General features: G+C 40.3%; 2 protein-coding genes across 3 annotated transcripts; both read right to left on the reverse strand.

Moving 5' to 3' along the window:
• Positions 1-8,594: 8,594 nt before the first annotated feature.
• On the reverse strand, positions 8,595-51,785 carry TMEM98 (transmembrane protein 98). 2 transcript variants are annotated; one of them, XM_075177188.1, is made up of 7 exons: positions 51,691-51,785; positions 30,171-30,349; positions 27,256-27,387; positions 24,207-24,240; positions 14,689-14,804; positions 11,041-11,100; positions 8,595-10,568 (listed from the first exon to the last, which is right to left on the reverse strand). In XM_075177188.1, the coding sequence occupies exons 2-7, from the start codon at positions 30,299-30,301 to the stop codon at positions 10,361-10,363; spliced, it is 681 nt and encodes a 226-aa protein (XP_075033289.1). In that variant the 5' UTR covers positions 30,302-30,349; positions 51,691-51,785; the 3' UTR covers positions 8,595-10,360. The 2 variants fall into 2 exon arrangements, with proteins under 2 accessions (XP_075033289.1, XP_075033290.1); XM_075177189.1 differs by lacking the exon at positions 51,691-51,785 and adding an exon at positions 48,270-48,355.
• Positions 51,786-60,577: 8,792 nt separating this feature from the next.
• Positions 60,578-64,182, reverse strand: LOC142094748 (lysozyme C II-like). Its single transcript, XM_075177190.1, has 4 exons — positions 63,981-64,182; positions 63,687-63,836; positions 61,975-62,053; positions 60,578-60,933 (listed from the first exon to the last, which is right to left on the reverse strand). Exons 1-4 carry the CDS (start codon positions 64,108-64,110, stop codon positions 60,873-60,875), a joined length of 420 nt encoding a protein of 139 aa, XP_075033291.1. The 5' UTR covers positions 64,111-64,182; the 3' UTR covers positions 60,578-60,872.
• Between the last annotated feature and the right edge of the window lie 7,907 nt (positions 64,183-72,089).

Here is a 72,089-nt window from a genome sequence, read left to right on the forward strand (position 1 = left end):
TCTGCTCCCCTCCTATCTCTGGACATTTTTACCCAGAAGACAGAAAAACACAAAACACTGAAGGACTTACAAACACAAAGAACAAACTACACTACCTACAGACACACTCTCCACACAGTCACACACAAGTAACACAGACAGAGGACAAGTCAAATACAAAAAATACAAGACAGAAAATAAATGAGAAAATAAATGTACAAAACAGGAAAAAACCACAGGACTACTCACACTTCAATCAGATATCGCTCCACCAATCCACCAAACACCAACTCTCAGCAAACCACTATCCTCCAAACTCCTCTCACAAAACTCCTCTAAACCCTATCAGAGAAAAAAGTGTCAGGCCAGTGGTTTATATAGGGCTTGTGATGTCAAATCTCCTGAGTTTGAAAATAGCCAATAGTAACAGGCCAGGAGACAGGTGTAATTTTCAAAAAAACCGCCTTTACACAAAAGCGCCGTCATTTAAAGCAAAAGCGCCATGTTCTATTCAAAGCCGCCGGCGGCTTTGAGCATTACATCCCGCCGTTACATCGCCGGCGGCTTCAAATTGAAGCTGAAATGCGCCCATTAGTAAATCCGGCTGTTTGCAATGCAAACACGCCGGAAAACCGCCGCGATGCATGACGGTTTGAAGCCGCCATGCATCACGCCTGATAGTAAATCTAGCCCTAAGACTTTCTTAATCTGTATAAATAGGCCCTGGCATGCAACATTGTTTACTGAAACATTTGTGTATGGTGGAAATTTTAAAATAAAGGAGCATCTATATTTATGACTTCTTAATTGGAAATATATGGTTAACAGAGTTACAACCCTACTCTTAATTTTTAGTCACTAGGGTGCTGCATCATGTTATCTGGAGTTTAGTAATACCAGTATGATTTCCTATGTTTCTGATGGAAATTTTACATAGCAACAATGGAGCTTGTGATTTCACTTATTGAAGGGGATTAGTTTTTCTGTGTGTTATTAAGTGTCCCCTTTTTCTTTTTCTTTTTTTCTCTTTTTTTTTTTTTCTCCTTTCTGTTAGAGCTAGTGCGTGTGGTTTAATTGCATACGTAAATACAGCTGGTTAGTGCAAGCTCTATTTAACAGGAAGTAGTAAGCAATTTCATTGAGCTTGTGATTTCACTGCTGTCTGATTTCAAGTGCAGTTTGTTTAAAGTGTGGAGTTAGATCCAGTAAGGGGTTTAATCTGGTAAATGGCTAGCAATGGTTAGTACATTCAAGTTCACTGTAGGCTATAAGAAGTTAGGTTAGCTATAATAAGATGAGTAGTAGCAGGCTTGATGATCTCACTCAATGCACATCTTGTCATATATGTATGCACACTTGGAGCAAGTGTTCCAAGGTTTATACCTCTGTGAGAAATGTGAGCAACTGGTCTCTTTTTGGAAGCCCAGGTAACTGATCTAAAGCAGACCATTGCAACATTGAGAGACATTGCCAACCTGGAGCAGAGTTTACAGCTCACCGTTGATGCGTTCGCTGAGCAGGGTGGAGCAGAGACAGAGGAGGATGCACAGGTAGGCAGCTGGGTAACAGTTACTAGGGGTAGCAGAGGGAGGAAGAGGCAGGCCAGCTCTGAGATAAGCAATCCCAGCAGATTTGCCAGATTGGATGAAGATACTGTGGAAGGCAGTTCAGAATTGGTGGAGTTGGATGAGACTGCTTCCTCTAGCAACCAGGGGAATGGTCTCTCCAGCACAGAGGGGACCAAAGTTACTCAGGGACCCAGGCAGATTGTGGTGGTAGGGGATTTAATTATTAGGAAGGTAGATAGGGCAATCTGTTACCGGGACCGTGCATGCCGAACAGTGTGTTGTCTCCCAGGTGCTCGGGCTCTGCATATTGCGGATCGGATGGACAGATTGTTGGGAGGGGCTGGGAATGACCCAATGGTTTTGGTGCATGTTGGTATCAATGACTGAGTTAGAGGAAGAAGGGGTGTCCTAAAGAATGATTTCAGGGACATAGGTCGCAAACTTAAGGCAAGGACATCCAAGGTAGTATTTTTAGAAATACTACCCGTGCCACGCGCTACTCCAGGGAGGCAGCGGGAGATTAGGGAGGTTAATGCGTGACTAAAAGATTGGTGTAGGAAGGAGGGTTTTAGATTTTTACAGCATTGGGCTGATTTCTTGGTCAGTTGCCATCTTTATTGTCGATATGGATTGCACCTGAATGAGGAGGGGGCTGCAGGGGGGGAGGGGCAAGCAAGTATTTATGGGATAGACATTGAGAGTAGTAAGGAGGAATTTAACAAGAGTCAAGGGGGTGGAGAGGGGGGGGGGAGGGAAGCATAGCCGATAAGGAGAGGCCCTTTTTAAAGCAAAAAGAAATACCTAAGGGAGGCAATAGACTTAAGTGTATGCTTGCAAATGCAAGAAGCCTGACAGGTAAAATGGGGCAGTTAGAGCTAGTAGCAATGAATGAGCAGTATGATATTATAGGTATTATGGAGACCTGGTGGGATGATGCACATGACTGGGCAGTCAACTTGGAAGGCTATTGTCTCTACACTGGCTGTCTGTCTTCTACCGAATCCAATTTAAAATACTTTTACTAACCTACGAGGCCATCAACAAAGCTGCACCAACATACATCTCCTCTCTTGTCTCAAAATATCTCCCAACTCGGCAACTCCGTTCTGCAAAAGATCTGCGTCTCTCATCCACCCTCATTATATCCTCCCATTCCCGGTTACAGGACTTTTTTCGGGCTGCACCCACTCTATGGAACTCTCTCCCTCGCACAATAAGACTCTCCTCTGGTCTACAAAATTTCAAGCGTTCTCTGAAAACCTACCTATTCAGACAAGCTTATAATATTCCTCAACCACCCTTTTAACCTCACTACCTTTAGCCTGTTACACAATTTCACAGAAGACAACTACCCCCGGACCAACATTGTTGTGTGACAGGATCATTTAGCTTATGAGTCACCTTACCTTTGCAGTCTGGCTGGGCCAAGATGCAAAATGTATACTTAACCTCATGTGTCAATCTCCCATTGTCCCATAGATTGTAAGCTTGCGAGCAGGGCCTTCTCACCTCTTTGTCTGTTTTACCCAGTTTGTTTATTACATTTGTCACCAACTGTAAAGCGCTACGGAATATGTTGGCGCTATATAAATAAATGATGATGATAGGGTAAATAAAAGGGGAGGAGGAGTATGTCTTTATATTAAGCCAGAATTAAATCCAAGTATTCAGGAAGTTCTATATGAGAATATTGGTGATAATATAGATGCATTGTGGGTGGAAATATCCAGCGGAGGAAAAAGTTCAGTGAAGTGGCTGATAGGGATATGCTATAAAACCGCCAGATATTAGTACGATTGAGGAAGCCCAACTTCTACAGCAAATTGAAAAGGCCACACAACTAGGTCAAATTTTAATTATGGGGGATTTTAATTATCCGGACATTGATTGGAGTACTGAGACCTGCGGTACAGCTAGGGGAAATAGGTTTCTGAGCACGCTAAAAGACCATTACATGTCCCAATTACTAGAGGAACGAACTAGGAACCGGACTTTACTGGACCTAGTAATAACAAACAATGTAGATGTAATATCAAATATTCAAGTAAGGGAGCACTTGGGAAACAGTGATCATAATATGGTCTCATTTGAAATTAATTTCCAGAAGCAACGGTATAAGGGATCAACTAGGACTTTAGAAAGGCAAATTTTAATATGCTAAAGGAGTCTATAAAGAGCATAGACTGGGACAAAGCCTTTGAAGGAAAATATATGGAAGAAAAGTGGGCTGTCTTTAAAATGTTGTTGGAAACACACATATAAGTTCATTCCTATGGGAAATAAATGTAAAAGAATTAAGTCTAAACCAATGTGGCTAAATAAAAAGGTAAGGGAAGAAATGCAAAGGAAGAAGCGTGCATTTAAATTGTTTAAGTCTGAAGTGTCAGAAGAGTCCTTCCGTAGGTACAAGGAATGTAATAAAACATGCAAAAAGGAAATTAGATTGACTAAATTAGCACATGACAGGCACGTTGCAAAAGAAAGTAAGACAAACCCCAAATAGTTTAAGTATATAAATGGCAAAAGGATTAAAACAAAGATAATATAGGACCCCTAAGAAGTGAGATTGGTGAATTGATAAATGATACTAAGGAAAAAGCAGTGGTATTAAAGACTTTCTTTTCTTCAGTATATACCAGAGAGGAACAAATGGTAGAAGCAGGGCCGGCGCTTCCATTAGGCAAGCTTAGGCAGCTGTCGGGGGCGCCACTGACTCAAGGTAATAATGTCTTTTAATGTTAGCAGCAGCCGCTGGCATAAATAAGCTCACCACCGCACATCATTTGAACCAGGAGTTTAGCGAATCATTGCAAAGCAGAGAAGCAAGGCGCCCTTCTGTCTCACTTCCGCACACCTATTCTCCGCCCACGGAGGAGTTCATGAAGTGATAATGGCGCCCAGAGCCTCAGTATGGGTGGGATCCCGGATAGCAACTCTCAGTCTCGGTGATATGAATGTTCTCCGGGTGTCAGTGGCAGCGGGGGTGGCGCTGCCGACTCCTCGTCTAATGATCTGTGAGAGTAGGAATGTGAGGGAGAATCTGTAAAATCGGAGGGAGCTTTAGAAGCAGTCTCTGGTGGAAGCTCGATAGTGTGTCCAGCCAAAGCACCCAGTGAATTTCCATCCTTGCTACATTCAGCTGCAGCGTGAAGGCAGCCGAGAGCGCTAAGAGTCAGGCAGGGGAGGTGCTGTAGTGGCAGCACTGCTTAGAATGGCTGTGAAACAGGAGCAACTCTGTTCAGTTGGACTAGGAAACTTGGAGTGTAAGGTAATTAAACCTTTCCTGATTTTTTCTAATAAACTGCTTTTTAGGCTATTATTTAACTAAAGAAATCATGGGCATTGGCTTTACTTCAAGTGATTTTGGGAGTTTGTGAATTTAGTGCAATGGACTATTTACATAACATCTTGTGGAAATGGCACTTCATTGATTAATGACACATAATGACACATCAGAACTGTGCGTTAAAAACAGCACAAAGCTTTTACAATGGGCAAAAAGGTAGCGTCTTCAAGCACTCATCTATTACAGCTCATTTGTATATCTCAGGTACAGAGGCAAAGTATTGTTTTTGCACTATTGCTCTGTATTTGGTACACAATTGTGACTAGATGGCCTATGGAGAATGACCTCCCCAGTCTGTCCAGGAATTCTGTATGCCAACGCAAAACCTAGTGGAAGGGTACAAAGCCTGGTACAAAACACTGCTTGTACTCCTATGTGTTACTGTGCCTAAATACATCCATCATAAAATATAAAAAGATCAATAATACCATGATACCCATAGGTGTCCATGTGTCCCCCTGCCCATGTGTGTTCATGTGTCCCCCTGGCCATGTGTCCCCGTGCCCATGTGTGTCCATGTGTCCTCTTGCCCACGTATGCCTGTCCCCCCCTTTGAATGTGTGCAACTCTGTCTAGACAATAGGGAACCCCCCTCTGAATTGCTCTGGGCTCCCCAAAGCCTTAAGCCAACTCTGATGGTGCCTATGTAACGAAGGCCTTGAAGAACAACAGCAACAGCAGTTGAGCCACCAGCTTTGTGTCAGCCTTTCATTTTTAGGTAAGATTATAAATATGTGTCGAGGGCTTTTTTTTTTTTTGGGGTGTGAGGCTGAAGCTTTGCCTAGGGTGCCCCGAAACCTTGCACCGGCCCTGGGTAGAAGTAATACATAAAAATGGAAATGAAACCATGCCATTAATTAATACTTGGTTGTCAGAGGAAGAAGTCCAAAGGCAACTGAAGAATATTAAGATAAATAAAGCTCCAGGTCCAGATGGCATACACCCAAGGGTCCTTATGGAGTTAAACTCGGAAATAGCTAGACCGCTATTCTTAATTTTCAGCGATTCAATCTCATCAGGCTCAGTACCAAGGGATTGGCGAATAGCAGATGTGGTGCCGTTGTTTAAAAAGGGGGCAAGATCACAACCAGGGAATTATAGACCTGTAAGCCTGACATCAATAGTGGGGAAACTAGTGGAAGGTATTTTAAGGGATAGTATTCAGGATTACTTGGTACGCCATAAAATTATTAGTGGGAATCAACATGGATTTGTGAGGGATAGCTCATGTCAAAGTAATCTAATTAGTTTCTACGAGGAAGTTAGTGGAAACTTAGACCAGGGCAGCACAGTAGATGTGGTCTACTTAGATTTTGCAAAGGCCTTTGATACAGTGCCACACAAGAGTTTGGTTTACAAAATTAGGGAACTGGGTCTAGGAATCAACATTTGTACTTGGAGTGAAAACTGGTTAGAGAATAGGGAACAGAGAGTTGTGATAAATGGAACATTTTCTAATTGGTCAAAAGTCTTAAGTGGAGTACCTCAAGGTTCCGTGCTGGGGCCACTCCTTTTTAATATATTCATTAATGACCTTGGTGATGGTTTAGAGAGTAAAGTTTCTATTTTTGCAGATGACACTAAACTCTGTAAGGTAATAAAATCAGAGCAAGATGTAGCTTCTCTACAGAGGGACTTAAATATACTGGAGGATTGGGCGGCCAAATGGAATATGAGGTTTAACACAGATGAATGTAAGGTTATGCATTCAGGGAATAAAAACAAGAACGCAATCTATACATTAAATGGAATTAATTTAGGAGAATCTATAATGGAAAAGGATTTGGGAGTGCTCGTAGACAGTAGACGTAGCAGTAGTGCTCAATGTCAAGCAGCAGCTGCAAGGGCAAACAAAGTATTGGCATACATAAAACGGGGCATAGATGCAAGGGAAGACAGTGTAATTTTGTCACTGTATAAATCGTTGGTAAGACCTCATCTTGAATATGCACTAAAGTTCTGGGCACCACTCTATAAAAAAGATAATTTGGAACTAGAAAGGGTTCAGGGAAGGGTGACAAAATTGATAAAGGGTATGGAGTCATTAAGTTATGAGGAAAGGTTAGCCAGTTTAGGCATGTTTACTTTAGAAAAGAGGCGTCTAAGGGGAGATATGATTACTATGTACAAATACATTAGGGGTCAATACAGAGAACTTTCATGGGAATTTTTTACCCCAAGTACTATATACAGGACATGTGGTCACCCCCTAAGGTTAGAGGAGAGGAAATTTCACAACCAACAAAGGAAGGGGTTCTTTACAGTAAGGGCAGTCAAGATATGGAATTCATTGCCAGGGAAGGTTGTGATGGCAGAGTCAATAGATATGCTTAAGAAAGGTTTAGACAAATTTTTAGCGGAAAGGTGTATCCAGGGATACGACCATTAATTAAAATGTTGGATAGTAGTGGATATAGGGTAAAAATAGGACTGCAATATTGAGTCTGGGGGGATTTTCACAATTGAAACAGATTGGCAGTTGCTTACTCTGGATCAATTTCAAATATAAGTGCAGGATCGCAGGAGATCCAAAATAGGTTGAACTTGATGGACTGGTGTCTTTTTTCAACCTCATCAACTTTGTAACTTTGTTACTATGTAACAATTGCATGGGGACGCAAACTTCGTTGGGGTCCCCATTAGTATGAGTAGCATTGTATAGGAGACCAAGAACTATAGATCCAAGAGGTCGTTTCTCTCCAAGCCCTCCAGCATTTATCAGATCTCCTCTTACCCTGTGTGAAGCTTGTCTGTTGGTGCTTCAGGAACAGGGAAAAGAGAGGCTACTGATTCTCTTGTTCCTGACCCTTCAGACAATGGAATAGTTTACAATAGGATAGAAAGCAATGTCATCAGAGCGAGCTGGGAGACTGACAGCAGAGGAATTGGCTGTGCAGTGTCACCAAATGAGCAGGAGACAGGCAGCGGCAAGTGAACAGGTAACAAGTTTTGCAGAAGAACTCTTCTCCATTAAAGGATCTTTCGATTAAGGAATGTCAGAAATCTTCATGGTACATTTCTATTCCTTGTTCTTTGGTCTCCCGCTCCCATTTCTGTAACATTTTATGCCTCCACCTCTCAACTAAGGCTGTCATAGACCTAATATAATAGTAATTAAGGTCATTGTACTGTATATTGAGGATTTTATACTGTAATACAGGTATTGTACTGCTCATTGGGCTATTATTCTGTACTTTGGAAATATGTTAGTATGGGGCTAGAATACAACAAAGTGTTATTATGCTGCACATGAATATAATTATTTGCAAATGTACGTGTTCTAATTATTGTAGTTAGTATTTTTATCTACCTGTGTAATGACATGGTGCAGTGGAGACACTGTTTGGATCTTTGCCCAGCGTCTGTTTTTTTGAAAAATCAGTCCTGCATACCTTTAGCTGGACACCAGTATAGTTACTTACTGCAACAATCATAACAGTAAACTGAGAAGCTAACGATAGGTACTATTGGTCTGTAGCCAGTCACATTTCTAGGGTCTCTGGAGCCTTGCTTTTGTTATTGGGATTAATCAGCCAAATGAATGTGATGATTATAATGATAATTGACTGACAACAATGCCTTTTCTGGTAATTGTATACATTTAAATGACACCCACCTGTTTAAGACAAATTTAGCAAAACTCTTTTCCAAAAACTTAAGATATCCAAAGCTAATGAGTTGCAAAATGAAATTATTCCATCTATCTTTATATGTAGTTTACTATGTCAACATTAAAAGCTCAACAGGCATTTACAGATATATTTAACTTATAATGCTGCACATTGTATAGTGAAGAAGTTGACATGTAAAGGGAGGGAGTGTGAGAGGTGGGGAAAACAGAATTATCATTCAACAGCGAGTAAATTTTGTTGAGGGAAATATATACAGACAGAGAAGCAAGATACAAATGCTGACAAAATAGGCATTTTTTTTCAAGTGAAGCGATGATGTAAATTTTCAGCCTTCAGGGTGGCTGTGGCATATATTGTCAATTTGGCAAAATATGCACAAGTGGCAGACATTTAGGGTAGTTGAACCAATACTCAGCCTTACCAGTTATTAGGAGCTGGTGCCATCACTAAGTGCCTCATGGTTCAGTGATATTGGGACGAGAGCTGCGCATAGGTGCTGGGAATAGTGGAAACATAGTTAACGCTTAGCATCCCATATCACTCCATACTGTATTACAGGCCAAGTATTATTGCAGTGAATATATTTATTTTAAAGTGTGGTAATTTTATATTCTTTTTGTCACCAGGTGGGTTCTCCAGACACCACTAGTTTCTCCATCATGTCCCCTAAAAGATGTCTTCATCTGGGTTTATCAAGGCTCTCCGCTACATGGAGATACCCAAAGAAGTTGCATTGCTAGCAAACAGCCATCTTCGGCTAAAATGCAGGTCAGCTGTGGAACCACAGTTACCACTGTAAAAATACATTTGGGTTAATTCAGGGATGAGACACGGTCTTAAGTGAGTTATATTTTACTGTCAAACATATAGGTGCCCCCTGTTCTTCAACTTTACCCAGACTTTCCTGAGTCTGGGCAAAGTCCCTGTAAATCAAGGACTTGAGGGAGGCTCAATGTCAGCCCTCCATTCCCAATTAAGTTTGGAGTTGTTATCTGACACTATTCCCACCGAGTCCACACCACTGTGGGAACTGAACCAGGCTTAAAAAAGAATGCCTATTCTAGATTCTACATTGGACAGTCTGACTAGAGGTTTTGGCTCTTATTGGACTAGTCCTAGATTTTGCCCGTTTGGATATCTAAGCCTATATAAACTTTGCTTCTTTGTGGACCTGTAAAAGCAGGACATAAAGCATGGTCCCTGCTCACTGGCAGCGGAGTGAAACGATGCAGCTTAATGACCGGGGCAGTGCTGCATAAAAAACTGATTACAACCTCTTTGGGGTACGGTAAATCGGTAGACTCCTGGTGAATCCCTCCTGACTTTTTATAAATGTGTGGTATGCTTGTGTTTAAAAAAAAATAAATATATATATATATATATATATATATATATATATATATATATATGTATATATATGTATATGTGTGTGTGTGTGTGTGTGTGTGTGTAATTTTAAGATCATGGAGGTACTTGACTAGCACATAAAACTGCCTCAGGCAGACCAGCTAGGCAGAGTGGCCAAAAAGAGTAACATATATTATTGGATCTTAGTGGATGTATAGGCTGTATTTTTATAAATATTGGTTCATCTCAGAAAATGCAAGCCAACAGTGTGTGCTAGTGATGTGTACACTCACACCATATGTGGGATTGGGCAAAAAGCCAAGGGGCAGTCACAAAATTACAGTGTAAGCTTACATTCTGATTGAGCACAAAGCGGACCAAAGATTTACTTCACTGGAGCACTCAAAAATGCATAATGTGGGACAAATAATGTTCTTTTATATCACAAAAATGTCAAATGTCCATCCTCTTGCTTTCGGTCTAGAACGTTAAATCGTAGATTGCTCTTGCAGAAAGTTGTCTGCTCCTGGAATCACTCGTTCTAGTTCAGTGGCCATAGCAGCTTCTCTAAGGACTTGCATATGTTCTTCAGCAGCTGACAGAGATTGATCAATCCAGTCCATCCCGACAGAGAGGTGACATGCATTTTTTGTAACCAATACAAGATGGCTTACAGAGAGCAGAAGAGCAGTGGTTCTGAAGATATAAATGAATATGTAATAATTCTTAGATTTTATTTTCTGCATGCACTAGCTTCCAAGTGCAGTGTTTATTGTTGAATAGAGGTTCTCATATTGGTTTCTGGAATCAGCTCTATTGTTTAAAAATTCACAATAAATCCTCAAAAAGGTGCACATGTTTGAGCTTAAATGGCTACATTGTATAGTAACTATCGATTAGCAACTGTATCTACAAATTGTAAGATGTATCTAGCCTCAGCACACATCCTGATTAAGCCGACCAGTTTCGATGATATACTATATTGAACATACAAGATGAGGCAACACAGGCTATAATGGTGGATCATTTTTGATCAAAAACACCAAATTTGCTAACAATATCTTAGTATGTGTGAACAGGTATTAATGTTCACTTCACATCAGACTACTCAATAGGAGCTAGGCAGATTTTCCATCCATGAAACAAGATAGCCTGCTATCATACATACCTTGCATCGAGTAGTTTCGGGTCTAGCGGAGGATACATTGAACGGACCACATCATCAACTCTAAATATAGAAGAAAGAGACTTTAGATATTGGACATTTTAAAATTTGACTTATAATTTTATAAGATTCCACAGCTATGTAGATATGCATAGTTTATGTAATTTCAAACTTACACTACCTAGATTTGGAGGCCACCAGTTGCTGTTAATTGGTTGAAATGGGACTACAGATGTAATTTCCAATAGAAAGAGCACCTGGAATTAACAAAATGTATCCCATTTAAAACCAAGACACAATCTCTGCTACCTATGAAGGTGCATAGAAATCAAGTCCTTTTCCATGTAGAAAAAGATTTACCGGTCTCCACTGAATAGAAATCATCTCTGCAAATGCTCAATGCCCATGAGTGTCATTTAAATATGTTGTCCTGCAAAATTAAATCTACTTTTTGCATACGGGTAGACTACCAGATGTACACTTTGCTCGCATTAAGCAAGAAACACCCTGCTCGGCTCAGCTTCTTCCATCAAAGGGTGCAATATTTTGTATTCCCCACTGACCTTTGTTACATTTGCACAAAAGTAGACACACAACATCACATACGTTATGTGGACGGAAGGCCCACACTTTTGCCTTTTGGTAACTAAAAATTACTGTTCAGTGTATGCTGGAATGTATGCTGGAATTCAAAGACTTGAAAGTTTAATGTAATGAGGACTCAACCCTGAAAGTGGTCATTGAAAACCTTATGTTTAGCGCAACCGTGTACAGTGGATGGCTCGAAACAAGTTAACTTATTATCATTAATGTAATTATCATATATTGCTTATTTATAGTGCACATATTAGAGAGAACACTGATCTTGAGATTCAGCTTATTATCAAAAATGCCTGGTGAAGTTTTTATGATAAAGAGACATTATACTGAATCATTATTTAAGTTGCATGTTTTAGTAAATTTCTTTCTGAGGAAATAGTATTACCCTCTTCCTGGGTGGTGGATTCTATGAAATGAGAAATATTTTGGACAGATACCTTAGGTTAATTAAAGACAGCTAGTTTGAGACATTACATCAAGTGAAACAATGGGATAAAGAAACAAATGACCGCCTTCTCTTGATTCATTGCTTATATTTAAATGGTTTATTAGGATCTATTGATTAACTGAGGTATATTGTTCTTTAGGTGTCATTGTATCCTGCATTTCAATAGTAAGCTGGAAACAAAGAACTGGATATCCATACAAAAGAAAAATCAAGCAAGGCAAAGAAAGAGCTTTTATAAAGTTACATTTACCCTATTACACATATCAAAGGGAGGCAAACTATGGCTCTTAAACTGTGATGGAGCTACCAGTCACAGCATGCTTGCAAATCATCCTGGGACTTGTAGTTCCACCGCATCTGGCACCGTATCTGATTTACATCTATTTGAAGTCTTTTCTTTATAATAGCGTTTTTCTAAATTTCTATACATATTCAGTAAAACATATGGATAAAGGTTATTATGAATATTTATCTGCCTGTTTTTCAGTCAAATAACACTCCCAAATGGTTCATACAGATTGACAGATTTCTACTAGTGGATAAATCAGGAGCATCTAGCTATCTGGATGTTTTATTCCGCAATAAAAGATTTACGGTACATACAGTAAAAAGTTTTAAATTAGTACATTTCAGAATGCCTGCTTTTCAAGTAGAGTTTGCTTTTGCTTTGTTTTCCCTCTACTCAGGAAGAGGCTACTTTGTGTCCTGTACAAATACACATGATAATGTAACCTATCAATTCACAAGAAACTAGTGACATTATTCAGATATTTTGTGGTTCCTAGGGAAGTGAGTGTATGCATTTTTGTGCATATTGGTTCAGCCCACATGCCATACTTGCCTCCTGGAATGCCCTGTAAAATCCAGAAATTCGGGAAGTTCTCCCGAAATTGCTACAAATTTATCTGCACCAGCAGGTATAATGAACACACTACCTAAATCTATCTTTACAAACACTCCAGATCCATATTTCCTTTATTCTTCAAGGAGCTTTAGACTACCGTCAGAGGCTTTGTTTGGGGAGGGAAACATCCAAGATTTAGATATGAAATACTTTACAGGTTATGGCAGAGTTTTCAACTACCCTGAAAGCAAGTTACCATAAAGCTATCCTGCTTAATAGAGTAGAGGAGTGGACCTAATAGGGAGCTGAATCTCAAGATCAGTGTTCTCTCTAATATGTGCACTATAATGAAAAGTTATCAAGGAGTCCTATCTTCCCAACAAATATAGCTCTATGGACTCAAAATCAGCCTGGAATTCGGCACTCCACAATTGCCCCACACCACACAGCTGGAAAAGGTACAAAATGTTAGCTATTGACATGCCCCCGCTGACACTGTCCACAATCCAAACTTCCCCATGGGTTTATTCTCGGACATATTCTATCTAGATCAGTTAGTTCCTGGTGCCACTTGCCCCCCCCCCCCTCCCTTCACCAAACACTTTGAAGCCGAAAACTGACTCCATGTGTGTTATTCTGTAATGCTACTCAAGGCCTTAAACATGTTATTTCATATATATAAAAATTAATATCAGAGAAAGCCTTTAGCCCTCTCCCAAAATATCTTGAGGTCTGGAATAAAAATCTTGGCCTGACACTGAGAGATTAAGGATCTTTAAATTTTCATATGCATACTCACAAAGGGACTGATTCATGTTTGGACGCAAGTTCCTTTTATGTACCATATCTTGCGTGAAATAGCATTGCGCATGCACAGAAATGGACCTTATGCCAATGGATGCAATGGCATGTAATTAATGTCTGAATGCAAATGACACTTAGAACTGTCTGCAAATTGAAGGGATGAAACGGGTGGAAGATTGTAGGGAATGTACAGCAAGAGCGTGCCAACGCAGATGCGGCCAATCAAAGTCCTGTGTTGCATCCAGGTAAGATGTTATACTTTTTTTAATCTATGAAGTTTTACCTTTGTCATATTTAAATGTCATTAAATACCTGTGAGGTGGCGCTCTAATCATTTCTAGGTTAAGTTACTAGGAATACATATTGCAATCTGTGAAATATGAGTGCTACTGTTACAACATATAAGCTTGTCTAGCATTTTATATATATATATATATATATATATATATATATATATATATATATATATATATATATATATTGTAAGCACAATAACCTTTATGGCTACCACCTGAACAATACAGTACTACACTGTTGCACTCATTCTTTCTTTCCTCTTTATATGTACCTGATAGATGGATTTTCTGATGTGGCTGGGTTCTGGAAGGAGCACAAAGAACTCCTGCTACAAATATTTTATTAATTTGTGATTCTACTAATATATACGTCATCATTGGTGAAATTGGTAAGATGCAATGTTGATATTATGGCATTTTAATATATCATCATATTGATCTAATGTAAGTTAAAAGAAAACACCCACACCTAATTACCACTTTTACATGTATGAATACATATTGCTCATATGAAGTATTATTAGAAGAAGTGTTTTCATATTTTTTGTTTTCTTTAGCAATAATAATTGAATATTAATAGTATATGTCAAATATGTGAGTGTCTCCCCATGTCCACAATTGGCCTTTAAACAGATCAGCGTAACTAACATTTTTCTCACCTTGGGCTGATTCTCTTTGCAACAATAATGATATCACTGAGACATGATGAAGACTTCATTTTAGCCCCTGATCCCATAGTCATAGCAACCAGCTTTTCTGTCAATGTATGGCATATCTATAAAACAACAAAAACATGAGAAATATATAATACATAAATAATGTTTGTTTATGTATATACTACTGTAAACAATATAAACAGTGAGTTCTGATGTCATTGCTTAATATTGTTAAGCTCTGATGTCATCGCATTAGTGTTTCTTGGGAAAAATTGTGTATTATAAGGAATAAGGTACAACCATACTGTCAAATATTATGGATATTAGAAGTCACCTTTTAATTGCATACTTGCCTACTTTTTAAATCTGTACTCCGGGAGATCGGAGTACAGATCATCTGACAGAGGGTAGGAGGGGGCGTGACAAAGTCATTACGTCATTACACCCCCGCCCCTAACATAAAATACAGAAATTTAAGGTATTGAATAGCAGGGGCAGGGCTTAATTATGCAAATAAGCCCTGCCCCCACTATTCAATGGCGTGAATTTCAGCATTTTACAGGGTCCGGGAGGTTTGCCTACTCTTTCGGGAGTTTGGGAGGACTCAGCCAAGTAATATAGTGAATATCACCAGGGAAAGTGCAGTGATTGTGGAAAAAGAAAAGATAAAGGAAAAAAAGTGAATATGACACAGAAAGAAAGTGCAGTTACTAAACATGATAAAGGTTTGAAAAGTCAAATTAGCAGCAAACAAATGGAACAGCAAATGCAACAGCTTCAAACAAAGGGAATGCAGCAGCCTCAAGAACAAGTACAGGAAAAACCAAAGGAAAATACATAACAAAAACGGCAAAGAGCACAGGAAGGCAAACAATGTGTATCAAACTCACCTACTGTGCAAGTGACGAGCGCCCTCCCTCATCCATGCAAGAAAACCTGCAACAGCAAGTGTTTGTAACCAGCCTGGTGTGCCCAAGTTGCGCTCAATTCCAGATAGGTGGAGGTGATCTTGGGAACATTAACAAAGTGACAAAGCCTGTGTCAGTGGATCTCAAAAAGCTGCAATCTGTAGAGAAGCCCTTGGTGCCAGTGAAGCAAAGTGCTGGTAAAGCTGCAGCTACAACAAACTCAGGTTCCAGGCTGCAATATGGAGATCTTGACCACACAGGAGTAGCAATAATGGCGATTACAACTTGCAGGACGCCATGGACTTGTATACCTGTCGCTGAGACACACATGGCAGGAAGGAACAGTGATATAGGAAATATGGACATGACTAAGGGAAGACATTCTCCAAGGCCAGAAACATCAAAGGAGCTGAGTGGTTTTAAACAACCAGGAGAAATCTCTAAGAGCCAGAGTCTTAAAGGGACAGAATGTGCAACTAGCAGATAAAATCCCTGCACTTAAAAATAATAAAATAAAGGATGCAAAGCTGACAATACAAAAACAGATTGAATGTGTTTAGAAACTAAAAGCAGCAAATCCAAGCGAAGATGCTTAATATGATGGTAAACGCAATTCATTAGATGAAGACCTTGCAATTGTAAGAGATATTGATTCTGTCTTTGAGCAGTTGAGACCTGTTGGAGAAGTATATAAAAATCAGGAGTGTTTTGAAGTAAATAAAGAGGTCACAAAGTACAGACAGAAATTGGAGCCAGAGTCCACATCTTCAAGTTAATCTGAGTCTGAAGACTTCCCAGATGATGTACAACTGCCGCAGCAGAGACCATTATTGCAGGAGGCTAGTTTTTTCTTTAAAGAAGGAGACTTGAATAACAAGGGACAGACAGCGTTGGTAAAGCAGCAGAGAGAAAGTGTAAGTCCAGTACACACACCTCAGGTCCCAAAGAACAGTGTTAAACAACAGATGAGTGGAGATGTTAGCGCTCCTCAGGAAAGTGGATCCCAGCAGAGATATGCAACAGCTGGGAAACAGGAAAGAGGAGAAATTCCTCAGCATTGTATACAGGAGACTCCTGTCATGTATACTGATAATGTTGACTTACAATGTCCCATAGATTGTAAGCTTGCGAGCAGGGCCTTCTCACCTCTTTGTCTGTTTACCTAGTTTGTTTATTAGTTTACTATGTTTGTCCCCAATTGTAAAGCGCTACGGAATATGTTGGCGCTATATAAATATATGATGATGACTATGCTAGGGATAATAATTATGTTGCTGCCTGTAAGGTAGAATATACAGATGTAACATACAAGAGGTGGTAGTAAATGAGGATGAGGAAGGTTTGCAATCAATATGGGACATTGAAGAAATAGATCAATCTGGATCAGAACACAGAGAGAACAGAATTAATGGGATACTTGCCCCACTCTAGATTAGTGCTGGCTGGCCTGTGGTGAGTCTAACAAATCCCCTGGTGTTCACTAAGAACCACCGCAAGGCGGGATGGGGTTAGCTGCTGAGGTCTGCAGGTCGCGGTCCACAGGTCTGTCTCTAGAGGTAAGGCTGAGGGAGATGTCCAAGGTCAGGTAGGTCGGAAACTGGTACACAGGTGAGACAGCAGAATCGTGGTCAGGTAAGCCGGGTCTGGTACACAAGTGAGACAGCAGAATCCTGGTCGTGTAAGCTGGGTCTGGTACACAGGTGAGACAGCAGAATCATGGTCAGGTAAGCTGGGTCTGGTACAAAGGGGTAGGAGACAGGAAAGGTCAAAACAGCAAGCTGGTACACAGGAGGACTACAAAGCTCAAATCAAGGTACTGAGTCACGAACGCTGAAAGTTGCTCTGATGCTGCCCAAGCGTCAGAGTGAGGTTTAAATGGAAGGCTGATTTGAAATCCCCGTGCGATCACGTGCCAGCCGATACCCGGAAGTGACAGCTGGGGCTGCGGCGATCACGGCGCAGGAATAGGGAGAGGTAAGTGTAACACTACCTCCTACTAAAAAGGTGGACACCGGACACCTAAAAGGGTTTGGTGGGAAATTTCCTATGGAAAGTTCGCAGAAGATGAGGAGCATGTAAATCAGAGGCAGAAACCCATGAACGCTCCTCGGGACTATAACCTTTCCAGTCAACTAAGAACTGTAGAACTTCTCTGAAACAACGGGAATCCAGAATTTGCTTGACTTCATATTCTGGCTGTTCTTGAACCACTACAGGTGGCGGAGGTCTCTCAGTAGTGGTGAATTGATTGGAAAACACAGGTTTAAGGAGAGAGACATTTGGGATGTGTAAAGGGGAAGGATGCTTTAATCTAAAATCCATAGGATTGATGATCTCGGAAATCTCAAAGGGACCAATATATCAAGGAGCCAATTTCTTGCTAGGAACTTTCAAGCGAATGTTCTGAGTAGACAACCACACCTTATCCCCTAGAGTGAGACGAGGAACTGCCCTCCTCTTCTTGTCATACCCCTTCTTGGCGCGGATAGCGGATCTCCTCAGGCTGGTCTTCACTAAATCCCAGATGGTTGAAAACCTGTGAAAGAGAGAATCCACCGCCGGAACCTCTGACTGAGGAAGAGAAGGATGGTAGTCTGGGATGGCAACCGTACAAGATAAAGAAGGGATAGTTGGAAGCTGCTTCATGGTAATGATGGTTGTGGGCAAACTCTGCCCAGGAAGCAGATCGACCCAATTGTCTTGATTGGTAGAAACATAAAACCTTACAAACTTTTCCAACTCTTGATTAGTTCTCTCGGTCTGGGGATGATATGCAGAAGAAAGGTTAAGTTTGGTTCCTAGTTTATGGCAAAAGGCTCTCCAGAATCTAGATACAAATTGAGATCCCCGATCAGAAACTATGTGCATAAGACAACCATGGAGCCAGAAAATATCTCTAATAAAGAGATCAGCTAAAAGGGGTGATGAGGGAAGACCATGAGGGGAACAAAATGTTCTACTTTAGAAAAACTGTCCGTAACAACCCAAATAATGGTACATTCCTTAGAAACTGGGAGGTTTGTGATAAAATCCATTTATATATGGGACCACGGAATATCAGGAATTGGTAACAGGATGAAAGGACCAATCGGCCTTTTCCTGGGAATTTTGTGCTGCGCACATTTTGAACATGCTGAAACGAAGGCTTTAACATTCATATGCATGGAGGGCCACCAGTACTTTCGGAAAGTTAGTTCCCAGGTCTTCCAAATGCCCGCATGTCCAGAGAAGAGGGAGGCATAAGCCCAACGTAATAATTTGGCACGTAGGTGTGTTCCCACAAAAGTTTTACCAGAAGGACAACCTCTTCCGGTTAGAGGACTAAGTGCCAAAACACAGCTGGGATCTGAGATTAACTTATTTTTCTCCGAAGTCTCAGTATCGGAAGCATCAAATGAACGAGAAAGAGCATCCTCTTTGGAATTTTTAGAGCCTGGACGAAAGGTAATGTTAATATTAAAGTGGGAAAAGAATATAGCCCATCTGGCCTGACGAGGGTCCAAGCAATGTGCTGATCGTAAATATAACATGTTTTTGTGCTCGGCGTATACTGTAACTTGAGCACCCTCAAGCAAATGTCTCCACTCAGAAAGGGCCAACTTGATGGCTAACAGCTCTTTATCACAAATTCCATAATTCTCAGCAGGTGAAAAGCAGCGAGAAAAAACCCACAGGGATGGAGTCTACCAACAAGGTCTCTTTGGGACAGTACTGCTCCGACCCCAACAGAGGATGCGTCCACCTCTACGAAAAAAGGTCGTTGGCAGTCAGGTTGGTGAAGGATGGGAGCTGAAGAGAATAAGGTCTTGAGTCTCTTAAAGGCTTTGATAGCCTCTGAAGTCCAAAGTTTGGGATTGGCAGACTTGCGCGTGAGAGCTGTGATAGGGGCTTCTAATGAGGAGTATCCCTTGATGAATTGTCGGTAATAATTAGAAAAACCTAAAAAACGTTTAGTGGCTTTAAGGCCGGATGGTTTTTGGCCAATCCAAGATGGCCTTGAGTTTGAACTGGTCCATTTGAAGTCCGATCTCTGAAATAATATAACTTAGGAAAGGTAATCTCTGCTCAAAGACACACTTCTCGAGTTTACAGAATAGTTGATATCTCTTCAATCTACTCAGAACCTCCTTTACAAGTTTACGATGTGACTAAATCTGGAGAAAAAAATAAGGATGTCATCTAAGTAGACCACCATGAATTGATAGAGGAGGTCTTTAAAGATTTCATTCATGAAATTCTGGAATATTGCAGGGGCATTACATAACCTAAAAGGCATGACAAGATACTCGAAGTGTCCATCACGGGTGTTAAATGCTGTCTTCCATTCGTCCCCTACTTTTATTTTAATTAGGTTAAAAGCACCCCTAAGTTCCAAATTGGAAAAATTGGTAGCACCCTTGATTCGGTCAAAAAGTTCAGAGGTCAAGGGCAGAAGATACCTGTTCTTTACAGCAATGGAATTTATAGCTCAGTAATCAATACAAGAACGAAGGCCCCCGCTAAGGGAGATGTCCAAGGTCAGGTAAGTCGAAAGTAGGTACACAGGTGAGACAGCAGAATCGTGGTCAGGTAAGCCGGGTCTGGTACACAGGGGTAGGAGAGTAGGAAAGGTCAAAACAGCAAACTGGTACACAGGAGGACTACAAAGCCGAGATCAAGGTACTGAGTCAGGAATGCTGGAAGTTGCTCTGATGCTGCCCAAGCGTCAGAGCGAGGTTTAAATAGAAGGCTGATTTGAATTCCCTGCCCCGCCGCGCAGTCATGTGACAGCCGATACCCGGATGTGAGAGCCGGGCTGCGGCGATCGCGGCGCAGGAACGGGGAGAGGTAAGTGTAACAGAGAGGAGATGGAAGTCTCTGTAGAGAACACAACACTACGCCCAGTCTCAGGTATTAACAGATCTAGCCGCTACAGTGAGTTATCAATTTACTTTGGGTCATACTGAAAGGAGGTAATTCATATAATAGATCTGGCCAGGTTCTCCCTGGAAATGCCTGGGGCCGTGGGTCACTAACATTTAGTTCTAATGTGAACTATACAGGGCAGGCATTTAGGAGGAGGAATGTGGTAAGATTCAGAAACAAAGGAACAGAGAGGAGTTGCCAGACAAGATTTGTCATATGAGAGTTATTGTGTCACCAGATGGGTTTTGTACCAGCAAACATATTGGCATTAATAAACCAGATAAACAAGGGAAAGATGAGAGTTTTAAACTTATGTCTGATCTGGATTCTGGGCAAATTTCAGCAAGTTTAGGGATGTAGAAGTCTGGAATAAGTTTAGTTTTATTCCAATCTCCAAGACAGTCAGCATAACAGTACTATTTGAAATTAAGCAGTGCCTCCCCAGGACATTGTGGTCCATCCAGTAGGAGTAATAGAACGAGAAAACCATAATTACTATCTGGATTCCAACTTTATATTCCAATTTGTCTTCACAATGTCCTGAGTGGAGAAAGATCACTGTGGTGAGCAAGAAATATTTACTTCGGAAGACAGACTCGTTATGTAGTTCCAGTAGGCAGAGTCATATACCGCTAGCCATGAATCGGATGTTCCATTTAAGATCTACACCTCCTGAATAATGGACTGTAACACTATATGACTGATCGTGTTGGTTAATATCATGATCCACACAAGACTGTGACATTGCTATATGGATTATATCTAACACGATCGCATTTTAAAAAGTGGAATGGTCCCTTGATTTTATAATCAATCCAGGATCAAGGCCTAAAATAGTGCTTTTTGCAGAAAAATGTATTTATATATTTTCCCTATATGTGCATTATAGGAGACATATACAAGATATTTAATAGTTTAACAGGTCCGAATCATAGTTTTTTGAGTTGTTATATATTTTTATTTTATCATGTGATATTGACTTTAATTTACTGTGCTTTTTGTGATTAAAATAAATTTTAATATACTTATATAACTACGGTGATATATTTCTTACCTTAGTATCAGTTTTGCGCTTCTATGTTATCTCTGTTTTTTGTATTTCTTTTAATTGAAGTTGATACACAAGCAACTTCCCCAGTGAAGCAGCATCTTTGATCTTTTTTTAAGTGTTTTAACGGCATTATTAATGGTTTTTGGCAACGGGATTTTTAAGGTCAGTGCTTCGTCCTTACGCCCAACATTGGGTATAAAAGGTTTTGACTATTATCAGGTTGTCTATTTGGCATAGTAAAAGGGCGGAAGATCTCTGGAGCAGGTATCTCAATAAGACAGATGCTTAAGAGATGCAAAATCCTTGGATGTGGGAAGTATGTTGTTGGTCTAGACTAGGCTAAAGCCGTTGATATGGTAAATCATAATTATCTGTGGGTAAATTTTTGTCAAAGTATGGTATACTGGGACAACTTGTTGATTGGCTTAAAACTTTCTAAAAGGATGAGGAGAGCATCCTCTGATTAATGGGTGACACTTTCAGAGTTGAGATGGGGCTGAAGCAGGGTTGCCCTTTGAGTTCCCTCTTGTATGTCTTTGCCATTGACCCATTTCTGAGGTCATTACAAGTGCCTGGTTTTCAAGGTGTATCCTGTGTTCTCCCCAGCACCTATTTCCCAGCTGCTCCACCCAGCTGTTTTTACTTGCCACCCGGCTCTCGGAGCCCAATAGAGTTCTATAATAATACAATAAACCATTATTTATCCTATTATAACAGGCAGTATGTGAGCACTACAGCCAGCAGTGTGTGTTAGACCACTGAGCACCACTCTGACCAGTTCTGGCAGGTGTGGGCAATAACCTACAATATTTTTCATTATTATTGCAAAGTATTACAAGTGCCACCAAACGGCTGCTTCGTAATGCCATAAGCCTGACAAAATTTTCTGAGGAGAACACTGGGTATCCATCCCCACTGCTTGCCTCTGACTGTAGTGGCATATGCAGATGATGTGACTGTAGTGGTGTTTGAGCCTCGGGAGGGCCAGATGAAAACTGTGGTCATCAGAAACTATTCAGAGGCCTCAGGGTCTTTGGTCAACCTTGAAAAGAGTGAGGCTTTCTGGACACAGCAAAGTGATCCTGAATTTGATCTGCTTGAATTTGCAAAGGCCTCCTCCCATATTAAGATCTTAAAGATGGAATTTGGTAAGCAAAATAATACCAAGTTAAATTGGAAAACAGAAATGAAGTGGTGGAAAAACTGAAGGCTGGCCTACAGAGAAAGGATTTCGATGTTAAAAACTTTACTGGTTTCTTTATTTTTGTATGTTTCTGTAATATTTCCTTTGCCAGAACCTTTTTTAGCTAAAGTCTTTAGTCTGTTCTTCCAGCTCTTATGGGGCAAAAGACTGAATCCAGTATAAAGAGGGATAACGTACCTACAGAAAAAGAAGTGTGGTTTGGATATATTGAACCCAATGATTTCTTTGACTCCTTGTTTCTAAGAGTAGATTTTGGAAACTTTGGCTCATTTATTGGTTCTCTGTGGGTTAACAGTATCAGGAATTGGATATTGCCTTTTGCAAAATCTTGGATGTGAGGTGGTAGTCTTAAGAGGGTTAGAGGGATGCACAACTACTTCCCACCATATCTGGAATCTGGTCTCATATATCTGAGGAAATGGGGAATAGAGAATTCTTATATTGAGCATAAGTCAACCAAAGAACTATATTTGAAAATAAGCAGGACCTTCTTTTGTTCCCAGCTTGCACTGAAAGACTATGTTGATAGAACTTTGTTGGAAAGTTTAAAGTTTAAAATGGGTCAAGACTTCCGGCAAAGTATTTTTGACAGGTCTTGATTTTCATTGCCTGGTATGATGTTTGTCAGAGGTAATTTAAAATTCTTAGTCATTTCAGGTAGTAATTATCCTCTGGGTTGTCATCAGGAGAAAACAATGCTACATTTTTGTAGTTGTTTGCCGGGGAAGCAGAACATTATGGAAGGAAATAGCAGATAGACTTAGGATCAAGAACTTACAGTCTTTAAAGTATTTGGATATAGTCTATGGAGTTCTATCAACTATATATGGTATAGACAGAGAGTTGATGTATCTGATTATAGCAATTGTAAAATATTACCATTGGCATACAAGACCGAGAGTATCGATCAACCATGAGCCCATATTTGAAGTCCGTAAATCACACTTTGTGAGAACGAAGGTGAATTAAGTCTTTATAGGTCAAGAAATATAGGAAGTATGTAAAATTATGGGAAGATATTTATCTGAATCAATAACTTAAATGTTGATTGCCCATTTTTCCCCAACATACTCTTAAGCTAAAGTTTTCTATAATATTTTGTTTACAGAAATTCATGTTTCTAATAAAGTTATTGACATCTTAGGGAGGTAACCAATTTGTAAATATGTGGTTATTTAATGTATTGTATCTATGAGCGGATTATGGTTGCTCCATTGTATTTCAGTTGTTTTTTTTATCAATAAAAATCTCCTATTACTTTATAAAACCTCACCCTATAACTTCATATAGCCTCTCCCTATAACTCAAAAGGCTTGCATGTACTTTTCGTCTCGGGCTCTATAAATATTTTATGAATATTTCATCCCCTCCTGCATGTGGTAACATTTTCATATTGTTTTGTATGACTTTTTATCCAAAATTTCAGTATAAACTTTGTATCTAATATACATACCTTTAGGATTGAGATGCAGTGAGACACAAGGCCACTATGAAAATAAGAAAATAAATGTCAAATTATTTTAATGTGATTATTTTGAGAACTTTTCGTTATGTATTCTTTACTTCAGAAAATAAAAATGGGTTCATGCATACACATGATTTATCAGCCAAAATGTGATGAATCGCACTAAACAGTATTATACCCAAGTGCATATTTGGCATAGTGTGCATTATACATACTTGGCTTATTAAGTAGGATTAATAGTAGAACATGTTTAGTAAGAAAAAATGTGACTGAGGCCGGTTTCACAATACTTTGTGATGTCAGCTTACAGCCCTCTCACGAGATAGAGAACTTGAATGCCCCAAATTTAAACTTCTCCCATCTTTCATTCACCATCAATTACACTGTTGCATACTTGCTAACATTTTAAAGCAGTTTTCAGGAACGTTTTACTGCTGAGCCTGAGCTTCCATGCAGTTCATTTTTCCTGACAAATACTGATGTTCCTAGACATTCATTGCAGCTGTCCCACTTGACCCTTTGGAAACCGGTAGACAGAGCAGAAAGGATACAATCCAGACTAGGATACGGTCGTATTCAGTTGAGGATTACATGTTCATCTGTACGATGGTATGTTTTGTATTACTGCTGGTGTCACAAGAATAGACTCAGAATATAAGAAGCATACTGACGTATGTGGACTTTTCCTCTGTGTAACCTGCTATGTTCTGTCATATGGAACATATGGTTGCCAAGAGTTCTGCATCTCCGTACTCTGTTTTCTTCAGAGCAGTCTTCTGATTTCATTTCTGAAGTTCAGCATCGTCATCAGCAAATTCTGTCACAGACTATCCTAACATTATATCAATACCAATGTGAGTGAGGTACATTGGAAATTTGAAGAAAATAAAGCTGAAAATATAACAATTCTGAGTTATATATTTCCATGGGCGAAAACTAGGACTAAGCACTAGATATAAAGCTGTAAGTCTTTGTAGTCCACAATATTTATATTTTTCTCTACAGGTGTCAAACTGGAGTTTGTTGCTACAAATACCTGCAAGGGACATCTTGGCTTGCTCCCAGGTTTGATTCCTCTATGCTCATAAGTCTACTGTTGAGATACACACACCAATCCACAGAACACATGAATTGTTCAATATGTGGCTGGAAAATTTAGCATGTTTCCATAGCGGAATTCCCAATTCTACCTCAACCATGCAGCAGAGTTGACCACAGTCATCCCAGTTCTATTCATATATTATAAAGTCTGTGAAATGCGAATTTACAAATACAGTGGAAAATGGCTTTCATCAACTTGATGAATTAAAAGCAGTACTCAAAGATTGTATTGCCGAAACTTTGCACCTCTAAAATGACCTGTTCAACCATGAAATGTTCCTTGAGGTAGGGGACTTTTTTAACAAAGCAGTTACTGTGAAGTGGACCTCATTTATGAAGGAAAATTGATTGATTGCACCTTAAAAATCCCCTTAGTTTTGGACTGGTACTTCTTGATGGTCAACCAAGAGTATTTCAAATTTCATACCTACTCTCCGCTCTTGAAGTGCACCTAAATTTGCGGATAAGCAGAAAAAACACCGCTTGCACTGGGAAATGTCTAAATGTTTCATCAAAGCCCAACCTACTACCAATTTATACCCAGCCCTTTCATTAAGTTAAACGTTTCCATCTTTTGCCTGAAACCTTGCTCGGGTTAACCTAGTTTTTGTCTTAAATTGAATATGAGAGTGAGGGGATATCAGGCCTGTATTACTGGTAGCATTTTTGTATGTTTGTAACCTTTTTTATTACATTCGTCACAGTGTGCCTAAAATTGGGTTTCTCTGCCAAAATACAACTAGAAGGTGCAAAACCTACCCCAGTACAATTTGGGCAGTTGGTAGCACTAATAAAGTACAATACTGGCAGTTGGTAGCTCTAATAAAATTCAAATGCTCTTGTGAAGTGAAAATGTCTGTTTCTGCAAAGTGAAGAACAGCCTTAAAAATGCGCTCACTTCACCCCTCAAGAATCTTGCTCTGCAGATTGAAATCTAAGATTTGCACTGCTTTGCAAAACTAGATGTAGGCTACAATGCACCTGTAATTTCAAGGAACACCATATTATGTCATCTCCTCTAATCTGTAAGAGCAAACATTTTCTCCTACACAAAAATCATCTTCTTCACACGTTTTGGCAGAAAACTAGATATACCAGTGCAAATCAAGTTGTATATCTCCACCAATGATGTTTTGCTCTATGCATCGTTTGCTCTCTCTGTCTGTATGTGTATGTTAGGCAATTTAGACTGTAAGCTCCAATGGGGCAGGGACTGATGTGAGTGAGTTCTCTGTATGGAATCAGTGGCGCTATATAAATAAATGTTGATGATGACGCAAAGGTTTTGTCCAGGTGCGCTGGTTTCCTACCACACTCCAAAAACCTACTAGTGGGTTAATTGGCTGCTGACAAAATTAACCTTAGCCTGTGTGTGTGTGTATGTGTGTCTGTGTGTTAGTGAATTTAGACTGTAAGCTCCAATGGGGGCTGGGACTCATGTAAATGACAATTTTTTTCGCTGTGGAATTTATGGCTCTATATAAATAAATGATGATGATGACATGCCCCCACCATAGTGGGCTTAGGAATTTAGGGGATACACAGATGTGTTTGGGATAATTGAAACAGACAAAATCCAGCAACTGCTGAATTTTACTGAATTGTTTCTTTCTTCTCTAGTGCTGACCAGAAAGTGTAAGAGACCACAAGAAGTTTCTCCAGTACTGCCCTTTATGCCATGTGGTTCCTTTGTGGCAATATTCTTGCTCAGACAGTAAAAATGTCAGACATATCTATTACGTGATGAAATTTTCCATCACTGATATTTTTCATTAATCCAGTTTTACTGAAGCAGAACCAAGGATCATGGACAGAGAAGCAGTATTATCTAGGGAAAACACATTTACAACTGACGATGCAGTCATTTTGATCTATTCCCACAGACCACCTTGCATCTATGGAAAAAAAGGTTACATTTATATAACTTTAAACTTACGAAGCATCTTCAATCCAGTCTTCATCTTCCAAAATTGCCTCAATTTGTGGGTTTGTAATGACAACATCATCCAGTTCCAGGTCTGATGGCTCAGACTGTGTTTCCATTGCTCCAATTAAATCCACTGTTGGCCTTTTAAATATAAGAATATATAAAAAACATTAAAAGTATCAGCTACTTTATTTTTGCCTTTTCTACACACTACTCGCTGTATACCTCCAATATCTCTATGATAGGGCTGGTAGAAAACTTTTATTCAATCAAAGTGAATATAATATTTCCTGTTTAGTGTACAAAAGGACTCTTATTTGCTAGTGATGGTCATGTGATCACAGCTGAAAACCTTGCAGTCTACAAAAGATCAATGTGGCTTCAAATGGCTTATTCCAACCTATCCTGATAAGCTCTACTGTAGTATCACAATGTATAATCATAATATAATAATGTTTTATTTATTATACATTATTTATTATGCAGCCCATACCCATATAGTAATAACATATGCAGGACAGCTCTGAGCTATATAGAGGTGCAAAGGACCGGAGCAGTGATTGGTGTGGTTTGGCGGTATTTTTACTAAACAGCGGGTTTGGAAAAGTGGAGATGTTGCCTATAGCAACCAATCAGGTTCTAGCTATCGTTTATTTAGTATATACTACAAAATGTCCGCTAGAATCTGAATGGTTGCTATAGGCAACATCTCAACTTTTTCAAACCCGCAGTTTAGTAAATATACCCCTTGGTCTTTGTGTGTGTGTTAAGAGAGTTCAGTGACTCTTTAATAAAGAGGAGTGTCTTTGTCCTTTTTTATATATGTTGTTCACTGGAGCAAATTGATGATTGTTATCACTCATATGTGTTAAGAAAGGATACTAATAGACATTAATAGCCTTGTGTACCAACATGTTGGGTTTATGCTGTCATACCAGACAAACCATAGTTGCCTACTCTCTCACAATGACCACCCAGACTTCCAGGAAGGTAAACTATCCCTCGAATCCCTGCTGTGCCTCCTATATTACAAGAAAATGGCATCCTCTCCCATAAACTGGAATAGGTGTTGTTACACATTTATTAGACAGGATTGTCCTCTAGTGTTGCTCTAGATAAGAAGACCTCTCAGTTTGCCATACATATAGGGGAGAATTCAATTAGCCGCGACATTCCTCAGAACATCACGTTCGCAAGATTTTTACAGAAATATCCGCTGATTTTTTGGGGTGAAAGGAAAATTGAGCAGAAATGTCATAGTAGTAACATTAAAAATGCGCAGCTGCAGGATAATTGAATTCCCTCCAAAGTGATGCATATAGCAGCATGAAGATCAGTACTACAAGAAAATGCCAGCACACAAATGTATTCATTAATTTTTCTTATACCCAGTGTTTTGTCACAATAACTGGCTAGTGAGATTGTACTACACACAGAATATAAGGTTTCTTCTTCCAAAGATAACTGGCTAGTGAGATTGTCCTGTACACAGAATTTAAGAGTTCTCCTCCCGAAGATAACTGGTTAGTGCGATTGTACTACACACAGAATATAAGGTTTCTTCTTCCAAAGATAACTGGTTAGTGAGATTGTGTGAAGGACATATGCAGGGTACACTGGTGGCATGTATGCATATAGTGGTGTCTGTTGCTGGTTTATTATGACCAGGTTTTTTTTTTGGTTTTTTTTTTTGCTTTATTTCAAAATGTAACCATCTTGAAAACTCCTTCTAGAAAACCTGCTTTTAACCCTCTGCAGCACAGATAACTGGCTAGTGAGATTGTCCTGGGCACATAGTATAAGTAGTATAAGGGTGGGAATAAGATCTAGATCTATACTGTGTGTAGGTTATTGCCTTTAAACTGAGCGGTGTGTCGGTCTGTGTGTGTGTTATAATTGCCTACTCTCCCACAATATTGGAAGACCTCCTGAGGTAGGCTAGCCCGTATCCCTGCTGTGCCACAGATGCACTAGCCGGTGTGTGTACATATAAGGAAATATCAAGAAGACTCAAGTGAGTCAGCACAAGGCTTGCATTACAGGTAAGTACATTTTCATTGTACCTTTTCAGAATTTTATTTATTTTTTTGTAGTGATTTGCTAGAAGTCCAAAATGTATTTGTCAAAATTTGCTAGGAAGGTGTTTGATAATTAAACACTTTAGAGCCTATTTATCAAGCCCTATCAAGGCGATAAAATGTTTATTGCAGCGATAGGACATTTTTTTATTTGCTGTATTTATTCACCCCATAATCACAAGAGATTAGGCCTCAAAGCTTCTGCGTGGGAGACCTCATTATTTATCTAGCTGTGCGGCACCAAGTTCACTGCTGCACTGTTTGTTTATCGCTGGCATTGCCATACTTTTACAGTAAAATACAAATAATCTTCCTTTCAGCTCTGCTACACAAACCCCTGTGGCGGCATTCTGCACACAGCACTATAGGTTCCACCTGGTGGTGCTGGATGTGCTCCTGAGCGGCACTAGACATGCCCATGGCTGGAGCTAGACATGTCTCTTTCTCTCCGCACTTTAAGCGGCTAATAGTGTTACTTGCTTAATCTTATTTAAATTATTTTCTAGAAGTAGGCTAGTTTGATACAGAGTGATTACACACTGGATGGTGAAGCTGTGCAGGCCAAATATGGCACACCTGTGTACAGGCAGTGCTGGAGCAAAGTGGGAGAAAGAAAGTGGGAGATGAGATGAGGGGGAAGAGGCAGAGAGAAAGTTGGAGGGGAGGTAGATGGGGGGGATGAGAGAAACAGTAGAGGGGGGATATGGGGGGGTTGACCTATTGTCATGTAGCTTTGGCTAACAATTTAGGCCCAAATACCAACTGGCATGTCGAGGCTCAGTCTCGACAAGCCAAGCAATTTGTTAGTGATCTGGCTTTCACCCAGTATATCACATATATTCTCACTTGTTATTGTAGTGCGTCAGAAGATTTTTTGTCCGGCAGTACCGCTGCCTGCATACCACAACCAGGGCCACAAAGGAAGCCAGGAAAATAGTGGCCAGGACACCAATTGCCACAATCACCACAGTCTCCATTTCTTTACTGGTTGAGCCGGCCAGTCACGTGAAATGAAGTGAAATCATCTGCAACATTGACAAACAAAATGGCTTTGTTATTAGGATTACTTAAGATTTAGAACATTTTACATTTTACTTCTCTGGTGTTCATTTATAAATTGTGATTCTCATATACACTTATTTTTTTACAGTGCAATGTTCAGGTGTGTATATCTATATTACTAGATGTCTATTTGTAAAATGTAAGAAGTGAGACATACACATTTATTGCCGAGTCCCAGCCAGGAAGTTAGAGCCAATTAGGAGACAGCTCAGGGCAGGGAAATAAACATTTCTTTGCATGAGTCACAGGGTGACACGCACACATACTACAGCAGTCTCCAACGTCTCTCCAAAAGCATCAGTTCAGGTCAAGCTCTCCCATACATACTGTAGTTGATAACACTTTAAAATCGTTTACAGGCACACTTTGCTGCTGAACAGGTACACTAAGCATATTTTGTACAGTGCTGTCTATACCAGCCTAGGTAGCTCTCATCATGTTATTTTTCCTGAACTTGACTATGATGTCACTTTAAATATTTCAAGTCAAAAAATATGAATTAATCATTCCACGAGAATAATATTTTACAGTAAGTATTAAATATGTTAAAATTGCCAACATTGCCAAAAATTCTGTATTAATTCCCCAAACTCTGCTTAAGATCCAGGGATGGAGATTGCACTCCTGTATGCCAGTATTCAAGTACAAGAGGATCTCAAGAATCGTTTCCAGTTGAGTAAGGGAATAAATACGCTCTGCCTATACAGCACTTGCCGAATGCACAAACACATTTTTAACTTTTTTTTTTTTAACATGAAATACATTTATCATACCTGCCTACTCTCCCGGAATTCCCGGGAGGCTCCCGAATTTCGGGGAGTCCTCCTGCACTCCCAGAATAGTAGGCAAAACTCCCGAAATTTGGCAAAATTAACAGCAGTGAATGGAGGGGGCGGGGCTTAATCGCGTCATTAAGCTCCGACCCCTCCATTCAATGACGTGAATTTTGGCTTTGTAGAGTGGGGGCGGGGCTACGTTGACGTGAAATGTCACCACACCCTCCTCCTGCCCCATGTCACATGACTTCTCCCCCGGGTCTTAGAAGTAGGCATGTAAGACATTTATCAGTAGGTTATTTATGCCTACTGTGCATAAAATGCATTTTTACTGTTTCTCTTAATTGCAAACACATGTTCTGGCATGCAGCATATGTGAACGTCATCACTCTATACTTCATCTGCCCTGTAGCTGTCATGTGTCTGAGAGATGCCCAGAGACTGAATCGGACGAATGTGTGTGTGCCCTCGACCATGGCAGGCCCCTACTGTACATTTCCTACATGCACACAACCCTTCACTACTTCCGTCTAAATGGATTAAAACATCTGATATTTGTAAAACAGATTCGCTCTTGTAGTGAGCCAAGTCATTTCTTAGTGGAAACTGCTTATGAGATTGATAATACGGTATTTATTCTATCTAGCAAGTGTAACATTGTGATGAAATCTTATGTGATTTTTGTTTATTGATATATTTTATGTATACAGGCGGATGCTCTTGTTTATGAGTAGTTAGAGATATCCCTATAAACTAGTAAGCGATTGTATGAATTCAGTGATATATATGGGTTTTTGGATAATAATTAGAGAGATAGGAATAGAGTGTTTTTATGTTATTAGTGTATGAATTAAACACCTAAGTAATTTTATAGATTGGATTTCTGTGGCTTTTACTGCCCTCTGTGTTTCTATTTTATCTACGGTAGATCTAGAGCGTTGTATTAGGGCTAACGATTACCAGGATAAACTTTTAGAACAGATGGAACAGATGGAGTAGAGGTCTTCACCTGTAGCAGCCAACTTTTCCATAGAGCTTTATGTGCTCGTGGGTACTTAGATGGCCCCAGATGTTAAGCTCTAGCATAGTAAAAGTTTATCCTTGCCGGCAGTACTGCAGCTGGAAATATGAGGCAGTAGACAGGATGATAGTGGGTAGTCAGAAGTAGGCCGAGGTCAGGGTTCCATAGCAGATAGCGTGGTCAGAAACAGACTAAGGGTCATGGCTGGCTGAGCAGGAATATCCAAATAACAAGCCAGAGGTCAGGGCAATTAGCATACAATCGGAGTCCAAAGCAAGCCAAAATGTCATAAAAAGAGATCAATCAGAAGTCAGGTGACTTTACAAAACCAGGTCAGCAATCCACAGCACAGAATACTTTAACCATCAGGGAGGTTAAGTCCTTCCTGCCTTAAATGCTTATGACCCCCAATCAGAAAAGAGGAGGCCAAATCAGCCCAGGAGGCTGTTAATGACTAATAAAAAGATCAAGTGCGTCCGCGCCCAGCTGTATGTGAATGGCGGGACACGTTACTGCTAACAGAGCGTTCCAGCCGTAGCCAAGGTGACGAACAGGACACAGTGGAAGTAACGTCCAGGTCATCATGGTGATACCGAGACACACCCCGGAATTACACAGAGAGTCCCGGCTCGTAATAGTACCCCCCCTTGAGAAGCCCCAACATCATGATTTTCCTAGAAATTGTTTGAAGAACTATATTAGCATGCAGATGTTTCTGAGGCCTCCAAGAGAGTTTCTCTGGGCAATAACTCTTCCAATGTACCAGGAAGTGTACTTGTCCTTGGACTCTTTTGCGGTCAAGAATTTTCTTAATTATGTACTCCTCATCCTGTCAAGATCGAGGGACGACAGGTCTGTGTGCCCGATGAGGCCTGAACTTGCGAAACAAGGTAACAGGTTTGAGCAGTGAACAGTGAAGAGTATTCGGAATGCTGAGAGAACGAGGGAGATCAAATCTGAAGGCCACCAGATTGATTTGGTAATGGCCGGGACCCAGCCTGGGATTACACAGCGAGTCGGGGCAGCTAGGGGCACCACCGCGGCTTGTAACATGCTGTAATAGTTTATTTTAATAACTATGTCTTTTGTGGGAGGAGACTAATTGGCTGTCTTCTATGGTGATAGCAGCCATTTCTACTTTGATATATAATTTCCAATTATTTTAGACTTTGATGGGAGAAGAGTGAACCGATGTATTTACCTTTCTGTGCCTGAAAAAATAATCTTTTTTTTTTTGTTGTGCACATGCCCCTTCCCTTCACCCGTTCCCCCTTTAAATCGTAGGCTGTCAAAAGTATCATTTGCATTTGAAGATAAATTGCATGCACTTGCATTCACTTGAGTATTGTCTGTTTCTGAGTATGCACAGAGCAATTTTACGCAAAACAAGGCACATAATGGTTTTTTTAATGAATCGGGCCTTTAATATCTACTAAAGATAAATTTATTTTAAAATCAGGCAATTTTGCACAGTCTTGCCCTGCTGAGCAATATCATGCTTTTTCTATTTATTTGAATATGCAGCTGGCACAAAAAGCCTTTTTTAAATGCATTGTCTATTGAAATGGATGGTAACATCTCAGTCACTCACAAGCAGCATTCTGACAGCTTGTGATTGGCTGAGAGATTTACAATGGAGATTTGCATGGTGATTTTCCTTTAGTAGATTAGGGGTTTATTTATCATTGGTGGCTAGTTGGTGACAGTAGGTATTATTTTGTATAGCTGCATACCAAAGCAATACAAAATGTATTTCCGCTTCTATTTACCATGCGTGTTGCTCATTGGCGAGCCCTGGTCAAATGCCCCTCTCAAACCAACTATAAACTCCTTCAGGATGATATGACCCCTGTGTGGCTATTATGCATAACCCATCTTGGATCCACAGCATCTTCTCCGGCGGCGCAGGGATTCCATAGGACTCCATGGTAAAGGTAAGCTACCACCATCTTGAGCTGGCATTAGATTTTTTAGGCTGGCAGTGAAAAATAAAGCTTCTTACTGCTTGTTAATTTGGTAGAAGTCTATGGGGACTGCAATGACCAGTGTTAAGCAGGATAAATCTCCGATTTCTCCTACTTTAACCCCTTCATAAATTAAAAGAAGCCAAGTCTTTCGAAGACTGTGAGGTTTGGGAACCAGATTGCTGGACATAACCAGTGGCTGGAGGTGGTTTTGTTCTGGCAAACCTGTCCAGTCTGCCCAAGGCAGTAGTATTTCAGTTCTTGGCTATTATATCAAAAAGGGTACACAGACACAGCAACAGTAACAGGAGCCAGTAAAATAAGGTAAATCCCTTACTAATTAGGCCTTTTAATTTGTGAGTGACCAAGATCTCTATTAGCCTGAATGCACAAGAGGGGATCGTTACACTTTGTTTTAGAGAGATAGGAAATCTAACAGCAAGTAATTAAGGAAATCACAGATGTAAATTTTGTTAAGTATAAATTGCATTTAATACAAGTTTAGAGAACATATTACATCCTGATGCTAATCATTGAATGTAATATCTCAGACTTTGTGGTGCCAGGTAGGAAAGGGGGCCGGATTACCCCTGCCAACATGTGTGTCAGAAACAGTATATAAAAAGCTCTGTTTGACTAAGTAATGTATTATACCATCTGTATTTCTGGATGATCACTAGTACCTCCAACTAGTGTGTAATGTTCGGTGTAAGGACCTCTTGAGCAAATAAACATTACTGCTTGATGATTCTGCCGGACGCCTGCTGTATCCTGTGACCAACAGATAAGAGCTTACACTCTTATCCATTCCCCGGCTGTCCGGTGTTAAACCCAGCGTCTCTTTATCAAAGCTCTGTCCGCTACCCAGCAGTCCTGATCCATAGTAACCAGCCAATCCCCAGCAAAGAGGCGCTGTGGCAGATATACTAGACACCTCGGAGGTAAGCGGTTCTAGGTGCCGTGAAGGAGCCTAGTGGTGTCGGGGAGATTCTTCTTCAGCTTTTGTGCAAATGCCATTTGCAGTTGGCGAGTGTCTGTTGGCAAGATGATACCAGTAGGAGTGGTCAGTAACAGTTGGTTACTGATGGTGAGAAAGAAAGTCAGCTAAAGTGTGCAGGAAGAACATCCATTCATCCTTCTTCCCCTAACAGACTTGTTGGCGAAGTAAGCCCATCCGGTCGCAACTACTTCAAGAGTTCATACGCCTCCATGGTGTCTTATCCTGACTCTGACCTCGTAGCGTACCTCGTAAATGTTACTTTGCCTAAGCTGTGTTTGTCTAGTAATCAATCTGGATTTTTGTATTACAATGAAGGCGATAGATGATGCTGTTTCCTCCAATCATAATGAAAAGGCTCTTGATCTGGGCAGAATTCCTTTTGAGTTTTACAAGAAACACTTAGGGCTAAATTTACTAAGCTGCGGGTTTGAAAAAGTGGGGATGTTGCCTATGGCAACCAATCAGATTCTAGCTTTCATTTATTTAGTACCTTCTACAAAATGACAGCTAGAATCTGATTGGTTGCTATAGGCAACATCCCCACTTTTTCAAACCCGCAGCTTAGTAAATCTAGCCCTTAAGGTTTATTGTCCCATAACTCTTGGAAACTTACAAGCAACTTTCTGGATCAGGCTCTATGTCTCCGTCCATGTCTGAAGCACGTATAGTTTTAATACCTAAATTGGGAAAGATCCTTTGACTTATAGACCCATATGTCTATTGACTACTGATGGTGAAAATATTGGCAAAAATTTTGGCATTGTGTCTCAGTCGGGTGTTTAGTGATCTTGTACACCCTTATCAAACTGATTTTATGTCAGGTAAGTCAACTGCCATTAATCTGCATCAGCTGTTTTGTAACCTGCAAATGAGTCAAGAGGGGGCTGATGAGGCAATAGTGGTGTCGTTGGATGCTGCTAAGGCCTCTGACTCCATGGAGTGGAGGTACATTTGGGCGGTTATGACTAAATTTGGTAGAGGGCCTGTATATGTTAATTGGGTGCGACTGCTTTATTCCTCCCTGGCTGCTAGAATCTGTGTGAAAGGGGCACAAGGCAGGGGTGCCCTCTGTCGCCTGCGCTATTTGCATTGGCTATAGAGCCCTTGGTACTTGTGATAATGGCGTATCCAGACAGTAGTGGTCTACCTGTTGGGGACAGGATTATTATTATTATTATTATTAATATTTATTTATAAGGCGCTACAAGGCATCCGCAGCGCCGTACAGAGACAAACAAAATCACAATACAATGGGAGACAGCACAGTACAGTAAACACAGCAACTCAGTACGCTCAATGCACAGCTAGAGAGGGCGGGGAAGGGGGAGGGAGGATCCGAAAATGACGGGGCCCAAGAAGGGGGGCGTGGAAGACAGGGAGACCCCCAGGGGGGAGGAGGGAGCGAAAGTGGATGTGGGGTGGAGGACCTTTGAGGAGGAGGGCTAAGTAGCTGGAGAGCAGAGTTAGAAGTGGTGGAAACAGGAGGAGAGATGGCCCTGCTCAGAGGAGCGTACAATCTAAGGGGAGGGGTGGACAGACAGAGAGACGCAGGGGAGAGAGGGAGAGTAGGGGGACAGAGGCAGAAGATAAGGTAGGAAATTAAGTGGGAGACAGAAAGGCTTTAAGAAAAAGGTGGGTTTTTAGGGCCCGTTTGAAGCTGGATAGAATAGGGGAAGTTCTGATGGAGGGAGGGAGCTTGTTCCAGTGGAGGGGGGCAGCGCGGGTGAAGTCTTGGATACGCGCGTGGGAGGAGGTTATAAGGGGGGAAGAGAGGCGACGGTCAGAGGCAGAACGGAGAGGGCGGGATGGAGCATGAATAGAGAGGAGGGTGGAGATGTAGGGTGCAGTGGAGTTGGCGAGGGCCTTGTAGGTGAGTGTGAGGAGCTTAAAGAGGATTCTGAAGGGGAATGGGAGCCAGTGAAGGGCTAGGTAGAGGGGGGAGACAAAAGAGGAGCGGCGAGAGAGGAAAATAAGCCTAGCTGCAGCGTTAAGGACGGATCGAAGGGGATCGAGATGAGAGTGGGGGAGGCCAGTGAGGAGGAGGTTGCAGTAGTCCAGGCAGGAGATGATCAGAGAGTGGATAAGGCATTTGGTGGCATCTTGGGAGAGGAAGGGCCGGATGCGAGCGATGTTGCGCAGCTGGAAGCGGCAGGATTTAGCAAGAGAGAGGATGTGGGGGCCAAAGGAGAGAGAGGAGTCGAGGATGACACCAAGGCAGCGAAGTTGGGGGACAGGGGAGATAGAGGTGTTGTCGACAGTGATGGAGAGGTCAGAAGGGGATGGGGTATGAGAGGGAGGAAAAACTATGAGCTCAGTTTTGGCAAGGTTAAGTTTGAGGAATCGAGAGGACATCCAGGAGGAGATGGCAGAGAGGCAGGCAGACACCCTAGAGAGGAGGGAGGGAGAGAGATCAGGAGAGGAGAGGTATAGTTGAGTGTCGTCAGCGTAAAGGTGGTAGCTGAAGCCGAAGAAGCCGAAGGAGCTGATGAGTTCACCCAGGGAGGAGGTATATAGAGAGAAGAGTAAGGGTCCCAGAACAGAGCCCTGAGGGACCCCGACTGGAAGGGTGGATGGGGGGGAGAGAGACCCAGAGGTGGTGACAGAGAAGGAACGGTGAGTAAGGTAAGAGGTGAACCAGGACAGGACTGGGCCGGAGAGGCCGAAAGACTGGAGGGTGTTGAAGGAGGAGGGGGTGGTCAACGGTGTCAAAGGCTGCAGAGAGGTCAAGGAGGATGAGAAGGGAGAAGTGGCCCCTGGCTTTTGCAGAGAGGAGGTCATTGGTGACTTTAGCCAGGCCAGGAGAGTGCTAAAGGTGGCAAAGAGGCGGCGGGGGTTAGAGGACTGGGAAGAGATGAGGGATTTAAAGAAAGATTGTTTAGCGAGTGAGAGGGCAGAGCTGTAGGATGAAAGGATGAATTTAAAGTGGAGGAAGTCAGCCAGGGAGCGGGATTTTCTCCAGTGACGTTCGGCAGAACGGGAGCATTTTTGGAGGAAGCGGGTAAATTTGGAGTGCCAAGGTTGGGGTTTGGAGCAGCGGGGGTGGACGGAGTGGGCAGGGGCAACCGCGTCCAGAGCGGAGGTGAGGGTGTGATTGTAGAGGGAGACCGCCTGGTTGGGGCAGGCCTGGGAGGAAAGGGGAGAAAGGAGGGTATCGAGAGAGGAGGACAGAGAGGCAGGGTCAAGAACATCGAGGTTGCGTATGGACAGAGTAGGTTTGGGCAGGGGGAGGGGAGCAGGAGAAGAGGAGAGAGAGAAGGAGAGGAGATGGTGGTCGGATAGAGGAAAGGGAGAGATGGAGAAGTCGGAGAGATTACATAGGTAGGAGAAGACAAGATCAAGGGAGTGACCAAGGCAGTGGGTAGAGGAGGAGGTCCATTGGGTGAGACCAAGGGAGGAAGAGAGGGTGAGCAGTTTGCTGGAAGCAGGGTAGGTGGGGTTGTCGATGGGGATATTAAAGTCACCGAGAATGATCAAGGGGAGATCGGAGGAGAGGTAGTGAGGAAGCCAGCTAGCAAAGTTGTCAAGGAAGAGGGAGGTGGGGCCAGGGGGGCGGTAGATGACAGTGACGCGGAGATGGATGGGGTAGAAGAGGCGGATGGAGTGAGCTTCAAAAGAGGAGAAGGAGAGGGAGGGTTCAGGGGGAATGACACGAAAAGTACAGGTGGATTAGAGGAGGAGGCCAACTCCACCGCCAGGGCGGGCACCAGGCCTGGCGGAGTGGGTGAAGGAGAGGCCACCATAGGAGAGGGCAGCGGGGTAAGTAGTATCAGAATCGGAGAGCCAGGTTTCAGTAACGGCAAGAAGGTTAAAGGAGTTGGATAGAAAGAGGTCGTGGATAGCAGTCAGCTTGTTGCGGACGGATCTGGCATTCCAGAGGGCACAGAAGAAAGGGGGAGAGGAGAGGGGGGAAATGGGGATGAGGTTAGCAAGATGAGCAGCGCGCGGGGGATGGCGGGGAGGAACGGGAGAGGTAGGGCGGGGGGAGAGTATGGGTATGGAGTGAGAGCGGGGAGGCATAGTAGGGAGAGAGAGTAACAGAACAGTGAGATAGTGGGGACAGTGAAAAACAGGTAAGAACAAAGGCAGGAAGACAATGAAAAGGTGGAAGATAATACGAATTAGGAAGATAAAACGAATTAGGGCGTGGAGGGCATGGAACAACAGTACAGTGAGATAATAAGGACAATGAAGACAGGTAAGAATGATAGCAGAACAGTAAGATAATAAGGACAGCGGATAACAGGTAAGAATAAGCAGGGAGACAATAGCAAGATGGAGGACAATAACCAATTAGGGCGTGGAAGGCAAAGAATAATAGAAGGAGAGGTAATAAGGACAATGGAAATAGGCAAGAATAATAACAGGTAAAACTAGTTGCTGGTAAATATAAAATCAGGAAAAACAAGATAAAGGCATATAAATAGTAGAATAATAACAGGTAAAAAGTAGAAACTTGTAAATGTACAATCAGGAAAAACAAAATAATGGCATATAAAATAATGTTTTATATGCAGTTGATGCAGTTAAGCCAGGGATTCAGCAGGAGAAGGGTTAACTGACAAGCCGGGTCGGTACACAGTTGATCAGTTGCTGCAGATAAGCCAGGGATTCAGCAGGAGAAGGGTTAATTGACAAGCCGGGTCGGTACACAGTAGATCAGTTGGTGCAGATAAGCCAGGGATTCAGCAGGAGAAGGGTTAATTGACAAGCCGGGTCGGTACACAGTAGATCAGTTGATGCAGATAAGCCAGGGATTCAGCAGGAGAAGGGTTAATTGACAAGCCGGGTCGGTACACAGTAGATCAGTTGGTGCAGATAAGCCAGGGATTCAGCAGAAGAAGGGTTAACTGACAAGCCGGGTCGGTACACAGTAGATCAGTTGATGCAGATAAGCCAGGGATTCAGCAGGAGAAGGGTTAATTGACAAGCCGGGTCGGTACACAGTAGATCAGTTGGTGCAGATAAGCCAGGGATTCAGCAGGAGAAGGGTTAATTGACAAGCCGGGTCGGTACACAGTAGATCAGTTGATACAGATAAGCCAGGGACTCAGCAGGAGAAGGGTTAATTGACAAGCCGGGTCGGTACACAGTAGATCAGTTGATGTAGATAAGCCAGGGATTCAGCAGGAGAAGGGTTAACTGACAAGCCGGGTCGGTACACAATAGATCAGTTGGTGCAGATAAGCCAGGGATTCAGCAGGAGAAGGGTTAATTGACAAGCCGGGTCGGTACACAGTAGATCAGTTGATACAGGTAAGCCAGGGACTCAGCAGGAGAAGGGTTAATTGACAAGCCGGGTCGGTACACAGTAGGTCAGTTGATGTAGATAAGCCAGGGATTCAGCAGGAGAAGGGTTAACTGAAAAGCCGGGTCGGTACACAGTAGATCAGTTGATGCAGATAAACCAGGGATTCAGCAGGAGAAGGGTTAACTGACAAGCCGGGTCGGTATACAGTAGATCAGTTGGTGCAGATAAGCCAGGGATTCAGCAGGAGAAGGGTTAATTGACAAGCCAGGTCGGTACACAGTAGATCAGTTGATACAGATAAGCCAGGGACTCAGCAGGAGAAGGGTTAACCATTTAACCCTTTAACCATTTAACAAGGATTGATACCATTGCACTTTAAATGGACGACATGTTGTTATTTTTATTGTTGTTATATGTTGTTATTCTTACACTCCACCCGCTCTCTTACATGTGGTGATTAAATTTGGGACGCACTCTGGGCTACAGGTTAACTGGGATAAATGTAATACTTCTTCACTTAATGGGACTTGCCAGGTCGGTCATGTTGTCCAACTTCCCCTGCAATGGACCTCCAAATTTATTTACTTGTGTATCTGAATTTCTAGTGATAGGAGTTGCTATATAGAATATATTGTTCAGCCTCAAATTGACCATTTGAAAATTAGGATTGTCATGGATACAAGTGGGAGATGGTGTTATTTGCCAGTATTTGCACTGCTGACCTAGGAGGGGCGGTTTTAAACCCCCGGTGTACAATAGGAACCACCGTAAGGAGGTTTGGACTTTACTGAAAGGGACGTGCAGGTCGCAGTTCTCCAAGTCAGTTACTGATTAAGTAAGTAGGTGTAAAGATAGTGGTGAAGATGGTCCAAGTTCAAACCCAGCCGAGAGCGTAGTACAGAAACAATATCCAAAGGGTGGTCAGGGAAAGCCAGACCTCTGAAGCTAAACGGTAGCAGCAGAACAGAATCGGAATTTAAGAAGGTAGTCTAAACCAAGCTGTGTCAGGAACCAAAAGACTAGCCAGATGCTGGGAACAGGGAGAAGGTACACAGGAGCAGGATACAAGGGAGAGCACTGGAGCAGGATTAGACCTAATACTTTGGCACCGTAATGGTGCCAGGGTCTCCTTTATATCGGAAAGCTAATTGGCTGTCTTCAGCGGTCGGTGATGTCAGAGACTGCCGCTGGAGCTCAGGATCAGGCAACGGGGTGGCCGTGGTGAAGGCGACCTTCTTGCTGAACAACAGGACGTGCCCTGGCCACTGAAGACAGATGACCGTCTCTGCATGGCAAAGAAGAAGCAGCGTCTGACAAGGATGCATGCTTGGAAACAATTGCTGGTTACAGGTCGAGTCAATCATTTCAAAATGATCCTGCAGCTAAAGTTCCTATATGTCCTGCAACAGGTAGCGGTTTATGTGCCTGTATTTTGAAAAGTAGACCTCTATATGTCATCACTTGTATGGGTGGACAAGTGGGTTTGCATTACTTTTACCTATTTGAATAGATCCAGGGGAACAGGAGGACTTGCGTTCCCAAACCTCCACTTGTATTATTATGCTTCACAGTTGGTGCTTATCACCATGTCTCATCCATCTATTCGATTCTTTTAGATGAGTTGGGTGCTAATAGTCTCTTGGGATTCCAAATCACCCGGGAGGCTAATCTGGGTCTGGTTAGTGATAAGGACTTGAGAGCGCTTATAAGAGCACTTATAAGGTTACCGCGTCTGCAAACTTTAATCAGATCTAAGTTTTCATCCTTCATAGGGAATGCTTAACTCCTACACTGCTATCTAAATTTGGTGGGAGGCATGTGATAACTCCAAAGCGTAGTAGTCACCAGGGCATCTTTTGGCATCTAATCTGAAAAAGTGTTTGAGTTATGGGTTAAAGTTATGGGTTGCATATTAAAGCCAGGAGTCGGTGTGCCCCCAATAAATCCTAGAATGTGCCACTTTGGCCTTCATCTGACGGGCATAATGGATAAATTTATCAGACAATTACTGTCTACCTTATTTATGTTAGCCAAAGTCGTTATTGTTAACAAGTGGATGGAGCCTTAGAGGCCAATATATGTGATTGGGTCATGTACACAAGTCATAATATGTTGGATGAATATGAAAAGATTTGGCACAGGTGGAGAACACCTCCCTTTGTCCTGGAGAAGTAGCGGGAATTGGATTGCTCCTTATGATTTGTTTTGGACGGACACCCATCATTCTCTGTTGTTTCCTTTTCTCTGTATCAAATATTTGCATTGCTAATTGTAAGGTATACTCTTGCATGCACACTGTGTTGTCCTTTTTTACCTCATTATGTGCATGCATTTTGACTTTGTAGAGACTTATGCTTCATTTGCTGTGCTCTATGTTTGTACATTCTATGACACATATTAAGTGCCCCTTAGTTTTGTTATATGTGGGTTTCTCAGAAAAAAATAACAAGAAAACCAATAAAATTTGTTGGTTTTTATATCGCCATACTCTGGAAAAAGCAGTTTTCTCCAGATTTTATCTAATCAATAAATAGACCTTTCGGTGAATTGAGAAAGAAAATCACTAAAAATTTGATCAGAATCAACCTTTGATAGATCTCCCCCTTGGTGTACTATGCAGTTGGTCCAAGATGAGAAAGAGGAACATTTCCAAAGAAGATAAAGGGACAAATCTTTAAAGTGTTTGTGACTTTACCTGTAAATAATCAACAGTTGGCAACTATGCTATGCACTAAAACCTGTATACACAAAGTCTCTTATTACCTTCTCACGGATTTGCTATATTTGGAATATTGTTGCATTTCCTATCAAAACATTAAAGAGATCTTTTCACCAAAATCTGGAATCTCTCCTCTGGGTTCTCTGGTGTATTCAATGTTGACAAGTATGCTGTAAATATAGTGGTCAAGTTATTCTGCTGTGTGGTGTGAGAGTCTACTTAGTAATGATGGAAGATGTCACTGATTTAAAAAGTGGAAAAAACAACAGTCATAAAAACCTGAAAAATCCTCACTTTGCATCAAATCTGAAGTACAGCCCAATGCCTGATGGTGCCCAGGTTTCAAAAGTTGCTGCTGATAGCAGAAAGTATAGCATTGGTGGAAAGGCCCAAATCTTTAAGCATTCATGACCATATGAATAGGCTGCTGTAGAAGATGAAACACAGCGCTGTGTAGGAATAGTCAGGAAATGCTCAGAAATATGTGGGAAAACATTGTTTAGTTGTTCTAGAGATGGGTGGGCTTGGATCCGAACCAGCCTGAACTTCACCTATCACCTGCTCGGCTCGGTACTCTCGCGCCAATTCGGATTAGAAAACGAGGCAAAACGTCATTGTGACGTCGTCGGATCTCGGAGCCTGGTTCTCGCAATATTTGAAATCTATAAATGCCCGTCTCCACAGCAATCCATCGCCATTTGACAGAGGGAGAGAGCAGGGTTAGGTCGCAGGCAACATTAGAGCAGGGAACATTAGAGCAGGGACAGAGCAATTATTCTTGCAATTCTTCTACCAATTCTTCTAGCAATTGTTATAGCAGTAAGAGCGGAGGTAGAGGCATTTTTGCAAACATTACGAACTATTTGGGGTGTCATATTCCCTCCTATAGAAACTATTTTCTGGCTGCAGAAAGTACTATCTAGCAGCACTATCTATTTAATATTTTACACTACAAGTGGTTTGGGGTGTCCCATATTCCCCAGTGTGAACAAACAATTTTTCTGGTGTTGAAAGTGTTATCTATCAGCACTATCTATTTAATATTTTGCACTACAAGTGTGTTGGGGTGTCCCATATTTCCCAGTGTGAAACTACAATTTTTCTGGTGCTGAAAGTCTTATCTAGCAGCACTATCTATTGAATATTTTGCACTACAAGTGCTATGGGCTCATTAAAATGGATTCAAATCAGTCCACATATAAGCAGGATCAGCAAGCAGGTGCTGGCACCAGTCTTGATGGTAGTCTTCCCTGTACGTCATCTGGTAAAGCCTATGTAAAAGTACATAGTCTTTTTAAATCAGGGAAAAAAACCCACCCAAAAAAACCCAAATATAAGTGTAGAGTGTAATCTACCCCAAATAAGTAAGGGACTTGGGGCATTTCTATATCATGTACAGTCTTGAAAGGCTGCTGTTTTGTCAATTTCACGATAAGAGTAGGGTGTCATACACAGACAGACACCAAACTGCCTTTGTCCATTTCTATTTATATTCTACAGTCTATAACAGCTGAATTGTTTTCTATTTTACTACTAGTGGAGAGGGGGTCTGATACAGACTGCCACCAAACTGCCTTTGACCATTTCTATTTATATTCTACAGTCTATAACGGCTGAATTGTTTTCTATTTTACTACTAGTGGAGAGGCGGTCTGATACAGACTGCCACCAAACTGCCTTTGTCCATTTATTTTTATATTGTTCAGTCTATGCAGGCTGCTTCTTTTCTATTTTACCACAAGTAGAGGGGGGGCTCATAGACAGCCACCAAACTACCTTTGTCCATTTTGTTTTCTATTGTACAGTCTATGCAGGCTGCTTCTTTTCTATTTTACTACAAGTGGAGGGGGGCGGGGGGGGCTCATAGACAGCCACCAAACTACCATTGTCCATTTTGTTTTATATTGTACAGTCTATGCAGGCCGTCTTCTTTTATATTTAACTACAAGTGGAGGGGGGGGGGGGGTGGACTGATACAGACAGATACCAACTGCCTTTGTCCATTCCTATTTTTATTGTACAGTCTATACTGACTGTCTTTTTTCTATTTAACTACAGGTGGAAGGTGTAATATACACCCAAAGATGATGGCTACATTGCCAATAGTCATAGATGGAGGGGAAGACAACCAGGTTTGTCTGTATAATTTGCAGGCAAGTGTTAGAATTAAGGACGGCCTACCAGGGATTAAACTGTTTTTTTCATAATTGATTAGCTTTAGAAGTACCTCACTTATCCAAGGAACAGGTGGAGCACTAAATTAGGTTATTTTAGACCAAATGTTTTTATTTTTTACAAAAATAGCAAAACAAAACCAAACAAAACCAAGACCAAAACACGCAAGGGTGGTTTTGCCAAATCCAAAACCAAAGCCACAACACGAAGGTAATCCAGATCCAAAACCAAAACATGGGGATCAGTGATCATCTCTAAGTTGTTCATATATATTTGTTATTCATTTAGCTTTCCAACATGCTGGCTGAAGCCCCAATAAGAAAGAAAATACAGGTATATGATCTATTATCTTTAAACCTGTTATCTAAAAAAATAATTCTGGAGCAATGCAAACACATTAATGAAGCGGCACCTGCAAGGGCCAGTTTTGAAAAAGAAAGGGCTAACTGTTATTAACATGGTGCTAATTATAGGGGGGATGTTATCCCCAAAAAATCTCTTGAGCATTCTTGATAATATATCCCATACCTGTATTCCAAAAATTGAGTATATTAAAAATAACTGTATTTCTTTTCTATTAGCAAATGCTGTGCAGTACTGCTCTGAGCCAGCTGAGGTTTTAAAACTGTAACAAACAGTCATTAAAATCTCTTTTATTACTTTTAAAGATATAACTATATTACACTTGATTATGATTCTTCATTTTTGTGTTCAGGTACACCCATATATCCTGTCATTGCTGCTTATCAATGTCGAAAAACGTTGCCCTAAACAGATAGCAGACCAAAATATTACTTACTCAGCTTGCTCAGTAAAGAAGGTATGCCCACACTGAGAGTTATTTTTGTGCTGATTTTATTGGTAGGTAAAGACTAGAGATGCTCACTGACCCCCGTGAAGTGGTTTTGGTTTTGGATCTGGATTAGCTTTGTGTTTTGGCAAAACCACCCCCGTGTGTTTTGGTTTTGGTTTTGGATCTGTATTTTTTTTAAACAATTGCTAAAATATGCTAAAATCACATAATTTTGCTCTTTTCTTGATCCTACATTATTATTAACCTCAATAACACTAATTTCAAGTCATTTGCAGTCAATTTTGACCACCTCACAGGTCACAATATTATTTTCATACACTTTTGGACAAATGCTGCAGCGACCTGGCTGGATGGTAAACGACAGAGCAATGACTCAAACACACGACAGTTCCTACCACATCAGCAGAAACCTGGTATGGTTTATTTGATCGCTCCACCTGTTTCTTGAATAAGTGAGATAATTCTACAGCTAATACATGGCAATGAGCTCTAACCCCAGCCCCTACCCCCCCCCACCCGGCCCGGATGCATGCTTTTATCAGACACACACCAATCCAGGGTGGCAATTTTAGTTTTTCCTGCAGATAAATTTGCCTGGATTACAGCTCTTTTTTTCTTGACCAAGGTAAAAGGTGTTTTTTTACATTTTTGTTTGCCTGACTTAAATACACTATGTACTTAGGTTTTACCAGATGACGTACAGGGATTACTATCATCATGACTGGTGGCAGCAGCTGCTTGGTGCTCCTGCTCTTCTGTGTACTGCTGTGAATCCATTTTGATAACACCGTACACTTTTTGGTGCAAATTCAGAAGAAAAGCCTGCAAGGACTAGTATTTGTATTTCAGCAATGACAATTAGCAACACAGCTCTCCTTTTTGTGTTACCTATATAAAACTGTAGAATTTTACTGCAGAATTACACCAACCCTGACAGCACTAGTTTTTTTATTTTTATGCAATGAGAGTTACCAACGCAACTCTCCTTTTTTGTGTGTTACCTATATAACACAGTAGAATTGGACTGCAGAATTAAATCAACCCTGTAAGCACTATTATTTGTATTTTTCTGCAATGAGATTTAACACAGGAGCTCTCCTATCTGTGTGTTACCTATAAAACACAGTATAATTGTACTGCAGAATTACACCAACCCTGCCAGCAGCAATGGTATTTGTATTTTTCTGCAATGAGATTTAACACTGGAGCTATGGGGCTCTCCTGAATGTCACTGATTACTTTATTTAACACTGCTACCACCCTCCTCTTTCAATTCTCTAACTTTGCCTGCCCAACTGCTCTACACTCTATGCTACCCCTTCTGTATCCCTCTCTTAAATGGCGCTAGATCGACGTGGAGGGCGGTATTTATACATTCCAAAACTCCCGAGATCCGACGACGTCACAATGACGTTTTGCCTTGTTTTTGAATCTGAAAAAACGCGAAAGTACCGAGCCAACTCGGCTCGGCACTCAGATCCCCTAAGTTCGGGATTGTTAGTTTCCCGAGGAACTAAGCCTGAGCATCTCTAGTAAAGACAAGCAAGTATACTATAATAGAATTTTCTATTTGGAATCATTCACACTTTTAAGCATCAACATTTAAAGCAGTTTACAGCATGAGAGAAACTGCTGAATAAATAGCAAATGAAAGACAATTTGATTATTCCTTTTTGTCCAAGTCAAACACAACATATAACACATTATTGCTGCAGACACACTGCAGTTCTCCTATAGAGAATAGAAGTAATAGAAATTAGCACAAAGCCTCCATTAAAATCTCATAACATGCCTCAGTCTCAGAGGTAAATACATCTCAGAGGTAACAGTAGTTTAGCACGTTCCTGGCAGAGCTGTATAACTCCCATAGTTATAGCGAGCGACAAGAGTCTATCTTCTCAATGTTTGCTATTTTATGTAAATATATAAGAAATACACACATACTGTCTTCCATCACATTATTTACATTTTAACACTGCTATTAAAAATATGTTCTTATTCCATCTGTTGCAAAATAGATATCATGTTACAATATGTAGAATATTATCATTTTTTATACACTACAATATCTTCTTTTGTTCTATTCCCATTTGACAAATTTACTCTCGCAAATTAAAATTCTTGCATTTGAGCAGTGATATTATGTTTTAATTACATTTTTCTTACCTAGATTTAGACATCGAGGCTGAGTTTTATTGATAATTACTTCCGTGTAGGCCTTGCACTGATACATAAGTGGGTAAACATTTCTACCTACGTTTGTCTTTTCCTAAATCATTAACAGGCTTTTACAAAGGGGCGTGAAAAAACATTTTATTTCAACCTTACAACACCCATTTACCATTCATATGAGCTATCGCTCTTATTCCACTGAGCTGCAATATAACTGCAGGGTTCAGTGTTCTAGAAGATGTTGACTTCCAATATAATAGAGTGAAAAAGGACTCCATAGGTGTCAGTATCAGAAGAGCTGCAATGCTTCCTGGTTAGCCCTGCAAAATGGACTTATGTGTGTTTTATTTAACAAAAACAAACCTGTGACAGTAGTTGTTTCTATGTTTTTAGCTACAAGACAGTATGTTATACATAAATGTAACATAGGTATTGTAGTTTGCTATACATTTTTGTTAATAGTGTAGTTTTTGTAAAATTATGAAGTAGATAGTGAAGTTTGTTATACATTTCATACTTGCCAACTTTGGCAAGAAGTACTCCGGGAGATCAGGGGGAGGTGGGTGTGTTCTAGGAGTTCACCCTCCCGCATCCTGCCCTCTTCCCACTGTTCACTTCACTAGTGAAGTGGGTGGGGTGGAGCTTGGCAATTCTTAGGATGGCGATAGCAGGGAATCGTTCTTTATTATTCAAATAAAATATTTTTTCAGCAGTGACTAATATTAAAATTTATTCTTTTTTATAGCTTTTTATTTTTACAAATGGACCTGAAAGCCTAAGTCCGGGCTTTCAGTTCCACTGGGCATGTGTGATCTGGCTAGCCGCATGCATAGATTCACCAAGACTGGCCTGGTGTAATCTCCTCTTACCGTTGCTAGACAGTATCTCCTTGGTAACATTTTTCTTGATAAATCATGGTGATAGGAGGCTGGGGCAAACGCAGGATTTTTACCCCCCCCCCCAAAAAAAATAGAGCAAGAGCGCGAGCTGAGCTACATTTCGGCGATTCTGAATTGGACAGCAGCCGCAGCGCTGTCAAAGAAGCGTCCGCGGACGCTTCTTTGACAGCGCCTCTGCTGCTGTACAGTGCCGTTCGTTCGCGGAACCAGAAACCCCCCCTGCGTGCGTCCCTGCGAGGCTTTCTATTGCTGCGATAAGTGCCGCTAGAAAACCAGCACTATTGTCGCTTTATAATAAATGGCCGTACAATCAGCTCTGACCTGGTGCAAAAATTAAGTTCTTTTGCGGAATAGAAATAGCAGTGTCTCCCTAAAAATGCACCCTCTCCACTCCTTCATTATTATAATTTATTTAAATAGCACCAATAAAATTATGCATTGTTGCTCAGAGGATATGAAGTCATTCACATCAGTCCCTGCCCCAATGGAGCTTACATTTGAATTAGTGACGCTATATATATACATAAATAAATAAATAGATGATGATGATGATTTTAAATTTCCTACCACACATACACTAGGGTCAATTTTGTCAGAAACCAATTAACCAACAAGTGTGTTTTTGGATTGCGTGAGGACACCGGAGCACACCCAGGCAAACACAGTGAAGTATATACAAACTCCATTCGGAAAGGGCCTTGGTCGGAATCGTAACCCCAGCTCTTTGAGAAGGCAATGCTAACCCATATTTACCAACCTTTGGTAAGTTAATACCGGGAAATCCCAGGCAGGGGGGCGCAGTTGGTGGGCGGGGCGCGGTAATTTGCGTCATTTTGGCTCCGCCTTTGCAACAAAATGGCATTTTTGCAGCAGGGCCAAAATGATGTGATTCACCGCAAAACGCGTCATTTTGAGGAGCAAGATGCCATATGCGGGATATTTGCCTGCTCTCCGGTTAGCCTGGGAGACCTACCTGAATTTCGGGAGTCCCCCGGACATTCCGGGAGAGTTGGCAAGTATGTGCTAACCACTGTGCCCCATGCTGCTCATTTCAAAATAGATCTCGTTCTAGCACTGCTCCGCAAAGCAAGATACATTGTTATATCTATTTAGTATTTGGCAAGAAATATCCTCAATTCATCAAACTCCTCTCATCGACCAGTGCAAATATCTGCTTCTCCAGACCATTGCCATCTTGCGCAGCAAACCCCATGTGTATTGATGAAAAATCTAGGTGCGCCAAGGATGTTACACTGCACACTGGCAGTTTTCACAAACAAGGCACAGTGTAGTCTGTATACATTATTATGCAGAAAAGAGCTGTTGCAATGTAAAAAATAATATATTTTGTATAAAAAAAGACTTGTATTAAAATGCCCTAGTTTAATATAAATAGAGATCTAAGTATTCAGCATCTTCTAGAATGTTTTAAATCAGTAATAGGATTAAAATTCCTGCTTTTTAGACCAGCTGCATTATTGGAATGAAAGAAGCTTAAAAGTTAAAGTGGTAAAAGTATGACAATTTCTATATGTTTATATTTGTATATACGTTACCATTTTGTTATAACACATACACGTGTGTGTGTCTATATATATATATATATATATATATATATATATATATATATATATATGTATGTATATATGTATATATGTATGTGTATGTATATATGTATGTGTATGTATATATGTATGTATATATGTATGTACATATGTATATATGTATGTGTGTATATATGTATGTATATATGTATATATGTATGTATATATGTATGCGTATATGTATGTGTATATATATATATATATATATATATATATGTATGTAGATATGTATGTATGTGTATGTATGTGTATGTATATATGTATATGTATGTGTATGTATATATGTATGTGTATGTATATATGTATGTATATATGTATATATGTATGTATATATGTATGTGTGTATATATATATATATATATATATATATATATATATATATATATATATGCAGCAGAAACAACTGGGATATGTAGATGAACAATTTTAGCGGAGTACAAGAAGCTAGTGAGAGTCATAGAAAGATATACAATGTGAGATTAACATTGAACAGCAGAAGGAAAAGGACATATTGAGCATCGATAACTAGTACAACAGGAGCAATGATTTATTTAAGTTTACAAGATTAATGATACCAAGATGTGTTCAATAGTATACTTTATTTGTAGATATATAAAAAATGGCATTCAATACTAGTTTATATGGTTTTCAATTGAAGCAGGGAAAGACATCAGATTTCTAAACAGAGACATGAAGTTCAAGAAGAAAAAAGTAATTTCCAGACAAATCACTGCCCTTCCCCCATACAAGACGTTCAAAACAGATTATTTTACCAGTATCGCTTTACACTTTTCTATATTATATTATGTGCCTGACCTAATTGCATTAAGGGACAGATGTATGCATATATTTTCGTAACATTACTTAATATTAAGAGAGTTGCAGTAAAAAAATTAAAATCTAAAAGCTCACCTTTTGTTCTAACTTTTCTCCATTCCCACATTCCTGTTCTTATCTGGGACACAGGGAGTAGAACACATTCCAGTCTGACAGATTACAGAGAACCAGACCCAATGCATTGTGGGATTAATGTCCTCGAGAAAGTACACAATGCAGATATAGAGATTTTATTTAACCATCCCCTCTATTTCAATGTGAATCTGTAATCTCTATATAAAACTACATTGGTGTATTTAAATAATTAGCTACAGATTTATCTGTATATTTTTGTGTATTTATTATTATTATTATTATTATTTAGTCATATCGTGCCACAAAAGTTCCTCATTACCATACAGTAAGTAGGACAAGGCAGGTAAAGGTAACAAGCAGTATGACATATAACATGACATAATATAACATGACAAGCATAGCAGGGCCACCTTAACAACTTTATGGGCCCCCGGGCAATGCAGTGTACCGGGCCCCTAAAAAAAAATAAAAATATATATATATATAGTGTGTGCGTAAAAAAATATATATATGTATGTAAAAAAAACGTGATTATATATATATAATCACTTTTTTTTTACATATATATATATATATATATATATATATATATATATATATATATATAGGGCCCCCTTAACTTACCTTAAGTCCGATCCTCTTCTTTTTTCCGCGCCGCTGGGTCTCTTCTGCCCTCTTCTGTGCTGTGGTTGCAGTGAATGCTGGGCGTGACATCACGCCCAGCATTCACTGCGAGCGCAGCACGGAAGAGGGGACCAGGGAGGGTGCCGGATCACCGCTGATGTGACCGCAAGGAAAGTATTAAAAAAAAATTCGGACGGGCCCCCCTTGCCTGCAGGGCCCCCGGGCACCTGCCCATCGTGCCCAATGGAAGAGATGGCCCTGAAGTACAGTATGAAGTAATTGGCATGACAAAATATATCATGATAACAAGTAAAGCTGGGTATACACTACAGCAAATCCCATGGACTGTAAGTTTGCGAGCTGGGCCTTCTTACCCATACTTGCCAACTTATGGCAGTCCTCGCCGGGGAGAGGTGGGCATGCGGGGGGCGTGGCTCAGAAAATCGTATCTTTTGGCTCCACCCCGTGATGTAATGACGTACATGCGTCATTGTACAATGGGGGGCGGCACTTTGGATATAATTTTGCCCACAGGCAGATGCGGGAGGCCAAGCCCCCCCGATGCTGGAAACCTTTTCCCAATCTTCCTAATTGCATTGACACCGCCCTATCAGATCTCCATGTCTTTGAAACCCAAAAGTAGACTAAACTGGCCACTAAACTTTGTGCAAAAACATTCATCGTAGAGACACCATACTTATTCCTCCTCATATAAGAACATGTAATTTACCATGTGCAGATAATGTAGCATGTCCATAAATTCTGTGGTAATTATTTTTAAGTAGTCCACTGCAAAAACATAAAATCCGGACAGCCAATTGGGGTAGGATTTATAAGCCTCGTCCCTGACAATCCCTTTCTCTGATGCCGCGAAGAGGCCTTCTTTACCATGTCTTTAATGATGAAAACATCTATATAAAGTCCTCTCTTAATATTTTCTTCAGCACTATCCCTAATCTCCATTATTAAGGATGTATTAGCAAACCTAACCAAGTCACCACCCTATGGTGGTGGGGTGATCTCTAAGGAGGATTTTTTTTTATTTTTATACAGAACACCTGGTTGTTTTTATTTTTTATCACCTTTGGAAAATATACAAATCTTTAATTGCACCTCCTGGGCGTCCAATTATTACGGGAGTGGGTTCTTTGACTTTGAATCTTTTCTTTTTTGTAGATCATTGTTTACAAGGTCAAGTCTCCAATCTTAGATCACATATTAAGGATATATTACATATTTTGAAACTTCTTGAGAAAGTTCAATGGAAATAGGGGTACTGCTTTTTAACCTTAAATGTACAGGCTTTGTACACTAATATATCCCATGAAGGAGGAATTAAAGCAACACAATCATTCTAAGAATTGGATGAAGGTATTTCAGATGGGAGACGTGAGTTTGTTCTTAAAGCAATTGATTTCATTTTGACACATAATTATTTTTTATTTGAGAATAAATTTTATTTATAAATTCTTGGGACGCGATGGGTACCAGCTTTGCGCTGAGTTTTGCCAATTATATATGGGCCTACCTGAGGATCATCTTTTTTGGAAAGGTCCATTCGGTGCAAACCTGGTACTCTATGGTTGTTTTATAGATGACCTTTTTATTATTTGGTATGGTGGTTTGCATTTGGCACTGGAGTTTGTTTCTTTTTTGAACACTAACACTTTTAATTTGAAATTCACGCACACATTTGATTTTTTTTTTAGGGTGAACATCCTGGATATCACCCTCTCCATTTGTGATAACCGAATTGTAGCTTAAAATTATAATAAAACTGTAGACACTTGCAATTGTTTACACTACAGAAGTAGTCATCATATATCGTTGATCAATAATATTCCCAAGAGTCAGATTGTAAGATTACGACGCAATTGTTCAGATAATACAGATTATGTTAAATAATTTTAAACATAGGGGTTATCCAGAACCATTACTAGAGGAGGCAAAAGATTTTTGCTTTGACTCTAAATCGTAATCACTTTTTAGACACCTCTTTTTATCTCAACATATAATTCTAAATCTAGGCAGATTAGGGGTATTACTAATAGAAATGTTAGAATCCTGAAATATGACAACATACTCAATGATGTTTTGGAAGATAAACCTACTGTCATCTTTAAAAAGAATATGGACATAGTATGTTGAAAGTAGATAAGAAAACCCCAATAAAGAGCTGTATAAATTGAGACACGAAATATGTAGTTTACGTTTTGGAGTGTAGTTGTAAACTACAGTATGTAGGTAAGACTTCTAGGCCTCTTAAAGCCCGGTTTCAAGAGCACAGGAGAAATATATTAAATAAGGTTTTAGTGCACAGTGTCTCTAGACATTTCTCTATGATACAAGGAGGGGACCCTGAATGTCTTACAGTAGTGGGTGTTGAATTATAGATAACACCATTAGAGGAGGTGTTAGATTCACCAAATTATGTTTAAGCGAATCCTCTTGGATTTTAAAACTTGGTACTCTTTACCCTTTAGGACTAAGTACAGCTTTGGACCATAATTGTCTTAGTTGAGCTGTTTCTGAGTGATAAATCCCTTTTCTTATTACATCTAGGGTCTTCTCATGCATATGTTTATATTTGTTTGTTTATATATGGCATATATGTTTATGTATGTTTATATATATTTTTGTTTATATTTATTTGTGGATTGATGAATCTTGTTTAAGGTATTTTGATTGTATGTTATATATTTAATATTGGAATTTTGAATAATGATCTAGTAGTTTATATTATATATTTTGTTTTTGAATTTTATCAATATTTTTTTTGTTATATAATGTATAGTTTTATAATTATTTGAATTTGTTTTTATATTTATTATAAGAATATTAATTAAATGGAAGGTTCTCTTATTTAAATCAAGTAATTATTAGATGTATTCTTATATTCAGTATGTAGCAATATTATTATTTATCAAAGCATATATTTTACACACAGTAAAAGTTAGTATTTGTTTAAATTATTAACATCTATGGTGACAGAGAATCCAATTAATTAATTTATCCCCACATGGAGTTGGACTAATCACTGGAACATCATCTGATGTAGCCCTTAATAGGGTTTCTTTTGTCTTGCATAAACAGCCGTGAGAAAGTCTTATTGAATGAGAGATGAAACGCGTCAGGGTTAGCTGTTACACTCCAGGTAGATTGACCCAGCTTCTTGTCTAAATGATACCATTCCAGACGGAACCTTAGTGTTTGAGTTTGGTATCTTACCAACGGAAGATTCAAGTGGTGCACGTATCTATCAGTGCGACCAAGTCTGTAACTTTTTTTCAAGTATGGCCATGAAGATATTGCATGCATGCTAAAATAAATGTTCCTCTGGAGGGCTGACCATTAACCGGACTTGGGTAAGACGCACTTGCACTTTACTTCTTTGGAAGATTATTAATATTATCATCACCCGGCCTGAAGGTGCCGGTGTTTCTATTTTGAACTACAAGGACTCTGTTGTTTTAGTCTGAATATCTCTGATCTGTTTCATCAGTGGGAGCTTTATTATTCTAATGGGATTTATAAATTTTTATTCCTAATTATTAATGCTTTAAGAAATCCTTAGGAGAACATTTATCTACAGAGACTGTGTTGGTTAGATATTTTCTGGATTATATTGCAGGAACTTGCCCTGGATTTTTCATACATATCAAACAATATATTTATATACCATAATACCGGTATATGTTTTAGGATGTGTGTTGCAATATTTTAGATGTTTTTATGCTAATAAATTGTAATATATGAGTCCTTCCTTTGATTTGCTTTGTTATTTTCATATTAATATATATTGGTATCTAATAGTAAATCTACACAGCGCAGTTCTATCCTTTTTCTTTTTTCTTTGTCACCACCCTATGCCTCAAGCTATGCAGCTGCATGCTTAATTATATTTTTCCTGTTTAACAGCTAATTTGCTGTTTTTCCACCTGCGTTCACTGGCTTCTGTCCCGATTTTGGGCATGCGTAGTGATTTTGCGTACAATACACACAAAATTGGCAGATACGTGCCTTGATGAATCAGGCCCATTATGTTTAAGTGCATTAAACTATAGGAGACTCTCTTGTTATTTTGGAAAAGTGAATAAGGAGGAGGCAATAAATAAATGCACAAGAGATTAGCATCACACAACTGGCTTATTGTCTTCTTTTGTACTGATATATAATAATTTAGTTACAGTGGAGTCACCAAACTTGATTAAGAGGATTATTTCCTTAGAACAGAAAGCACACAGTTGGAAGTTTGAATGGAATAATATCAGTGATATTAACTGGTACAATTAGATTTTACACATCTTTTGAAGCTCCACTACAGACCCAGTTGGCCTCCCAGTCTGCTCCTTCACTAGAGTAAGGAGTTCTGTGCTTTCCATGTCAGCCTCCTTTCCCAGCACCTTCACATAGCATCATACCTCATTTGAGTACAGAGAGTGGGCAGATTCTAACTCCACAACATGCCTAGCTCAGGTCCAATCTCCAATCTCTTTCCATTCCTAATTTAACTGCTACCAGTGACCCTTAATGCAAACCTGAACCATAGTACTGTACAGGAGAATAAACCTCCACCAGCTAAAAGGATTGGAAAAAAATGTAAAGCCAATGTGGAGGTGTCGTTGGTTGCCCAGACTGGAGCAGCCGATGGTTGCAATAACTGGTAACCATACAGAGGAACCTACTTTGCCATCGAGTGAGGTTATAAACTGGTCCGATTATCCAGAACTGTTGCATTGTCGAACTTTACATGTGATCAGAGAAACAATGTGACTTTACAACATGTCTTTAAATTGGCAAATAATATTAGAGATATTGCGGGAACTGTCATCTCAGCGGCCTGTATGCCATCATATGTTGTCAAAAATAATGTATTATTTTGAATTGCTGCTGTGAAGGGAAGAAAGGAAGAACAGTTGGTAGTTCCACAGATTCGTGTACCCTTAATGCTAGAAACTGCAAACACCCAAGTGGGTAGCAGACATTTGGGGGATGGTAGAACGAGGGAGCAAGTTCTACACAGGATTTAGTGGCCTAGATTCTTCTTAGCTGTAAAAAGGGAGGGCTTGTTCTGTGTGCCAGAAATCTTATCCCACTGTTGCAGGTCAGAATCATTTGGAAAGAGCTCAAAGATAATAAGCCATAAGAGGAGAGCGAAAGAACACAAGGTGTTTGAAAGTAGGGTTCTTCGGTGTCAAGAAGATAAGGTCCTTGTTAAGGGCGCTGTAATGCCGACATCATTAGCATAGACACGAAAATGCCGAAACCAACAATGCCGACATGTTTGAAATCGAGACATACAGAAAAACTTACAGACCACATTACTAACAGCCATGCCAGAAAAGCCGCGGCGATACAGCAGCAGCACCCGCCGCCTCTATAAAGTATAATTTTTACACAGTAAAAATTCACATTGCCCCCTTAATGTCGTTAAAGTGAGTGTCACCATTTTAAGTGTCAGCAATCACACTGCTGGCATTTGCTCATGTCGACTTTTCTGGCATGGCTGTTGGTAATGTGGTCTGTAAGTCTTTTTGTATGTCACTATTTCAAATATATGGGCACTGTTGGTTTCGGCATTTTAGTGTCTATGTTAATGATGTCAGCATTACCATTGCCGGAATTTCGTACCCCACCCCTTCAAAAAGATGGTCTCTCTGTGGTGTCTGCGTCACCAGGGTTGGTGATGTTAAGGGGCGGGGTATGTGGCAAAGAGGGTTGTTTGCCACACCTCTCCTGCATAGGTGTAGTATAAGTCCTGGGCAGTCTGCAAATAAAGGCTGCAGACAGGATTGTTTTCCTGCAGAGTAAGATTTTTAGGATGTATACACAAAGGTGGAGAATATGGCCTTCTCTCATTGCTGCCCCCCTTCATGTCTTTCTTACTGCTACTCCCTCCGTGCCTCTCTCATTGCTGTTCCTCCATGCCTCACACATTGCCTCCTCCATGGCTCTCTGATTGCTTCCCCCATCATGTCCTTCTCATTGCTGCTTCCATCATGCCCTTCTCATTGCTGCCCCCCATGCCTCTCTCATTGCTGCCCACTCCATGTTTCTCTTATTTCCCTCTTATATATCTGTAGATGTGATGCCGTTCTTCCACCCCACTGCATGCTCCTTGCAGCTCAGACAGGAGGTGAATACACTCCTCTACGAGTACTGGATTGTGGGGCTGCCTGACATCTCCTTGGATAATTAGACAGAGCACCAAGGAGTCTGTGCAGTCAGATAAGCCTCTAGCATTTTAAAATGTATGAAGCTAATAACTTTCTCGTTTCTCTTAATAGTTATCTGGCCTATCTCTATTCTGTCCACTTGTGCACCCCTGTCAGGGGAGCACAGTATGTTGCACATATGTGTCTGTGCATAGGCTTGTCCCTGTCCCCCTCCACTGTACTATGTAATTTGTTCTTATTTTTTTCTACTTCCAATTTTACAGCGCTGTGGACCTTTGTGGTGCCTTATAAATAAATTATAATAATAGTAATAATAATAAGCAGCAGCATATTTTTCCAGTTAACATTAAACAATAGTTGGCAGCAGTTCCTCAATATATGAAGCAAAAATCGACAGGGGTATCAGTACTGCTTACAGAAGTGTAAATACCTTGATTTATTTTACATAAGGTCTGGTGAGCAGGTAATTCCATTGAACTGGGTGAAACATTAGGCACAATAACTTTGGGTGAGAAATGTACTATTTTCACGTTAATGAAAAGTTTCCTTTTTTGGTGCCAAATCTTTCCCAGGGCCCCATGAGGTTTTAATCTGGCTCTGCTCATTGCTTGGTTTTCAGTTTTTCATGAACTTATTTTTTTTCAAACAAGGCCCCAACATTCCAGTATGCCAACAAGCAGCTACTTAGCTTAAGACATGAGCAACAACGGGTAGTGAAAGCTGCCAGATGGGAGAGAGCACAACAGTCTGCCAACTGTCCTGATTCTGTTAGGGCAGTTCTGATTTTGGATGACTGTTCTGCTCAGTCAGAACTTTGTCCGGACTGCAGTTACAGTCGGTGGGCCTGATTCATTAAGGAAAGTTAAGTAAGAAATTGAGTAAGTTTTCTTACTTAAGTTTTCTGGACAAAACCTTGTTGCAATGCAAGGGGTGCAAATGAGTTTTTTTATTTTGCACATAAGTTAAATACTGGCTGTTTTTTAATGTAGCACACAAATACTTTATAGCTTATTTGTACATGGATATTTAGAGTTGATCTAGAAAAAAAACCAATATTTTCCTTAAAAAAATAAAAAACTAATAAGTTAAGTAAAAAATTAGTACTTTCCTTAATGAATCAGGCCCGGTAGGTGTATCCTGCTTCACAACTATTAGCGAATTGCATGTGAGCAGAGAGGGACAGCTAGCAAGATCAGGGTTGCAGGTAGTCCAGGACCCAAAAGCGGGCTGAGACCTACATGTTCATCGAGGGGGAGAGAGATAAGTAGTAACATACCAAATACTGTATCACCTTTATTGCTGCTTTAAGCTGCACTTTACCTATAATTTCACACATAACATTAATCTGCACATATATCAGAGAATGTGTCACCTGTCAGAGATATAGAGATATTCCAAGTATCAGAGGTCTAATGAAAGATACACCTAAAGATACCCAAGTCAAATAGCCCAGGTTACCAATGTTTCTACAAGTGCACAAACTTTAACTAGTTAATATTACAAATTATTTAATATTGACAGGACTGTGATTATTGTGTTCAATCATTGTTAATTCATATGTTTCAAACTGGGAGTGAGTGCAGTGTGAAGAGTTTTAGCGCCAGAGTATGCACGTGTGGCAGCCATCTTGTTTGTTTGTCACTTCTGTTCATTATACTGTTACAATTGATTATTATCTTCCCCGTTGTGTGGGACAAGTCCAGAATCTTCCGCTCTTTAAATTTGCCTTACCCATTTACCTTCCTCAGTATAAATACCCATTTGATTGTTCATAACCACAGTATGGGAAACATTATTATTCAGAGGGTTAGTGTGGTTGGGTACAAGAGGTTTCCCGAGTCAACCTCTGGTGGATCCAGTTACAGTCCGCATCTTACCATACTGTGTAAGAGACTCGGATGGAGGCACTTAAGCAAGATTTCACCACCCCTTTCAGAGTACTAGGGGAGAGGAGTGCTGCATAATATTTCAGTGGTCATATACAGTATATTTGTTGTCTGTGCCTACATCTTATAATGTCCTGTGGGCTTGTACCAAATACTTTCTGTATGTTCTCCACTAGTCTCATACATTTAAACACTACACCGTTGTTATTGTTATACTGAGTTTTATTGTTATCCAGACACATCAAAATCACTGTTATTGTGACTTGTTTTCTAATTTTTTTATTCAGTGGACATTTATACCTGTTTGAGGTAGAAACATAGGTGTAACATAAAAGGTGTACATATTAATGGCTATTTTTAAATGTTCAGGACACTGAGGCCCCTTTATCATTCTAAAGTTGGAAAATGAACCTGAAATGACAAAACGCATAATATTTGTATACATTGTACAAAATGTAATAAGAGTTGGGGAACGGCACAGCACAAATATATGCAATTAACATCCACGTGTGTATAAGCGAAGATCTCGTCCTTTGCAGTTTCTCGTGTAGACACTCCTATAAAAAGAGAGAAGAAGGTTTCAATAGTTTATTCACACAATTATATATTGTATTGATTTAAAGGGCTTGTACTGACAGGTGGTTGGGTTTTCGCACACAATGCATTGCCCTGCGCATCTAGGAAGGTGAATGTAATGGAAATGTATTTCGAAAATGGTGATCTACTCACCACTATGCTTCAGATCACTATTTTGAGGTCTGCTTACATTGCCTTCTTGTACTGGTGAATGCACATAAAGGGACGGTTGCCCACCACTGCCTTAGAGGATACCTTTTGCCCAGCAGTGGTCTATACAGGCTTTATGATTACAATGCAGAACTTCATGATGAGGACCTGCTCTAACAGTGAAGCAGTACTTGGGCACACAACTTATTATACCAAGGAATAACATATCTGAACACCATGAAGGGTTTTCGAGTCAGCCACACTACTGACTTCAAATATCACACTGACCCTTGATATAGCTCGCTGCATTTTGTTCCATTCAGCGCTTGTGAGAAATTATATTATGGTCCTCATAGTGCAATACTGATCACTATTCTGTGGTCAGGTGTTTATATTCTTTTAAGAGGAGATTTTGTCATTACACTGTGACAACTGTGTCACTCAACAAGCAGTGAGTACAGTTCATTAAAAGAAAACATACCATTTGTATAACCTTCACTTTTTTATAAAGGTGTGGAATAACATATACGTTATTCTGCTGTATAGAGTGCTGTTGTGTTGCTTGCTTTGCTGAGATACAATTGTCAACCATATATATCAGTGGACGGTGGCTAAAGGAAAACAATGCCTTTGTGTGTGTGTGTGTGTGTGTGTATATATATATATATATATATATATATATATATATATATGTGTGTGTATATTGTTCTATATTATTAATGCCTTTCCCATACTTCTAAGTTTCTGAAATTAAGAAGTAAAACGTTGGTTTATTTATTTTACAGAGTTGAAATTAATTCACATGTACAGTGACTTGATTAAATTCTAATAGAACTTTCTGTAACATAATTATTTGTCTATTTCCTACATACCAAGCGTCAAGTCCATTAGGGTCTCTCACAATTCTTCGAAGGCATCTTATATCGTCTGAGAGGTTGGTGTTCAGTAGAGCTGCAAAGCGAAAACTTATTACAATGTGACCTTTACCTGCATATAAATGAATCATTAATTGCTTCCTAATATGGGGAGAAAATACACAAATGTTGCCATTATATTGTTATGTTTGTTTACTCTATATTAGCTGTTGTTGTTATTACAATGCATTCCAGCATGCCCTGTCAGCACCTTTGGTTGGAATTTATAGTCCCAGAGCATTTGAAAATCTGCAGGCTGCCTATATCTTCTCTATATCTTGTAAGCCATGATTTTTGCATGACTCCTACTTTGATCAAATTGATGCAACCTCACTACACCAGAAATGTATATAAGTTCTCAAGGTATATTTACTAAACTGCGGGTTTGAAAAAGTGGAGATGTTGCCTATAGCAACCAATCAGAATCTAGCTGTCATTTTGCACAGTGTACTAAATAAATGATAACTACAATCTGGCTGGATGCTTTAGGCAATGTCTCCACTTCTTCGAACCCGCGGTTTAGTAAATATACTCCCTCAAGTAAGGTAATACCAAATATCGTAGTTTGTTTAAGGTATGATGCTTTTTATATATTTATTTAAATATTTTTAAAAACTTATTTTCATTTTAGTTTTGGTCTTAAAATTTTTAGCTTATCTCATGTCCTCACTATTTCAACATAATTAGATTCAGTAATCTGGATATAAAAGCAGTTAACATGCATCCCACTGTTAGATATAGGTTGCACTACATCTACAACTGTTGACAGAATGGGGAAACCCGAGACAGGTCTCCCTGCTGCCTCTGACCTTGAATCAGAGTAGGGGAAGTTCTTGATTAAAGCCTTAGCTTCCACATTAAGCTGTACACAGTGTTCACTCAGTGACTAACAGCCAAGCACCTCATATAGGCAGGGGCGGGCTGGGGGGCAGGGTTGATATCGTAGCGGGCTGCCATTGGCCTGGTCACTTCCTTTTTCTTTAAAATGTTCATAATAGATCACTGGGGTCTACCATATATTTACAGTGGTTTCCTTAATTTATTTTTTCTAAATGCCCTAAACACCTTTCACTAACTAGTTTATGTTAATATTCTATCTTCCTTCTGTGATTTCCACCACCATTTTTATATTATATAGGCTTACTTGGATACAAAACAACTCAGCTCTCGTCCATGCTTCTATCTATCTACAGAGCTTGTTTGTGGTATTTCCAAGGACAACAAAAGCTAATGACTGTGTATAGATGGCAATTGATGATGGGGATAGCCTAGATAATGGCCTTGGTGAAAAACATAAACATTAGTCAGGTAGATAAAACAATGTATTTAAAAGCTGCAGGTGGAATTGTGCAAACCAATACATAAAAACTGTCTAAAGGTGGAAAATATCACAAAGAACATGAAAAAAAATGTTGTCCATTACATAATGATTTGCTCCCATTCTTCCTTCTTATATTCCTGTGGGATTACTTGTGTCATATTTATTATTTAATGTTAAATGTGTTTCACTATATAATCTAGTTCAGCCTAGGTTGCTTAGTAAATAAGGAAATGATTTAGGTTATGTTGGAACTGGATCATTTACGAAAATCTGTAATTAATAACTGCCCAATGTTTCTCTCATGTGTTGCTTAAGGTTTTGTTTTAACATAGTACACATTATATATTACCTCTACAAGACACGCCACATAGGTTCTTGCGTCCATAGGTGTAGCCATCATCACACCACCAGTAGCTGTTAATCTGAAAGATGCCGTACTCACTAGGACTTCTATTCAGGGTGTGATCATAGTAACTAGCAAAATGAACCAAGCACACATCTGCAGGAGTAATAATGACATTGTATATAAAGTGTAATTGCTGAACATATATAAAGAGTATTAAAAAGTAAGAAATTCTACAATCGATTAGAATGGATGATAATAATGTTAAAAAATACATTGAAAAATAGTAGAAATACTTACAATCTTCAAGGGTGTACCTCTTAATACCAACGACATTTCCATTTCTTAGTGCTCTCACCACAGTGCACCGATCTAATGCCAAGCTTGTAGTGGCGATGGCAGCCAGTAGGATAACAGCAAAGGTCTTCATCCTGAGTGTTGTGAGGATTGAATAAACTTTCCATATTTATAGCCAGAAGCTCTGCTGACACAATGCCACAGAGTAAACATGAAACCATTGGTGTCAGTAATGTCACTGTAGTTGCTGTAATGACTGGATTTGGAAAAAATTTCCGATCAACCACATTGATTACCAGAAACTGGAATTATATCTGACATTTTTGCAATCAGCAAACAGCCTGTGTATTAAGCAAGAATCTGATCTGTATCAACATATTTATCAAGATAAAATCTGAAGTTCAGCTAAACTTTCGGATAAAGTAATCTATATAAACATTTCCTAGCATGGACCTGTGATTAGGTGAAATATACAGAACCTGTGCAATCTGCAGGGCGACTCATTACATAATAGTACAATTTCCAAAACATAGTATAAATGTATTAACACAGTGTCTTTGTAAATACCTAAGTGCCAATCTCTCTCTCTCTCTCTCTCTCTCTCTCTCTCTCTCTCTCTCTCTCTCTCAAAAAGAGTTAGGATGGAGTGTTCATTACATAACATCCTAGTTTGGTGAATAATATAGTAAACATTGTTTTACAAAGTGGTTAATCTTTAATACTCTGCAATATTGCTGTTAAAAATATGTTTGTGTTCAGTTGCATCTAGCAGTACTGGCTGTTCAGTAATTTCACAATGCACCTGTATTAAACTTTAACAAATCTACAGGGAAAAGTGATTTCCCAGAATGGAAACTAAACCTGCCAAGCTCTGTGTATAAGTTGGTATTAAGTTCTGCATGATTATGGAACTTCATTCTGACAAAATTGGGGACAGATATCCCAAATTGCAAGCATTTGATAATAAATATACAATTATTTTGGCTATTTTCTATTTGTGTCATGCTTGCCTACTTTTAAAACATCTCCTCTGGGATATCCTGGTCCAAGGAACAAGTGTGAAGGGAGTGACATTATGGGGCGGTTTCTATCATTAGCATCGAGGAGCAATGATGACGAGATTTGTCCGAATCGTGTCATCAAGTCCCTGCCCACTTCGGGAGAAAGTGAAGCGGGATATGGGAGGGTGACCTGCTCTGACGGGAGTCTGCAAGGACTTCCCAAAATTCGTAAGAGTAGGCAAACATGATTTGTTTCATTTCTTTAATAGTAATAGTCTTACATGATATCTATAACATTGTAGGAAGCAAAAAAATGGGGGTAATATTAAGATAAAATAACTTCACAGTCTTTAAAAATATAAATTACTTTCAGTTTTTATTTTACCAAGAAAGTGTTCGTCAACTGGAGGGAAACATGGTAATGTATATAAATGCCAAGAAATCCTGGCGCAATGGGATATGGGACTTCAAAAAAAGGGGGGATAAGTGGATCAGTGCCTGCAGCTGTATAGACCTGTGGGGTCTCAATATACGATATAGAAACAAAAGCTAAAAAATAGAGCTGGAAACTGAAAACACTAAACTCCCAATAATAAAACCGTGAGGTTGTATGTAAGATTTGTCATGAATTTATTAATGAGTTTAAATGTCCCATCAAAGTCCAATCTCCCACCACTTAGGGACCACCACTTTCAATAAATTACACTTTTCAGTTTCTCTCCTAAAGCACTGCTCATTTCAGCCTCATTTATACCTTAAAGGAATCATGAGGGTGAGGAGACATATTGTATGTCATACTTTGGTGTGTTAATATATATATATATTAAATAAAAAATATTTTATTTCATTATATTGATTGAAATGCTTCTAAAAATTTGCTTTCCCCCAGAAGTGCACAATAAGGAACACCCTTGTAAATGTGCTCTCGTCATCTTTTTTTTTTAAATAAATTCTTTATTTTGGAACATTCTGGATACACAGTCAAGAAAAAGTGAACATTGTAACACAAAAACTGAGGTAATCATGGAAATATTAGGGAGCATCAGGCAAAAAGACACCTAGCATGTAGCATGATATAAACAGAACCAGAATATTATCATTTTAAGTATTATAATACATAAGGGGAGGAAGGGAGGAAGGGAAAGAAGGGAGGAGGGGAAGGACTGTGTCTACAGAGCCAAGGATTGGAACTATAAAGTCCTGGAGCTGAGTAAACTGGTAGATTGAACTAAATCCAGGGCAAAAGTGCCAGAGGAAGGCAGACCACAGGGGTTTGTGGAAACATGGGATAAGGTTGCGAGATAGCAGTGCCTGCAGTAGCTATCTGAGAGAATGGAGACATGTAGTCAGTTGAATCCTTAAACTCCAACTAACCGTACCAAGTGGACGTGAAAGCAGAGAGTTTTCAATGGCTGACAAAATAATGTCGTCCATTAACATGTAATGGCCACACTTTGGAACCACTCGCTAATTGAGGGAGGGGATTTAGAGCATCAATGAACTGGAATTAGAGCCCTTGCTGAATTATTCAGGTGTTTCAGTAGCGACTTTTTGTGTTTAGAGATCGGAATTGTGGAATGAGAGAGTAGCCAAAAGTCTGGGTCCCTCACGGGCAACAATTTTTTCCAATAATCAGAGAACTTCCCTCCAAAAAGAAGTGATACATGTGCATTCCCACCATATGTGAAATAGCATTTGCGAGGTTCCGTTAATTCGCCAACAAGTAGCCTACACTTACGGATAAAATTTGTGAAGGGAGGAAGGACATCTGTACCACCTAGTCATTAGTTTGCATTGAGTTTCTACAACTGAGACACTTAAGGAGCACCTGTGAGTGGCCTGGAAGATCTTGTACCAAGACAACTGTGCTGTATTCGAGGCCAAGTCTATCTTCCAAGGCTCTGAAAGGAAGCCTTAGAGTGGAAAAGATCTTCCATAAGGATCTTGTAATGCCAGATATGGAAAGAATGGGGCAATCTGGGATAGGCACATAGACTTGAAAAGGGACAGTTCCCTGCCCAAAGTCCTAATACCTCCTACAGATCTAATAAAATGTATCAGCCCAATGTTCCCTATCTGTCAAAGAGTACTTAGCTTGGAGTTCTTGGAAGGAGTAAAAGGTACCATTAACAACCAGTTGGCCAAGCCTGGTACCCCCCCTCCTCCCCCCACCAAAGCCCACTTTCCAGACGTGTTCTGGAAAAGGCCTGAAGGAAACTAGGGGTTAGACACAATGGGGGACAGCGAAGATGGATGGGTCTTGACTCAATCACGGGAACGTAGTTGTCTCCACACTACAAGGGTAGGGGCAATAGTGGGGTGAGATACTCTAGGGATTTTGGAGAACCAAGGTAGAGTATGCAAGGTGGTATCCAAGTAGGCACTTTCCACATCCACTAATTGTTTGTTCCTGTCTCTCCTTGTCCATTCTATAAGTTTATTTAGGGACACTGCTTGGTGATAACTCGTGAACATTGACTGTTGCATTCCACCCTGGTGCTTGCACCTTTACAAGATATAGTGTGTAAACCATGGTTTCTTACCCACCCCCAGAAAAACTTGCGGACGGGTCTCTGAAGATTAAAAAAGAACTGTGAGGGATCTTAATCGGGACAGTTTACAGAATGTAGAGCACTGTTCATTTTTAGAATAATAATTTCACCAAACCATGAAGATTTGTAGGCGGACCAAGACCCCAGCTCTATACTAATTTTAGCCTACAGGATAATAGTTGAACTTATTATCATCTCAGCTCTTACACTCCCTTAAACAACAACACAGTTTCAGGTGGCAATCTGACAAAATCAAATATTTGGGGTTTACTTGACCAGACATTATAGTCTTCTGTATGATGCTAACTTTCCAACTGTCACGGAGCCTGAGTTTGGAGTAGACCTCGAAGGACTGCTCTAGATAGAGAGGTGCGAAGTCTAACGGTAGAGAGGTATTCACCAGGGATCTCCGTAAGGGAATATAGACTTAGCTGTTCTCTAGCCGCTGGTCGCTGTCCTCTAAGGGGGATTAGAACAGGTTGAGATGGAACCGTATTGTGAAACAGGACTACTGAACGAATGCAGAGATTCAGGTGAGCATCAGTGAACCAAAGTGCTGAGGTCTTTAGAAGCGAATAGCTAAGAACTGGACTGATTATGAGGCACGAGGTTCCTGCAACAACACCGCAGGTCTTGATCGTGGAACAGATAACACAAGATACCAACTGAGAGGTGGTGAACTGCAGAGAACTGATGCACTGAGATCGCTGGAAAGCGAATAGCTTGAGGACAGGACCGATGATGAGCATGAGGTTCTTGCAATAATATCATAGGTCTTAATCATGGAACAGGTACCACAGTATACCAACTGAGAAGTGGTGAACTGCAGAGTACTGATGCACTGAGATTCATTAAAGCGAATAGCTTGAGGAGAGGACGGGACCAATCATGAGGCATGAGGTTCTTGCAATATTGCCACAGGTCTTGATCGTGGAACAGGTAACACAGGATACCGATGTGCAGATGGGAACCAGAAAGAACAGCGTCCTAACAGGTAAGGAGACCTGAAGATCTGGCACCTCAGAAGAGAAGCAGGTGCTTTAAATAGACAGAACTGACAGGAAATCAGCCAATCAAGGGAATGCAGGAAGTTTTGAAAAAAACAGGTGTGTGCATGCTCAGTTCAGACCAGCAAGTGAAAGCAGGGAGTGAGAACCAAGGAAAACAGATAAGTACAATGACCAGAATGAAAGGTAACTGGTGCAATGTGTGACACCAACTGGTTGAACTCCCTTAAATAGAATCTCATTGACTGGGATAAGTATTATACTTCCTGGATGGAATGGATTACAGTGATTAATATTAAGATTAATCTTTAGCCCAGGATTCCCTACTTATTTCAAGATTTGCAGGTCAAAGTTCCATCCCTAGCTCTGCAGAAATTGCAGAAGCAAATTGCTAGATTTGTCTGGTCGGGTAAATGAGAACTTGTACCTTATACAGTGTCCGACTGGGGCATGAAGGGCCCACTGGGGGGAAGCAACGGTAGGGGCCCATAAAAGGGTGTGTGCGTGCAATGCCAGACACCTGAGGGCATACTTGCCTGCTCTCCCGGAATTCCCAGGAGGCTCCCGAATTTCTGGGAGTCCTCCCGGTCTCCCGGAAGAGTAGGCAAACCTCCCAGACCCTGTAAAATGTTGAAATTCACAGCATTGAATGGCGGGGCAGGGCTTATTCGCATCATTAGGCCCACCCTCTCTATTCAATTACGTGAATTTAGGCCTTTTATAGTGGTGACGTGACAACGTCCCCTCCTACCCCCTATCACATAAACAGGGGGTTTGAAAGTTGGCATGCATGCCTGAAGGGTGTAAGCCATTGCACATATTATTATTTTATGCATAATAATTTGTTCAGGAATCACGGGGCTGCATCATGCCTCTTCTGAGTTCTCTATCCTCTTGGTGTTTGTGTGTGTGTTATCCTATTCTAAGAATCTAGATGGGTGGCCATTAAATACAGTATTGAGCACTTGGTAAAGTACATCTTAGTGGTTATATATGTAGCCAGCCCTTTGTACCTAAAGGAATGTCTCTTTTAGCTTTGCTTCCTGTAGTACTGTACAATAGAAAGATTTGTAATAATAATAATGACTGCTAAGTCTGGCACACAAATAATACCTAATCCTGCTCATCCCCTGCCACTGTCTCCAGACACACTGGGCTTTGATGCGGAGGAAGGCCTGGAGGTTTTCAGCAAGATAGAGAAACTGGGCAGAGACTACAAAGATCATGACACTACAAAACCTTTGTTTTGTTTGTGGTGTTTTGGAGAATGCTGCACTGTACTGCACATAATCCATCTGTAACAGAAAATAGAGTGCAGCAAGCAGTCTGTAACTTGCTGAATGCATGGAATTAAATGTAGGATCATCTCATTGTACTTTAAGGTTTATTATAATCACTTTATACTGGTGTGCTTCCTGCTTTTCCCAACCATATTCATATGTTTTCCATTCTTCTTTCTCAATAACTGCCTACAGGTATGATACAGAACAAAAGTTGATGACTGAAAATGTAGCACTTACTGGGCAGGGGCTCCAAAAAAGGGGACAAAGTAACCCAAACAGTTTGACAACACCGCCTTTAGCGGCACAGCAGCGCCCGGTAGTGCCCACTTAATCAGTCCTCTGCATCTATGGAAGGGACCCCAAGAAGTTTTTCTATGGGGCCCAAAATCCCTCTTGGAAGCCATGGCTGCACAGGGAATATCTGTTCCCTTCTGCTTATACCATCGCCTGCAGCACCGCTCATTACATGTTTCCTAAAGCCCCACACCCCATACATTTCCGCTCACTTATCTTACATGAACTAATGTCTTGGTCAACACCCTTTCTCCTCAAGATCTCTATGATAATCAGCATTGATCGATGATGTGCTCTGCTGCGATTCCTAGAGTACAAAGCAATGGATGCAGCTACTTCCATCCAGATCTCAAACTATATTCCTAACATGTGGCCCGCTGAAAGCCATCCTTCAGGGATGCTGTTGTTAGACTAATGATAGCTAAGTTACTGCATATATCGTGGTACCTGTAGGAGTCCAAGCAAGGAAGACTAAAGATGATCCCCCTCAAAGTGGGCTGATAAGTGCCAGAGAGGTGAGGAACACACGGTGTATAGCATTGCATCATTTAACATGTTTTATATTATAATATAAAGTGTTAAAAAGCATATTAAATTATTTTTACACTATCAACAATCCCCGGCAGTTTTTTTCGATTTTCAATACCATCACTTCTAAATTCCTCGACCACTGGTCTAATACATATAAAGATAGTGTTGCCCATATACAAACACCTTGGTGTTAGTTGGCACTACCTACCAGTTGCAGCGCCTAGCCCTTTACAGGTGCTAGACCACCCTCTATCCCTGTGCTGTGCTCTCCTACCTGTTCTTGCATCTGCTGCTGGTTTCTTCAGGTCAGCTGCTGCTTGGTCAGATCCTGGAATGCTGGGGTCATGTTTGGAAAAGAGATAGTTATTATTCACCTCCTAGAGAGCAGAGTAATCATCTTCATCATTATCTACATTTCTTTATATAGCGCCAGCAAATTCCTTAGCGCTTTACAATTGGGAACAAACACAGTAATAATACAATACTGGTTAAAGCAGACAAAGAGGTAAGAAGGCCCTGCCCGTTATGACTAAACACTAGACTAACCTAACCCCAACCAGCTCAACATTAAATTAATATCACTCACGCTTAATAATTAAGCCCCTTTCACCCCAAAATTAAATAAATAGTGTTTACATTTAAGAAATAAGCCTCCTTCCCATAAACCAGTCCCAGCATTATAATCATTTACTTTTAATATGTGCATATATATCCACTCTGATACAAGCCCCAACATTAAATTAATAGGATTCCCATTTAATGCGTAGACCTCCCACACACATACCAACTTGACATTATTAGTATAAATAAAATAAAATAAAATAAATAAAGTAAAGAGGCCTATGTCTCCCAAAAAGTCACATATTTTTTACAGACTGGGCACCATAAAAATAATGTCAACCCCTCCTATTTTTTTTTTTATAGCTTGGGCGCCAGAACAGTCTCATCAACTTCATCCCCAATATTTTTTTACAGATTTGCCGTCAGTATATCATGTTAAAAAAAAAATAATTATAGACTGGGAGCCAGAAAAGTTATTTAACTCCCCCCCCTCCCATATTATTTATACATTAGGTGGAAGAATAGCCCCCTCCCCTATATATTTTATAGATTTGGTACCTGGATTTTTAAGACAACCTTCACCCCTTGATGGGATTTTGCTGAATTTATGTATTTTGTTTTTCTAAAGAGAAAACTACATGTATAAAAAATATAGTTTACTTACAGTCTACACTTTTTCTTCTTCCCTCTGCTTCTCTTCCTTCTTCTTCTTCTCTGCTGACAGTTCCTGATCTGAGGAACCAGTCACATCACTTTCTCTGCAGCGCTTTGTCAGGTGACCATCAGTGAGAGTGAATCCGATGACTCCCCTTGAACAGGAACTCGAATCGCTGGATCTGTAGGATCTGCATGTGATATGAGCTCCGGTTGGTGGAGCTCATCA

Source organism: Mixophyes fleayi, chromosome 6, assembly GCF_038048845.1.
Source record: "Mixophyes fleayi isolate aMixFle1 chromosome 6, aMixFle1.hap1, whole genome shotgun sequence".
Lineage (NCBI taxonomy): Eukaryota > Metazoa > Chordata > Amphibia > Anura > Limnodynastidae > Mixophyes > Mixophyes fleayi.

What these genes read in the sequence shown, in the direction of transcription:
- TMEM98 (XM_075177188.1), bottom strand. Translation starts at nt 30,301, where the DNA reads ATGGAGACTGTGGTGATTGTGGCAATTGGTGTCCTGGCCACTATTTTC. An exon ending in ACTGCATCTCAATCCTAAAG is followed by an intron (nt 14,805 to 24,206) that starts GTATGTATATTA and finishes GTTGTTTTATAG; the next exon opens with ATATGCCATACATTGACAGA. An exon ending in CCGAAACTACTCGATGCAAG is followed by an intron (nt 10,569 to 11,040) that starts GTATGTATGATA and finishes TTATATCTTCAG; the next exon opens with AACCACTGCTCTTCTGCTCT.
- LOC142094748 (XM_075177190.1), bottom strand. Translation starts at nt 64,110, where the DNA reads ATGAAGACCTTTGCTGTTATCCTACTGGCTGCCATCGCCACTACAAGC. An exon ending in GAGGTACACCCTTGAAGATT is followed by an intron (nt 63,837 to 63,980) that starts GTAAGTATTTCT and finishes TTACTCCTGCAG; the next exon opens with ATGTGTGCTTGGTTCATTTT. An exon ending in ATGTGGCGTGTCTTGTAGAG is followed by an intron (nt 62,054 to 63,686) that starts GTAATATATAAT and finishes TTCGCTTTGCAG; the next exon opens with CTCTACTGAACACCAACCTC.